At 45.5% G+C, this 71711-nt stretch overlaps 1 protein-coding gene across 4 annotated transcripts; it reads right to left on the bottom strand.

The window, feature by feature from the left end:
- Positions 1-288: 288 nt before the first annotated feature.
- Positions 289-28002, bottom strand: ELF5 (E74 like ETS transcription factor 5). Of its 4 annotated transcripts, none has more exons than XM_068555069.1 (7): positions 27855-28002; positions 23041-23165; positions 12475-12708; positions 9656-9706; positions 4275-4343; positions 1200-1395; positions 289-791 (listed from the first exon to the last, which is right to left on the bottom strand). In XM_068555069.1, exons 2-7 carry the CDS (start codon positions 23159-23161, stop codon positions 695-697), a joined length of 768 nt encoding a protein of 255 aa, XP_068411170.1. In that variant the 5' UTR covers positions 23162-23165; positions 27855-28002; the 3' UTR covers positions 289-694. The 4 variants fall into 4 exon arrangements, with proteins under 4 accessions (XP_068411170.1, XP_068411172.1, XP_068411171.1 ...); XM_068555071.1 differs by lacking the exon at positions 27855-28002 and adding an exon at positions 26309-26373; XM_068555070.1 differs by lacking the exon at positions 27855-28002 and adding an exon at positions 25513-25546.
- Positions 28003-71711: the final 43709 nt, after the last annotated feature.

Consider the following 71711-nt stretch of genomic DNA (forward strand, 5'->3'; position numbering starts at 1 on the left):
AAGAATGTGCCTAATTTTGTGTTACTCCAGAAGGATGGCCATGGGGGTTTTGCTGAGTGGCTAAAAAGATGTTCTGGTTAAGAAACTCACTATTAACCTATGCTAAATCCAATTATGTACCAGCTTGATGGCTTAGCTCCTTTACTAATTAAGAAACTTTTCTATGGAATTTGACTTTAACAATCTAAAATCTACAATATGTTTGTCTTACCCACATCTCACCCCATCCTACTATATTAACTACAAACTAATCATTGTTTTTTTTTTTTTTTTTTTTTTTTTGCTTTGTGAACTGCCACAGTTAACTATGTGAAAACTTTTGAGCCTTTGGAATGGGAGCACCGGATGAGCCTCTAATGGCAGAATTGGATCCTTTTTCTCTGAGCAGCACGATGGCACGGGGCATTGTGGTTCTGCAACTCTTCATTAGGGAAGTGATGTTTGATCAGGGTACCACAAAAGATCATCCCCTCCTCCCCTCGGGTAAAAAAAAAAAAAAAAAGGAATTTCTTAAGGGTTGCTGTCATCACCCCCAAGTAGACAACAACAACTCTGAATCCAAATGTAAGCTGAGATGTGGAGAAATTTTATCAGCACGTTTGCAGGCTTTTAAAAAAGTGAACTTTCCATGTCTATTGCAATCTATTGTTTTAAAAGACAGAAATCCATAAAATGAGCTTGATGATGGAGCAGATCATAGCTTGTCTTCCTGCCACCCATGTGCGTTTTTTCCAAATTTGTATACTAATCTTCGGTCGACCCGTTCCAGAATTCCTGTTTTATAGTAGTACCTGTGAAAGACAGCAGAAGAGGAACGTGAGGAGGGTTCATACCCTGGGAAAACAACAGCACGTTCCTCATTCCTCTCAGGTGACAGGCTAGTCTTTGGTTACCCTGGTATTTTCACACCCTCTTATCAACTTACACTTAAACCTTTCCCAGTCATCTTGAAGATTGAACCTCACCACATCTGGTTCAAAACGTGTATGTGTGTGTGTGTGTGTGTGTGTGTGTGTGTGTGTGTGTCTGATAGCCTGGCTTCAGAATGATCCCCAGGGAACACTGCCAAGAATGGAAAGGACGGCGTGTCAGTTTACAAACCCTAATCCCACCTGTACCTAAGAGCCAAAGTGTTGTCTCATGACACTTTTGACATAACTCTGCCTGAAGGCTCATGGCATTTCATGCTGTTCACTTACCTCAGAGCTCTGCTCAACTTTTCATACGTCATTCTGTCATTTCTCTTCCTTTGTCCCCACATCTTTGCCAGGGCTTCTGATTTAACCACCCGAAAAATACCTTGTTCCCTATCTTCCCATTCCAGAATGCCACAGTTTTCCTCAGGAGATAGAAGCAGGTCTCGCACAAATTCCCATAGGTGAGAGCTCTGGAGGCCTTTAGGGAAGGAAAAAAAGTTAGCTAAAAATTAAAACAGAAAAATTGAAGAGTTGTACAACTTCTCATGAACCCATTAGAAATGCTCCTTCATGGTTATTTCCCAAAGTGATGACCGAGCGCTCTACTTGGAACCATACCTAGCTGTGAAATGTCCTCTTCTACTGGGAACCATACCTAGCTGTGAAATGTCCTCTTCTACTGGGAACCATACCTAGCTGTGAAATGTCCTCTTCTACTAAAGTAATTACAAAACACACACAGAGACATCCTATTTACATCGACCAGCAACACTGGCTCACGAACTTTCCCTGCTCTATGGAACTACCAACTAATTCTTACAGAATTAATGAAATGACAGTCGAATGATGTTTTCATTCTTCTTTCTGAAAAACAGTATGGTTGTACTGAGATCCCATAGCTACAACTGTCTGGCTGGACTAATCCTACAATTATGTTTTGCATGAAAAACTGGTATTTCTCTCTTTTTTTTTTTTTTAACATCTTTATTGGAGTATAATTGCTTTACAATGGTGTGTTAGTTTCTGCTTTATAACAAAGTGAATCAGTTATACATATACATATGTTCCCATATCTCTTCCCTCTTGCGTCTCCCTCCCTCCCACCCTCCCTATCCCACCCCGCTAGGTGGTCACAAAGCACCGAGCTGATCTCCCTGTGCTATGCGGCTGCTTCCCACTAGCTAGCTATTTTACTTTTGGTAGTGTATATATGTCCATGCCACTCTCTCACCCTGTCACATCTTACCCTTCCCCCTCCCCATATCCTCAAGTCCATTCTCTAGTAGGTCTGTGTCTTTATTCCCATCTTGCCACTAGGTTCTTCATGACCTTTTTTTTTTTCCTTAGATTCCATATATATGTGTTAGCATACTGTATTTGTTTTTCTCTTTCTGACTTACTTCACTCTGTATGACAGACTCTAACTCCATCCACCTCACTACAAATACCTCCATTTCGTTTCTTTTTATGGCTGAGTAATATTCCATTGTATATATGTGCCACATCTTCTTTATCCATTCATCTGATGATGGACACTTAGGTTGCTTCCATGTCCTGGCTATTGTAAATAGAGCTGCAATGAACATTTTGGTACATGTCTCTTTTTGAATTACGTTTTTCTCAGGAACCTCCATACTGTTCTCCATAGTTGCTGTATCAATTTACATTCCCACCAACAGTGCAAGAGTGTTCCCTTTTCTCCACACCCTCTCCAGCATTTATTGTTTCTCGATTTTTTGATGATGGCCATTCTGACTGGTGTGAGATGATATCTCATTGTAGTTTTGATTTGCATTTCTCTAATGATTAATGATGTTGAGCATTCTTTCATGTGTCTGTTGGCAATCTGTATATCTTCTTTGGAGAAATGTCTATTTAGGTCTTCTGCCCATTTTTGGATTGGGTTGTTTGGTATTTCTCTTGTTCCATTGTATCATAGTTAAGACTGGCTCTGAAGCCTGACTGGCTGGGTTTGGGTCCAGAATTCACCTCTTCTAGCTCTGTAACCAAATCTCTCTAGTTATCTTCTCTCTAAAATGAGTTAGTAAGTGATAAATGGAATATTTATAAATGGGATGGAATATTTACAAATGGAATATTTCCTGCCATATCAATAAACAAAAGATGTCACAGTCATCAATGATTGCAACCGTCCAATGTGAGCCGGTGAGTCCCGAGGTAACTCAGTGCTGAAAAGGACCCCTGCCATCTAGCAGCCATCAGATTGCAGCCACTCCCTGCGGTGAGCCCTGAGGAAACTCAGGATGTGAAAATACAGGATACTGGCCCCAGATAGCTGAGGTGCATATCAAAGGAATGATTTCACTGAGCCCAGACTCTTGCATCTTCCCATACCTAGAAAAGCGCTGAATTCCTTAACTTGAGATATTTGGTTTTCTTTAATTAACAATAATCTTTATGACAGACTCTAGATCCATCCACCTCACTACAAATAACTCAATTTTGTTTCTTTTTATGGCTAATATTCCATTGTATATATGTGCCACATCTTCTTTATCCACTCGTCTGTCGATGGACCCTTAGGTTGCTTCCATGTCCTGGCTATTGTAAATAGAGCTGCAATAAACATTGTGGTATGTGACTCTTTTTGAATTATGGTTTTCTCAGGGTATATGCCCAGTAATAAAGCAGAAACTAACACACCATTGTAAAGCAATTATACTCCAATGAAGATGTTAGAAAAACAAAGAACAAAAATCAATAATCTTCTGACCTTCTGATTACCTGCTCTTTGCTGCAAAACTCCTGTATCTCCTGGCTCCTCCCCTCACCTCCTCGGAGCAGTTTCTCAGTTATCTGAACCGCTGTCTCCCGGGCTGCAGTCCTCATTTTGCCCCCCCAAAACTTAACTCGCAACTCCCATGTTGTGCATTTTTTTAAGACAACATAAGAGTACCTACCTCATAGCACAGGTTAGAGGATTATGATTTAATACATGTTAAATGGTTAGAACCAAGCCCAGCAGGCTTGACCCTGTCCTGGGTAGATCTTAGAGCTGGGAAAGCTAACAGAATTGCCAACTCATGGGGTTTCTTTAGTATCATCCCTGAGTACTTCAGTGAGAAGGATTCACAGTAGACCAGGAGAAACAAACCCTTATTCAGAAATTTAACATGGTTAGAACATTAATTCTCCTAATACCATTTCCAAGTCAAAAGAAAGAAATTGGATTTTGATAACACTTATAACGGTAATCATCAATTTCTCTGCTATGTTCTTTGGGAAATAACGGGACTCACTCAAACACTGAGTCTCAAAGCTTATTAAAGTAGATTACTTTGTCTCATGAATGGTTTTAAGAAATGAGCAATGACAAATGGCATCTCTTACACTTACTTGTTCGACTATGACTGTGACAGTCTTGACTTTTGATGCCACTTGTTTTCAAACAACTGGAAACAGCGTCTGCAACAGAGCGATTTACAGCTGTAGGAAGGAAGCTGGAGGCCACATTCCGACCTCAAATCACACCAAATGAGCAACTATTAATTGAACACCTTTGTGGTAGGAGACAGCGTGCTGGGCTCTTTGGGAATAATTAGTAGGTTTAAGGAGCGTTTGTATTCAACACTGGGGTCCTGCTGTGTGCCAGGTTCCGGGCTCTGAGCTGGAGACAGAAAGTGAACAAGACAGACTTGGTCCCTGCTCACCTGGAGGTTAAGGTCTATTGGGCAAGGAAAACACAAGTGAAACACAAATCGCCATTGCGTTAAGTGTTATGAAGGAAGGAGGCCTTAGATAGGGAACGAGGCAGAGGAAAGCACTTGCTGTAGATGGGGTGGCCAGGGCGAGTCTCCTGGAAGGGAGACACTCACGCTGATGTCAGGAGGTGGGAGGGTGTTCCAGAGGGAAGGAGCCGCATGTGCAAATCCAAGCGTGGTGACCAGGCAGGACTGTGGGGTGCCCAGGCGTGGCGGTAGGGGCACCGGGCTGCCAGCAGGTCACGTGGGCGCATGGTAAGGACATGGGATTTTATTCAAAGAGTAAAGCGAAGACTTAGGACTTTAACAAGGTCTACTTTTTAAGAAGATCCCTCTGGCTAGTGTGTGGAGAACAGACTAGAAGGGACACAGGTAAAAGCAAAGAGAGTAGAGCTTATAAAGAGCAGAAAGCAAGGCGTGAACTCAAGGCCGAGTTAAATTAGAAATCACTCTGTATGTCTGAGACACTCACGTTGCTGCAAAGTGTATATGATTAAAAAATAAAAGGTGGTACCAGATCACCCCTCCCTGCCCCCCATATCCACTTGCCCAGTCCGCTCCAGGCACACTGGCCTCACGGCTCCTTCTGAAACTCACGGGCACATCCCGCCTTGGGGCACTTGCTCCCTTTGCCCTCAGTGCTCTTTCCTTGGATGTCCAGGGGCTCACGCCCTCATCTCCATCTTTGCTCAAAGTCACCTTCTCAGTGAGGCCTTCTCTGACTGCCTGAGCTGGAATCGCACACGCTCACCCTACTCAACACTCCATGTGCTAGTTTTATTTTTTGCTGTCATATTCATCACCATGCAACATGTTATATATTTATTTATTTTGCTCACTGGCTGACTTTCCCCACTAGAGGGCAGGGATTTGTGTTCCCACCTGTATCCCCCAGCACCTAACACAGTGCTGGGCATATAGTAGCTGCTCAGTAAGTATTGTGGAGCAGCCACAGTACTGTACGGCACTATACTCACCTTCCCTGCTGTAGGGACATGATGCTATAACTACTGAATGACAGAATAAGTATGCTGTCCATGGAGGGAATGGAGTCCTGTGTACCACACCACTGCCCAGCTCGGCCCGTCTCAGTGCCAGTGGGTCTTGTCACTCCCTGGTGTGACATCCTGCAGTGGTGCCCTGTGGTCTCCCACGCAGAGGCTGCCACGTTAGTCAGGCCTTTCACACATGGACCTCCACCCAGTTCTCCAGGCTTATCTCTTGCTGCTCCCCAACTTCGTCCCTCCTTTGGGTCAGATGGTCCCAATGGGGCTTGACTTTCTCCTGCTTCCTTTGCACATGCTTCCCTCTCCCCACTTCCACCCAGCTGACCCCATTCTCACAAAACCTCGTCAGGAAGTCTTCTCGGAACTCACCCTCTGGGTTAGAGCCCTCTCTGTCCCATAGCACCTGCGTGTTCCTCAGTGTTCCAGCATTGGTCCCTTTATACCTCTACTGTAGAGGTCCATCTCATCCGTTGTTCATGTGTACTAACAGCTGATATTAATGGAGCGCTTACTAAGTGCCAAGTGCTTGTAAGGGCTTCCCATACAGTAACTCATTCAATACCTGCCACGACCCTGTGCAGTATAATCGCTATTTCTATTTATTGAGGAGTAACTGAAGCCCACAGAGTTTAAGAATTCCATCCAGAGAGGTGGAGCCAGAACTTGAACCCAGAGCAGTTCCGTTTCAAAGCAGATGTTCACAATTCTTGCTTCAGCATGTCTTTCATGGCAGGTGTTCAATAGATACTTAAAGAATAATTATTAAAGTTTGTTGAGTGTTTGCTACTGCCAGGTGCTCACCCAATCTCGCCCACCCTTATGATGCACGTTTCTTACTCTCCCATTTTACGTATAAGAAAACAGAGGTGTCGAGTGGCTGGGGGTCTCCCCGGAGGTCCTTCACTCACGGGCTCACGAGTGCTGAGGCACAGTGCGCTCTCTGCAGCAGGCACGGGAGGGACATCACGAAACAGGTCCCAGGCTCTCCTCTCAGGGGACTTGCACCCAAGTGGGAAGGAACAGTCCAGTGAACAAACACGGCCTATTTCAGTTGGTGATAAATGCCATGGAGAGGAATGCAGCGGGGTGGGAGAATAGAGGTCATGGTGAAGGGGCTGAGCGATGTTGCGATTGTAATAAGAGCGAACAGAGAAAGCTCTCGGACAAGAAGATGCCTGAGCGGAACGGAGCGAGCCCTGGCGATGTCTGCGGAGCATGATCCAGGTCATGTGCCTGCCCGACGTCGGAGCTGAGATCGCATGTGAACAGCCCGGCATCAGGGCCCTCAGCCCGAATAACTGCCGTGCATCATTCTCTGGAACAAACAATGACACGAATGCGTGACTTCAACTCTCGGGGTCCCTTCGGCCTCTCCTCCTCCCTTAGCCTGGAATTGTATTGATGTGGGAAAACGGGCCCATGCACACGGGCCAAGCCACAGTGAATGCTCAGGTGAGATCAGCTGACAGTGGGGTTGCCGCCAGGTAGAGAGAGGTGAATGCAGGTGAGCAGGTGAGCAGGGCTGATGTCCGGTTGATCAAGACCGAGAAAGGGGGCTTCCCTGGTGGCGCAGTGGTTGAGAATCTGCCTGCCAATGCAGGGGACACGGGTTCGAGCCCTGGTCTGGGAAGATCCCACATGCCGCGGAGCAACTGGGCCCGTGAGCCACAACTGCTGAGCCTGAGCGTCTGGAGCCTGTGCTCCGCAACAAGAGAGGCCGCGATAGTGAGAGGCCCGCGCACCGTGATGAAGAGTGGCCCCCGCTTGCCACAACTAGAGAAAGCCCTAGCACAGAAACGAAGACCCAACACAGCCATAAATTAAAAAAAAAAAAAAAAAAAAAAAGACCGAGAAAGGGTTCTGCCCTCCTATCTGATCCAATGTCACGCTCTGCGGCATCACCTGCAGAGAAGACCTGGCCACTGTTTTAATTTAATCTTTTAAGAAGAGAGAGGACAAATGGAGTCGTCAAGACAAACACAGGCGAATTATTAACTGGTGACTAGACAACAAGCTTCCTCTGAAATGCCAAAATGGCAAGAAGTGGAAGAGTCACCCTTTTAATTTTTATGCTTTCTCCACGTGCTTTGGATGGAAGAGATTTGGCTTGATGAGATGAACACGGGATGGGTCAGCACAGGGCAGGGCTGTGGGGATGGTGGGGGTTTCCCCTTGTGGGTCTTGCCAGAGATAAATAACCCTGTTTTATCTGTTCCTAGTCCTCAGCGGTGGCTTTGAGGGTAGTCACGGCTCGGCTCGGCTGGAGGCCTTGCTTGGTGGGTGGTGGGGTGAGGGTGTTAGTGGGGGCAGCGGGGCTGAAGCCATCAGTTCATGGACACGTTGAGGCAGCTTCCCAGATCCAAACGTCCCCAAAGTCAGTCTGAGGTGGTGGCGGCAGCAGCACCCTGAACACCCCCCCCAAACTTCTCTACGGAGGTCCACAGTATTCTGGGGGGCAGCTCCCTGTCTCACAACGATCTTCCTCTTCAATGTGCCCCTGCAACTGGGCTGTGCCTGCCGCAGGACGAGTGGGGACAGGGCCCGGGCTCTCTGCTGTCTGTGGGATTTGGAGAGGGTTGGTTGCTTTGAAACCGGAGACTGTTAAAATGTGGCCAAAGGATATGTTCTCAGTCGTTGATTGAAATTGTGGTCTGCTGTCCTCCAGAAGCTGGGTGGAGCCTGGCGTGGCAGTTTCTGAATCGAGCTCATCACACGCACGTCCCCATGGTGCTAGCATTCAGCCATAGAGCCTGCACCCCGTGCCAGGGGCAGGAGACGCCCAGTAGCAAAGCCAGGCCCGTAGGCTTTGTCCTCTGGTGCTTCTGCGGTGGAGGTGGGGAGGGTGTGGAGAGGAGAGATCAAGTGCAGAGGGGCTGGGGTACTTCACTTGGGCCAGTTCTGATGGTTTCCTAGCTGGTCAGGCCTGGGCGCCTTCAGCAGGTACTAAGTTGAAAATCTCCTGTTCTCTGAACCATTGTGGAGCTGGGCCCAGACCCAGAGGAGTCCTGAGTCTTAGGTCTCAACTGAGTGGACAGCAGAGTGAACAGCAGGGTCTGGGAGCGTGCGAGCATGTGTGTGTGCACCTGTGGGCATGTGGTGAAGAACACGGCGTATAAGAGCATAGACTTTGAGAAGATGAGTTGGAATCTCAGCTCAGCATTGACTTATAACTTGTAACTTGTGAGTTACAGCACCTCCAGTTTCCTCAGATGCAAATGGGGATAACATTACTATCTAGCAAAGTTATCATGAGGATTAAATAAGTTAATGTAGGTAGAATACTTGGCCTGGCTCTGCGCTGGGCACATAGTAAGGGCTTCACAAACTGTAACAATAGCTATTAATCTTATAGCTATTTAAGCTGAATGGGAAAACTGCTTGAAGCCCCAGGATGCTACTTTGTCCTAGTTGGCCAGGCCCCTGGGCCAGGACCTTGGCTTGGGTCTCAGTAACTAAGAGCAATCATCATCATCATCATCTTTAAAAAATGAAAGCTCCAAAGTTCCCTTTCTTAAACCTTCTCCATCTGCAGAAGTGAAACGGTGAGTGTTAGTTTTCGGAATCAACAAGGCCATTTGAAATCCTCCATTACCTTATAATTATAAACGTGACCTGCTTAGTGAGCTCAGATTCTTTGTAGACATTATCAACCACAAGGCCTCTAATGGTTAGTAATTATGATTATTATTGCTAAAGTGTACCAGTATTTGGAGCATCTACACTGCTGGCACAGGCCAGGCACTTTGTATGTACTGTTACCTGAACTCCTCACAGCCCAGCGAGTGTCCCACCATTTTATAGACAAGGAAACTGGGTCTGGGGGAGGTTAAGGAAGCCACAGACTGAAGCCCCATGCTCTGTCCACCGCGTTTCTCCTGCCATCTTCTCCTAGCCTTTACTGTTTCAGGTCATCAGACGTTGAGTGTGGTCCCACAAGAACATCAATCAAGCCCACATGCCCAACAATAGCCTAAACACGGCCTCGGGCAGCTTGAACTCAGTTACTTACAGTCTTTGATGGTGGCCTTGGTCTCTTCAGGGTCATTAAAAAAGGAGTAACCTGGGAAAGAAAAAGAAATCCACAAACCATGGCATACAATCCTGGTTTCCCCAGCCAGGCCAGGAGGGGAGGTATTGGGGAGAAGGGGAGCCACCGTGCCCTCTGCAGGGTACTTTTATTTCAGAAGGAACCTTGGAGACCACCTGGCCTTTATAGGGTCACCCGGAAGCCACCCCTGAGAGATGTAATCTCCTTGTTTTTTTTTTTTTTGGCTGCCCTGCAAGTCTTGCGGGATCTTAGTTCCCTGATCAGGGATGGAACCAGGCCCTGGCAGTGAAAGCACCGGGTCCTAACTACTGGACCGCCGAGGAATTCCTCAATCTCCTTGTTTTAAAGGCCACCTGGAGAGAGCCCTGGGCCACGCATCCCAGCAGCTTCTAGGCTTTTCTGAGTGGGCACTGGGAGTGAGTTCTGGCTTGGGACCAGGAGGCCTGGGCTCCGAGCTGGGCCGGATCACTGAGTCCTGTGTAGGCTTGCCCAGTCACCCTGTCTCCGGGCTCGTCTTCCTTACTGGCAACACGTGACAAAAACACCCCTGCCCTCCCTGCCGGCTCTCAGAGTCTACGATCTGGGATGTGATCTCTAATCCCTTGGGGATTTGAACGCCTGTTACATGCGGGTCAAAGAGGAAAATGGACACGGGAGGCTGCAAGAAATGCAGAACCCCGACACGAGGATTTAAAGAGGAGTCTGGAGACGGTCGGCACCTTGGTGGTCTCTGAAGAGTGGGGCGAATCAAGGGTTTCAGATCACATTTTCACGTAGCAGCTCAGGCCAAAGGACATCTGCTTTCTAACTTGGTGTCCAATGTGAGGACTAGTTTCCATTTACTGAGAAGACAGGAACAGGGCAGAGTTGTGACTTGATTCCTAGGGCCGTTGTTTCTAGGAATGGTTGGTTCTGGTCAGCCATGCACTCTCTTCCCTCTTCCTGAGAACAGGAGGGGGTGACGGGGGATCTTCCTCTCCTGTGCTGGGAGAGCCACCTCTGCCCTCCACCTCTCCTGCCGACTTCGCCTTCCAGTGACCAGGGCCCTCATGCTGTCCCCTTGGGATGGTTCTGAATGGCGCCCCCAGCTCCTCCCTGAGCCTCTGTGATTTGCTCAGACTTGCCTCCTTTTAGGGAAGGCCCGCAGAGTGGAGGCCACTGCTCCTGGCAGGTCACTATGTCACTGGCGATAATCAAGCAGAGACTGGATAACAATGGACAGCAGGTCTGTTTGTCCCTTCCTCACCCCAGGGGGGCTATGGCTCCCAGGGCAGAAACCAAGCAGTGCCTGAGAGCCCCCCATCCTTAGCTTTCCTGCTCTCAGGCACCCGTGATGGGGGAGATCAAGGGGAGGGCAAAGAATCATAGAGCTGGAAGGTACTCTGTGGATTTCCGCCCAAATAGGAATCCCTGCCACGGCACCCCAGTCAAGCAGGGGGCTATTAGACTGCTTGCTTATCTCCAGTGATGGGGAGCTTCCTACCTTAGGTATCTCTTGAAGCTGCCTTTTAATTCATTAATTAATTAATTAAAGATTTTTTTGATGGGGACCATTTTTTTAAAGTTTTTATTGAATTTGTTACAATAGTGTCTCTGTTTTATGTTTCGGTGTTTTGGCCGCGAGGCACGTGGGATCCTAGCTCCCTGACCAGGGATTGAACCCAAACCCCCTGCATTGGAAGGCGAAGTTTTAACCACTGGACCACCAGGCAAGTCCCCTGAAGCCGTCTTTTTAAAAGAAGGTGCTAACTTTTAGAAAGGTCTTTCTTAAAATTGAGCTGAGATGTGTTTCTTTATTTTTAAAAACTTCTCCATCTTGGTTATATTCATGATGACAAAAACAGTTGCCATTCATTGTATTTGTGTCCTTATTTGCTGTGCCAGATAATGTTTCACTGAATCCTGTCAAGAAGCCCGGGGAGGTGTGTATCATAACCCCACCACAGAGGCGAGACAGTGGAGATTCAGAGAGGTTAAGCCATTTGCCAGAGGTCCTGCGGCTCCGAAGTGTGAGAGCCAGGGTTGGAATAAAGGTCTTTCTGATCTCACAGTCCTTGCTTTGTACTGACTTTCCATGAATCAGCCCTGTTTGTCGTGTGACCTTGGAGAAGTCACTTAACCATTCAGGACCTTCTGGACCTCAGTTCCTTTCTCTGTGATATGGGGATACAGAATTGTATGTTCTCAAAAAATGTTTCTGGGTTTAAAAAACCTGTCCAGCAACATTCTACTCTTGCAGGGCATGTTGGTGTTAAATAATGCTACTGGGGCCACCTTGCGGCCATTCGATCCTTGACCATTAGGAATGTGATAAAAGGATATGACAATTAGTCGGACTCCTCTGGAAACAGGGAAGGGAAAGGGTCTAGTTAATTTTCTTCTCCTTCTGCTTAATAAAATGTCAACCAGAAGTCTCTTTTTGTCCACCCTTTATGGTTAACAATCTTTATGAACATAATAGTTTGTTGTATCAGCCTGGCTCCTGGGCGGTCCTTGAACGTGTTTTAGTTTTCTTTTTCTTTCTTTCTTCTTCTTTTTTTTTAAAAAATGTACTCAGCTTGCTTCCTTGTAACTCACTCTGTTTTACCTCCAATCTCTGATTCTAGCATGCTAGAGCTTCTGGGTACAGAAAGGTCTGGTTAGCAGGGGATTTGGTTTAACAGAGAGTTGCAGCTAATAAAATTTCGCCATGTGAGTCATATGGTAGGGAAGGACCTCAGAGGTCATTTGGTCCCAATACCGGGCCCCTGTCCTCAAAGCCCAGCCCTCTTGGCACTGACCTTGCGAGCGCATGTTCTGGAGGATGAAGTACAGGTACTCCCCGCAGACACCAGCTGCCTCGGTGAACTCCTCCTGTGTCATACTGCACAGCTGCAGGCCGCTGATGTTGAAGTGGCAGAAGGAGATGCAGTTGGCATCCAGCTTATACTGGTCGCAGCAGAACTGGAGCCATTCCCAGACGTGGCGCTTTGTCCAGTACTCAGGGTGGACAGACGTCCAGTAGGAGTCACAGGCTGCACCAGGAAGAGACAAGTGAGGGATGACAGCCAGGAGAGGAATAGAAGTCCCTCGAAGGAGGCTCTACTTTACTAACATCCTCATCCTCTATCCAATGAGTTGAAGGGGCCTCCAGCCCTGGGTTTTTCTGCTGGGGTCCTGGTCACCTTCTGTCCTGCAGCGAAAACCAGGGGGGACTGGATCCTATGAGTGGCCTTACTGGCAGAAGACGGAATGACGGGGCGAGAAACCTGGTCATGGCTAGGGAGCGCCTTGAAAGGGGGGAACTAGGGGAGAAGGAAAGAAAAAGTCCCTTCAGGTATTTGGTTTCAGACAACAGGACATCAAGAGCATAGCCTTTAGAGCCTGACAGGACTGGGTTCAAATCCCGGTTCTGCTGCTTTCTTCTTGGGCAAGATCCATAGACATTTAAGCCTCAGTTTCCTCATCTGTAAAATGGGGATAATATGCTCCACTCACAGGGCTGTTCTGGAGTTTGTGGTTAACGCCTATAGACTGTATGGTGCATAGAAAATTATCAATCAATTCAATACTTATTATTGGGCTGGCCAAAAAGTTAATTCGGGTTTTTCCACACACCATTTTACAGAAAAACCTCAAGGAAATTTTTGGCCAACCCAAACAAATGCCTGTGGTTTGCCAGGCACCATCCGAGGTTGATCTGATTGCCTCTGCTGTTATGGAAAGCTGCCCAGCACTGGCTGTAGGTTTGTGTGCTGCCCCTGGCCATCTTGTGCTGAGGGCCTTGGGCTGCTGAAATGTTGCCCAGGCATCTGGCAGACCTTGGATGACCAGGGCAGGCTCCTCCAGGGGAAGGGGGAGGTGGAAGCGTTGGTTGTAGTGTTGTTCTTGTGCTTTTGGTGCTGTTTTGAGGAATTTCTATCCAGAGGGCAGATTCCCTTCACTCCTTCAGTGAAAGCCCCTACGCCCCAGACAGAGGTGGGTGCCATCCTGTCTGGGAGGCTGAGAGGAGGCTGTGCCTAACCCAGGGGCAGAGATGGGTGCTCAACAGACTGTCCCAATGCCAGGAGAAACCAAAAGGGCGGCAGATCTGCTATGGAAGATGTGAGGTACCAGGTCCTTGGTCAGGTACTTTGACATAAACAATTCTTGCCATTGCCATTGTACTCATTCATTCATTCATTCAAAAAGCTTCAGTTTCCTCATCAGTAAAATGGGGATAATGATAGCACCTACATCATAGGGTTGGTCTGTGGATTAAATGAGTTAATACATGTAAAAGCATTTAAGGTACTTAGAACAGAGTCTAGAAGATTACCACTGAACACCTTCTATTTGTGAAGCAACAAATTTTGAGCTGAGAATTCATGATTAATGGGAGGTTTGGTCCCTGTCCCCCAGGAGGTCACAGATGAGGAGCCTGAGGGTCATGGAAGTCTTGCCCAAGATCCCACAGCCAGTGTGGGGTAGAGGTGGGATGTGAACCCCAGTCTGAACTTGAAAGCCATTACTCTTTCCGTTCCATCATGCTGGTCCTCAGAGGTCAGCACAGAGAAGAGATCAGACAGTGGAGGCAGACACAGAGCCAGAGAGAAGGAGAAGGGCTGAGGAGAAAGGCAGGGAGCAGAGGCAGGCAGGGGTGACTGGCTCAGGCTATGTGGACAACAGAAAGTGTCTCTCACGAGTTACACCCCACAGCGCACGGCAGCGAGGCTGTTATGATTCCCCCTTTAAATGCTGCATTGGCTGCCCCTGTCCCCAAAGGAACGGTGGCGCTTCTAATCCCAGGCGGGAGATGGCTTCTCTGCCCCTAAGCACCCCCTGTGTGTTGGCCAGGCTGCTATGTGCCCTGATCTACATCAGCTCTACTTCCTCGGATTTCCCCCTAAAACGTAGACGCCTTCCAGAAATCTCTTTTCCCACCGTGAAGTGGATTGAGGTCAAACTTGAACACTAGGTTTGTTGTAGACTCGAGTCCTTGGACTCTTTAATCAATAGAAATTGATAAGATGCCAGACGAGGAATTCAGGCAAGGCTTTCTTGGGACTTGTGCTGCAGCATGAGGGAGTGAGAACAGATGCCCTTGCTTGATCCCCGAGGAGGGTCAACCTGGTCCCTTAAACAGGGGGAGGGTGGGGACGAATTGGTGGGTCAGGCGGGAGGGGCGGTTTAGGTGATCTGCCCACCCCCTTGGTGGAGCTGAGCGCAGGAATCATGTGTAGGACCCGGCTTTTGCTCCAGCGCCTCAGAAGTGGAGATTGGGTTTTGGCCTTTTTGTATCTTATCGTTCATCATTTGCCCCAACTGCACATGTCTGCAGTTACTTTTAGTCCCTCATAATGTTTTTCTTTGGTATTTTGTTGTTGGAGGACATGTTTGTCCAGGTGCCAGCACTGCTGCAAAGGGTCCCAGGTCCCAGATCTCAGGTTTGTTTAAATTTAGGGTTTTAATCAGAATTCTATATGTGTGTGGGTCAAAGAGTTGATATCCGGCCAGGATGGTGGAGGCTGATGTCGTGGCCTCTACCTGCTGGATGAGGAGGGGCGCCCATCAGCCACTGGGAGTGCCAGGGTCTCCTGGGAACACCTGGCGGCCCTTCCCCCATCTGGCTTGTGCTTTCACGTGCCAAGTTCTGGCTGGAGTAAACCCGGGGCCTCCACTTCCCTGGTATTCCCACGAGAGATGTTTATGAGCCTTGAAATTCTTCCTCCCTGGGTCCCGAGCTGAGCCCCGCCGGAGATGCCTATCGGGGCGCTGCCCTTGCAGGGCACACTTCATTTCTTCCCATGGAGCGGGTGCGCCAAGTCTCCGAGCCCCTCCCCTCTCTCTTCCACCCCCAAGTCGTTTTCTTTGGCTCTGGGAGAGGGCCACGGCCATGTTGTTTCTGGAGGCCAGCGGGGGCCTAAGGGATTCGGAGAAGTGTCACTGACACTGGGAAGGGGTCACCGGCGCAGCCTCCGGCCCCTCGGCTCTCTCTCCTCGGCAGCTTCCCCGCAGAGCAGGCTTCGTGTACGGCTCCTGCCCACCCCCCGGGGGAGGCCAGAGCCAGGGCCAAGCACGGCAGGCTCTCCTCGCCGGCGGAGTCCTTCCCGAGCGCGAGCAAAGTAGCTGTTCTCAGCCAGCTGGAGGGCGAAACGCCAGCATGGAGGGAAGCCTTTTGGCTGTGCTGTGGTTCCAGGGTCCTGATCTCACAGGGGTGAGGAAGGCCTGCTACCTCCTCCTCTCCACCAGCCCCCCAGCCCTCCTGCAGCATTGCCCCAGCTCAAGGTCTTTGCACAGGCGCCTCTGGTCACCTAGGGTGCGGTCCCCACCTGTCCTCTAAGTAGTTGCTGCTCGTCCTCAAGACCCAGCTCACTGCCCCTCTCAGGGAGGCTTGCTGTCCCACAGGGGCGCGGCCAGCTCTGCCTCTTCACACTGAGTCAGGAGGGCGGGGAGCCGGCCTAGCCCCCTGTGGGTGTTCAGGAGGTGAAATGACCAGCCAGGGGACTGACACTTATTATCGTCACTTCACAGGGAGGAAGCTGAAGTTCTGAGAGGTTACGTGACTCAGGCCACGTGGCTGGTCGGTAAGGGGGTTAGGCCTCCACCAGCTCTTCCACCTTTGGACGTGGGAAGTTTGCATCACCTTTGCCTTACTCTTCTTGGTTGACAAGGACCAAACTGGACACACATCTGGAAGACTGACTCAACAATCCCGGTGAAGGTGTATATATATAAATATATTAAAATATATGCACATAGTTTATATAAATATTTATATAGTATGTGTATGTATTGTTACATATTTTACATATTATGTGTATTTATTTATATATATTACATATATATATTATGTACGCATATAATCTAGGTTCGCAAAATCAGAAGCAGGATAGGGAGACTGTTGATGACAGTGTTTGAATGACATGGAGACCCTTTCACTACTCGGAAGAGATGAACTCGGGGAAGATAAAAGACAGGGTGATACACCCAGAGAATATATTATCTTTAACAGGTTGTATTGTCTGGAAATGTAAAGTGTTTGCCTCAATGTGTCTACTGTTCACAAAATAATTTAGACTTTTTGGAGAAGCTGAGCTATGAGGCCCTTCTGCCTATGTTTACCAGTTGGGTACGGATGATGTCCTGTACCTGGTAGACTTAGTCCAAAGGTCCGCAGGCCACGATTAAACAGCAGCCTTGGCCAGCTCCTTTGAAGTCGGAAGTAGGTCAGGACACTTGTTTAAGGGCTAGCTGCATTGGGAAGAAGAATTAAGGGGCCAAAGGGAGTTTTCAGCAATTCTGGGGGCAAATGCTCACAACTGATGCTATAACCTGGGATGCAGTGAAATTTGGAGGGAGGCCTTAAGTTTTGGAGCTGGCTGGCACACTCAGATTCCCACAGGGTCAGCAGGTTATGTCCATGCCCAAAGTGGCCCCCGATGGGGACAGTGGGAATGGGCAAGTTCATGCCGAGTGGACAGTGGTGGCCCAGCTCCATCTGGCTGTTGCCAGGCAGGAAGGTGGGCCCTGTGTTGCCAAGCCCAGATTGTTATGTGAAATCTCATGATTTTTCAGTGCCGACTTATTTAATTTTTAAAAACCACTCTGAGGGTCAGTCAAAACTCTTCCACAGGCTGGCTCACTCCTGGCAGTGACTTTGTGAGGAAGAACTTCACAAGCTTCTGGACGGTTGTCTCCTTCAAGACTATTGTTTACAGCGGGCATGCGAAGGCTTTTAAACTTTTTTAGTCGAATAGTATTTTCTTCAAATTGAAACTTCTCTGGAAAAAAGCAGTGCTGCTTTGCTGGGAGTTAAGGGGAAGGTACTATATGGCTTCCCCTCCTCAGCCCCAGAAGGCTCCTTGAAAATCACTGTTCTAGAACTTGAAACCAAGGCTCCTGTTATTTGGATTCCCCCTAAAAGCTGAAAGGGTGTGTGATCTCACACTTAGTGGTCCTGCCTCCTAGGACTCATCAGCAAAATGGGAATACTAGGACGTACCCCACAATGCTGTTAAAAAGATTAAGTGAATCAATACATGGAAAGTGCTTGGAAAAGGACAGGCAGGTAGTAAGCGCCCATTAAATACCACCCATTTATTCTTGTTAGTACCGGGGCTACTCATACCACTACATTAATTGCGTTTCCTCAACTTGTTAGCTGTGCAATCCTAACAAAGTTTCCTAACCTCTCTGGACCTCAGCCTCCTTCATCTATAAAACAGGAATAATAATAGTGCCTACCTCTTAGGGAGTTTGCTACGAAATGGAAGAGAAATGATGCATGTAAAGAACTTAGCCCAGTTATCTGAACGACAGGAAGCTTTCCATATGTCACGTGTAATTCGTTATTATTTTGGGATGACATTTGTTCTCAGGGAAATGAGGCCATCTCCACTGGGGCCTCAGTCTAGCTGAGGGACAAGCAGAACAAAGCAACCCAAAACTCAGTGAGAGCGAGGCAGACAGTCTGGGACAGAGTAGGCCTGAGTTAGACGGACTGGACCATAATTAGCATGATTTATTAGCATCAGGAATTGGGAAAGTCTTTTGCCTGGAGCAGCGCTGAAGAGGCCAGTGAGTGGACTGGATAGCACCGGGCACCATCGATTGTGGCTTTGCCACTGAAAGGAAGGACTTTATGAGGAGAGATCCGAAATGATATATTGCTTCTAGGTTTCCCTCCTGAGCTGGTCTAGCCCCATCCAATAGTCCTTCCTGGCTTTTCTCCCAAGCCTATGGAATGATTTAGACCATGGGATGGGAAAAAAAAAAAAAAAGAAAAAGCCTGGAGCAGTGTAAGAAACTGGGTGGAAAAGAGACGAGAAGGGCTGGCTGGGTATCAGCAAAGAGCCGAGGGTGTGGGCGTGTGGTTAGAAAGGGGCAGAGAGCACCAAGCCCTGAGCCGTCCTGGGGCCACAGCTGCCCAAAGGCTTGGATGCGTGTGGGAGAGGCCGGAGGTGGCTGATGGTGAGGTCTCTCCTTGGGGGTGTCCTGGGGTGTGACTACTGCCACGGGGCTCACCTTAGGCTTTCCAATGATTTTTGTATTTCATTATCTGGTTTCGATTTAGAAATTCCTAGACTCTCTCTCATATCTGATCTCAAACTTCTATACCCTGAACAGGAGTCTTGCCTAAGAAAAGCCCCTGTGAGACCCAGATGCCTCTCTCCCTGATCATCTGGTTTTTAATACCCAAGATCAGGGTTTTGCACCTTTTTTTCTTTTTTAAGAAACAGTTCTGTCTTCAAATAAAATCCCCCATTGCTAACATATTTGTTGAGCACTTAGTACGTGCCAGTTACCATGCTACACGCCTTGAGTTTTCTCACGTCATCCTCAACATGATGCTATGAGGTCCTAGATCACGTAGCTTATTTTACAAAGGAAATGATGAAAGTAAGGCACAGAGAGGTGAAATCCCTTCTTGAGGTCACACAACGAGTAAGTGGCTTATTGAGGAGGAGGTCATATAGGCAGATTCCAGTTCCTGCAGCCAAGCCTTAGTAACCACTGTGCTGTACTATCTTCCGAATCAAAGTGAGGGAGGGGGGTGGAGAGGGGGACCTAAAGCTTGCCCTTCTCAGCTGTCACTGCAGGTCCCCGAGGGACCTCCTGGGAACCCCTAGAGCTGCCTCAACCTAGAAACCTCTGCCGCAAAGTATAAGGAAGATCCGAAAGCCAAGGCCTACTGAGTGTCGGCCTGGCCACCTTGGCAATCAGGGGAGGGGTGTGTGGGTGTGTGAAGGTCAGGATGGAGTTCCAGAAAGTAGGGGTGAGATCAGGGTACTCCATGACTTGTCAGATGCTTGGCTACTGGAACTTGATTGGAGAAATAATCTCTTCAAAATATCACATGCTTGTGAAATTTATGCACTTCCCCCCTACATCCCTCTTTGATAAAATTTTCCAGTATCTGTAATTCTTTACTTTAAAAGCTGAAGGGAAGGCCAGGGTTAGCTCATGACATTCTAGAGCATTTTGCAGCCTGTGACTGCTCACTCGCCAGCCTGCCCTGTAGCCTCGCAGAAGTGCTGCTTCTGAGAGAGGCCAGATGCTGCGCACTTAACACACGTCGGGCACAGATTCAGCTGCCCTCTGCTAAAGCCAGTTAAGAGGCAGTAAACAGCTGGTTATCCCAACTAGGTTGCGTATTCCTCCCTGCACTCTCGCGGACATCATTTATCCAGCGGACACATCATTTCTTTCTCCCTTTCTCTCCCTTTGGTCTCAAAGTGTCTGAGCTACCAACATTCTGAATTGGAAAGGCTGAGATGGAGACCTGGGCTGCTTTTGTTCAATATGAAAAGTGAAGCGAGCAGAGAGAAAGCTGTTTTTCCACCAGCTGGGAGTCGTGAGGTGTCCTGGCTACAGTGACCACTTGCCAAGTGCCAGGTGCTTTGCTGAACACGTTATATGTGGAATCTCAGTCAATCCTCCCAACGCTGGGAGACGGATACCGTTTCAGCTGAGGAGCGCATATCTCAGAGATGTTCGGGAAAACCTGCCCAAGGTCACGGGGCTGGTGGATGCCAGCACCTCAGACCCAACCAGGAAGCTGCCACTGGGACAACCCTGAATTCAAGCTGGAATTTCCTGGGAGGTGGGCAAGGACCTTAGGACAGATGGCAGAGCAGTGTCTGGAGGAGAAGCTGGCTGTCCCCTGACGCATCCCCACCAGTGGGACTCAGGGAGCCCGGGTCCTCATTTGAGAATAAATTTTCACACCCAATCTTGACCTTTATGAGCTCAGAGATACTCAGCTCCTTCTGAAATCCAGAGGGCCAGAGGGAAAGCCCAAAGCCTGGCTCCTCCCTCGGGGAATGTCAGGAAGCTGGGCCACTCTCGGAGAATATTTTGTCTTCACATCTTGGTGGGAATTTCTAGTCTCCCAATAGGTGGTGGGGGATGAAGTCTACCTCTGTGACGTTGCCTGATGCAGGAATCAGAGACGCTTCAGGAAGGGATCCTAGCAAGGACCTGGTCCAATCCCTCATTACACTGATGGAAATGCAGAGGCCTCAGACACGAGAAAGTGGGGTCCATACTTTTTAAGTGCACAGTTCAGTGGCATTAAGTATATTCACATTGTTGTGCAAACATCACCACTATCCATCTCCAGAACTTTTTCTTCATCCCAAACTGAAACTCATCCTTCATTTTTACACACTTGTGTGCGCTTGCTGTGTGCCTGCCATGTCCCAGACACTTCACACCTATTAACTCATTTCACCCTCACAAGTCTGTGAGGTAGGCATTACTGCTATCTCCACTTTAGAGATGAGAAAACTGAGGCATGAGAGGGAAAGATGTTGCAGTTATTAAATAGCAGAGCCGCTCTTCATATTTAGGGCACCTGGCTCCAAAGTCCGAGCTCTTGACAACTACAGAAGTTCCTGGAGCATTGCACGGGGTAGGCGGCTGAGGCCACCCCCTGCCATCCTGCTCTGATGCCCCCTGGTAGACGAGGCTCCCAGGATGGCAGCTCTGGGTCATGCATGGGTGGAGAGAAGCGACAGGAGCTGGGTTCCACCATCGTGGGACACATGGGGAAGGGACAGGGACTCGAAAGCCTTCGTTTTCCTGCTTCAGATTTAGCCTCTTGGGGTTTCCCTGGTGGCACAGCGGTTGAGAATCTGCCTGCCAATGCAGGGGACATGGGTTCGAGCCCTGGTCTGGGAAGATCCCACATGCCACGGAGCAACTAGGCCCGTGAGCCACAACTACTGAGCCTGCGCGTCTGGAGCCTGTGCTCCGCAACAAGAGAGGCCGTGATAGTGAGAGGCCCGCGCACCGCAATGAAGAGTGGCCCCCGCTTGCCGCAACTAGAGAAAGCCCTCACACAGCAACGAAGACCCAACACAGCCAAAAATAAATAAATAAATAAATAAATAAATAAATAAAAATGGTACTAGAAATTAATTGGCATTAAATATAAGACGGCATAAAAAAAAAAAATTTAGCCTCTTGACCAAATACTGAGTGTAGGGGAGATCGAGTACATTCCTCATTGTCTTTCTGGTAAACAAGGTGCCTGAAGGAGAATTACAATGTGCGGCTGGATGACTCAGGTCCACGTGCAATTATCTGGACCCTGGTGAGAGTGAGCGATGTCATATGTACAGGTGTGTCGTGAGTGGGGTTGGGGGATGGTGTGGGATTCGATTTGTAAGTATGTGTCTCAGGTCTGTCTGTGCAGCACTGGTCTCTGGCCTGGAGGCGGGGGCTCCTTGAGATGGACATTTCACAGTGTCCTCAGAGGCTTGGCCTCTCCGGGAGGCTGCCGGCCTCCTGACCCTGAGTGTGGGCCCCGCTGGGCCAGAGCACACAGGGTCAAGGCTGGGTGGTGAGGCCTGAGGGCTCGATCAGTGCTTGCATCCCCCTCCGCGGGGCGTGCACCTGCCGTGCTAGCAGTCAGCCAGGCTTGCTGTGATGTGTAGTCACCCAAGCACCTGGGGACAGAGGCCCACAGAGGGTTTCTGGGGCAAAGCTCAGCTGGCCTCCCTTTGGCATGGGGCTTGCACGAGGCCCCGTGCTTCCTTCTTAGGAGGAGAAAACTGGGCTGGGAGAGGAGGAAGTGTGGGGAGGGCAGCCTGGGGGACAGCAAGGGGACTCCTGTTTACTGAGCACTTGCTTGGTGTCAGGCTATATATTTCACAGTTTGGCTCCCTTAATCCTCACAGTAATTCTCATCATCCCTGCTTTAGGGATAAGGAAATAGAAGCTCAGAGACTATCTATAATATTAATACCAATAATCACAGCGTTACGTCATTTATAAGATGACCATGTAAGACAGTTAAGAGTGCAGACGCTCGAGTCAACTTGCATGAAACTTAACTAACTGTGAGACCTTGGGCAGGTCATGTAACTTCTCTGTGTCTCAGTTTCTTCATCTATAAAATGGGAATAATAATTAGTAATTTCTCGTAGGGCTTCTATAAGGAAGAGATGGGTGTTTGGTACAGGGTCTGGGGCATAGCTAGTAGTTAGCAAATGTTGGCTAAAGCCACAATGATCAAACAATCACAGTGTACTAGGCTTCGGGCTAAGGGTTTCTTTCTATTACATTGTTTAAATATAATAACTCCAAGAGATTGGTGTTATCATTCCCTTTTACCCATTAGCAAAATAAGGCTCAGAGAGGTTAGTGGAGTTCCCCAAGCCCACAGAGCTGGGAAAAGTTTGGGGCGAGGATTCCAGTGCTTTTCTCTCTGCAGAAGCGGCCCTTCCTCCCGCCTGGGTCTCCTGGGACCCTCTGCCCTTAACACGAGTGAGAGCTGGCGTTTTCAGGCCCCCAGCATGGCATTGTCACCCGCCTGAGGCCAGCACCACCTCCTGCCCCAGTCTGTCCCAGCTCAGATGAGCTTCTCCAGACGTACACACCTGTCTGATGCTCAAAGGCAGGATAATACTCTTCATTGCTGAACAGGTCAGTCCACGACATCAGGGGGTCGCAGAAGGACGCGTTGGGCAGGAAGGTGCTGTGTGCCACTGAGTCCAACATCACCCTGTAACGGCAGGAGAGGCTGTGAGGAGGCGGATGAAGGAAGAAAGCCACACTGTAGGAGCCCCCAGCAGGGCGACACTTGGTTTTTAGTGATGACGGCAAACACTTACAAACATGCAGTCTCCCAGGAGCCAGGCACCCCTCTAAGTGCTTTCCACGGTGACATTTTTTAATCCTGGCCACATCCTGTGAGGTTTGTGTGTATATCCCCATTTTATAGATGAGAAAACTGAGGCAGAGGGGTTGAGACAATTGTCCAGGTAACATGGCCAGTAAGTGGCAAAGCTGGGATTTGAGGATGAAGGCTTTTATTATATAATAATGTTCTTTCTTTACTTTTCCTATTCTCTCACACCTGAGCCCTGAACTCTGGATTATAATGTCTAAAAATATACTTCTGGGACTTCCCTAGCAGTCCAGTGGTTAAGGCTCCATGCTTCCACTGCAGGGGGCGGGGGTTTGATCCCTGGTTGGGGAACTAAGATCCACATGCCGCATGGTGCGTGGCCAAAAAATATATATATATACTTCTGAAAACGGCAAGAATTATTATAAATGAATATGCCCACAAACACTAATCCACAATTCTGAAATCCTAAAGCTCTGAAACTGAAAGTATATTTGTGTGTGTGTGTGTGTGTGTGTGTGTGTGTGTGTGTTTGGTTCCGACTTATTTCCCAGCAAAAACAGTCCTGAATTGATGTTATAAAATCTTTATATATAATTATAATATATATTATATCTATACTTCTATATATGTATATAAACTAAATACTATACATTTATTAAACATATACAACTATAGATATGCTATGTAGTTTTATACCTATAGCTATAGTTTTATTTGTTCTACTTGATGAATATTCATATGATACACTGCAGAAACATTAATGCATTTAAGCAGTCCTAGCAGCCAATACCTTGAGAGGGGTATTCTGTGCTGTGCAGTATATACCCTGTGTCACCTTCTTAATACCTGAAGAATTCTGAATTCTTCAGCACGTCTTGCCTCAGGGTTTTGGATAAGAGAGTGAAGACCTGTGATAATTGTAACACACTTGCTTCACAGAGGGCTCTGGGCTGAGCAGTTTACATTCATTATTCATGGTGTCCCCAGGGCAACCACTCTGAGACAGTTTCTGGTGTGGGTTCTGTTTTTATAGATGAGGGATGGGAGCTCTGAGATTCCAGGTAACACGCCGCAGAGCACCCAGGTGGCAGGTGCTGGAGTTTGGGTGACAACGCAGGTGGGTCTGTTTAAGAAGCCATGAACCTAATTGCTGCGCATGCTGGTGAGTGGGAAGCTTTGGGAGAAGATGACTGGTCGAGGCTGGAAAGGGGATAGAAAAAAATGGGCTGGGGCTTCTACTCATAAGCATTCTTGCCCACACCAGTCTCATCTTTCAAGTTTCCTTTTGCTGTTTCCCATATTCCCACAATTCAGAAAAAAATGAATTCTTGTTTGGTGAATTAGAAAAATCTGTTCACCCAACTTTTATTATGATTATTGCAATAATGTTGATGAGATAGCTTGGTTCTACTCCCTTCTGCAAAGGGGACACAGCAGCTCAAAAATCACACAGCTGGGAAGTGTCAAAGCAAAGACTAGATTCCAGGTTATTAAGTGCATGGAATTTTAGATGGTCAGGAGCTTATTAATCATCTCGTCCAGTGTTTCCCAAACTTTAGTCATTCGCCTGCCACCATGATAACTTCCTTAATATATTAAAAAAATCACTTCCCTTTTTATTTTAACATAACCACATTTATTTAAAAGGAAAACTTTACATCACGACTATAAATGGAAAGTAGGTATTCGTTTAACATACATAAAAATAAAGACATAAGCATTGAAATAAAAATTAGTCATCCGTGCACCGCCTAGATCAGAGGTGCACAAACTACAACCTACAGGCACAATCTAGCCCACTACCTATTTTTGAATGGCCCACAGCTAAAAATGATTTTACATTTTTAAATGGTTACGTATTAAATGGTTATACAAGTACACACATAATGTACTTGATTTTTGCCTTTAGGCCTGCAAATCCTAAAATATTTACTATCTAGTGCTTTAAGAAAAAGTTTACCTACCCCTGACCAGATTTATCTCACGTATCATGAGTGGTCAGAGTACCACATGTTGGAAAGTACTGAGTTGGTCTAATTTTTCCCCGCACCCATTTTACAGCTAAGAAAGTTAAGGCCCAGGAAATTTGTGTAACTTTGTCAAAGTCACACAGCGTTATGGTATACAGAATTCTTAAGTTTTTTTCAACCCATCTGCTTCCCTTTCTAAAGACACTCACAGCCTCATCTGTTCACAGACGCATCCCAGATTCACTTACACGTCAAACAGGACCTCAGTACCGAGAGGGGCAGGGATTGTGTGGTTCCAGAACCGAAGATCAATTCTTTGGGGATGTTTGCAAATCTGTCTATCTATCATCATCCCTATCAGATGTGCATGAGAACTGTGCTCCAGACATAGATAAATAACTGAGTTCAAATTCTCACATGTAGGCACCCTCTCTGGGCGTCATCAGAGATTCACCAGACCGCACTAGGAAGCCTCCTTCCTGGTGCCCGGAGAGGGTTAACGTGCCCAGCAGATTATCACCTTCTTAGATCTCCCGCTGCGAGCCATATCAAACAGAAGTCAAGGCTGCCTGGGTTTGGACTCTGATTTTCCCATGGATTGATTGGTTTTATATCCAGAGCAGGTGGCTGGATGAAGAGGGATGGGGGTGAAAGATTATGAAGGAGGGAAGGGCCCCTGGAGCCCAAAGCCCCTTCTGCTTTCTGGACATGACCCCAGAAAAGTTCTTCTAAGTGAGGGCTCAAGGTAAAAATGCCCCCTGCCCCTCTGGGCCGGAGGCTCAGAAAACGGAGGAAGAGGATGGCAGACCTCTGACATGACCTTCACTGCTGGGCTTGGAGAAAGGAGAGGTGGCCTCCACGTGGAGGAAAATAGAAAACAGTCCCCAGGTCTTCGGTGTCAATTAGGAATCCTCCAGATACATAACGCGACAGTAGGAGTGCACTCTTCCTCATCTCTGCCTAGCAAAGCTCTCAATAGTCATTCGATAAGTTGAATTTGATCATATAAAAATTAGGAACATTTTTGACCAGTATGATATTTACCTCCTTTAAAGACTTCTTTTTTTTCTTTTCTTTGCACCAGCCCACTTGCTTGCTCTGTAATCTCTCCAGGGCTGTACACAGCACCGTCTGTATCTGATTCCCTTTGGTGGTTCTTCTATGGCAAATTATATCCATCAAGTTTTCTTAAAGGCTGTCTTCAGGTGTACAACATGCATTTTTCTTCTGTAATTATCTTTTGCTTTGTGGAAAGATGTGTTTTATAAAAGGCAGCAGCTTTTTTTTTTTTTTTTTTTTTTTTTTGCTATTGCAGTGGGAGGACGGGGTGTTATTAACTCTGGATTCTCCACAAGAGACCTTGGCCACTTAGCCAGCGGGCTCTAGGTGTGAAAGTTCGGGAATAATGGCTGCTTTGTATTCAGCAGCCCAGCTTCTTAGGCTGTCTATGGTCCTTTTAATAATTGAACATTTTAGCCCTTGATTTCTTTAATGTGGGTGGAACAGGGTGGTGGGAGAGAACAGCTATTTGGGAACCCTCTTCTCAGTGAAGACGTTGATGCCCAGTGATTTGTCAGCCCAGGCCTGAAGTTAGACTATTAGTATATTAGAAGTTAGAAGTTAGTATTCCCAGTGGGGGGAACAGTGACCCTAGAGGGAAAAAATTGGTTCTTGAGGGTCAAAAAAATCTTAGCCATTATAATCCTTTGTGACCCTCCAAAGGGCCATAGTACGTAAATGATAAACAGTAAATCTGTGATATTAACATTTCATGGAAGGGGTACGATTAAGAAACAATGATCTAAAAAGGCTCCCTAGAGGGGGTGATAATGAAAACAAAGGTTGAGAAGCACTGGGTTAGAACTAGAATCAGCAGCAGGACAAGAAGGGATGTCTAGGGAGGGTCCTAGGCCTGCTGTTCTAACCACACATTTTTGTTTTTTGAGGGGCTGCCTGGTTTGTCATCATAGAAAGAGCACTGGGCTGGTAGTCATGATTCTGCCTCTTGCTCCTCGCCGAGCCTCAGTTCTTCATCTGCTAAATGGACACACCGATGAGGTGGACTCCAAGACATGCCCCAGCTGCGTGACTTTCTGCAGGAACCCACTCGAGTGGGCCGACACATCCACACATGTGCACGCATACGCACATGCATATATACGGTGTTATAGTTGGATGGCGCAGTCAAGTAAGCTCACCAAACTGGAGTACAATTCAGTCACTACAGAGATGAAACTTTTAGCTCTAAAAATTCCCCCAATTTTCTCTTCTCCCTTTCCTCCTATGCCCACTGTGGACTCTGGACGTTCTTTGCCTGGGCTAGCCAGGCGCCTTAAGTACTGTGGACCCTCACTCACTGCCCATCCACAGACCCACGGCAGTTGGAATCAGTTTCCCCAAAGGGTAGTCCACATTCTAGCTGCCTAATAAGTAGGAAAGGGTCAAGCACATTCCACACAAGGGGGAGGAATCAAGTGGGTTCTCTTCCATGCACGAGAAAGGCTGGCTGGACCTCTGGGAATGGCGTGGACGCTCAGGTCCCCAGTGCCTGCAGAGGCTTCCTACCCCTTCTGAGAGCCGGCTCACTCACCAAGGTGCACGGGGAGGGTCCACACAGTCAGAGAGACAGGCCTGTGGGCTTCTTGCCCTCACACGAGTCAGAGGCAGCAGTCACGGGTGTGGTGTCCATGGCACCTCTGCTCAGCCTTCCAGAGAGAGCAGAAGCAGAAAACCACCCAGCCTTGGCCAGTTAGCCAGAGGAGGAAAATTCCTTCCTGACCCTGGCAGAGATCATCAACTCCACTTCGGGCATGTGACCAAAAATCCACCCAATGAAGCACCTACACATTGGCTGTTTATGCGCTAATACATCACTGGGCAGAACAAGGCTGTGAGGGTGTAGACCATGGAGAAGGGGGCCAGGGAGGGCCTTCCCTGATCCCACCACCTGGGCAACCTCACTGGGAAAAATAAAGCTTTTTGTCCTCTAAAGCCTCAGCGATATCCCAATGTGCATCAGGTCCCAAGCGCTGCGGGAAAGGCAGGATCCACTTCCCACCTTTTGGACCTCCCTAAGAAGGGACACATGGAGGAAAACCCACTGGACTATTTCAATACTTGCTGCTAAAGGATTGTGGGTTGGGTGCTTGAGTGTTTGTTCTGGGAGAAACCAGAGCAGCCGTGAGAGCTGCCTTGCTGACGTCTTGCCAAGTGATTCCTCATCTTTCTTTGGCTTGTGTAGGGAGTTTGCTAGTTAGTTTGTTTTTCGTTGTTTTTCTAAAGATTCAGCAAAGACTCATAGGAGGTACGCCATATAGTTTACTGTGGGCTCCAATACAAAGCTCATCAGCTTCGGTTTGGATTAAATCCACTGGGGTTTAAATCCCACCTCTGCCACCCACAAGGCAAGGAACGTGGGACACATTTCTTACTACTCAGCCTGCCGAAATTGTATTTTTTATTCTTTATTTTTGTTTCATACAAAATGTGTTATGTAAAAATCCATGACCCTCTCTGAGCTCATCTTTAAAATGCCTCATCTCTAAAATGGGGATTTTAAACACAATACTCAGGATATCCCAAGGATTTAACCAAATTAGATAATATATGTAGATGAGTAGGCATAATACATATGTCCATTCCTGTCCCAGCGGGGGGAAAGAAAATCAATCATTGTCAATATATCTAAAAGGTTGCTACTCAGGTGACTTCTTTGAAACGAAGAAAACCAATCTGTGAAAACTCTTGTCAAGAGCACCTTGAATCATGAAAAACATTCTCACAGAGAACATGGGGACAAAATATTTAAGCTTTCACTCAGAGGGGCAAACAACCTCTCTCCCTGCGTCTTTAGACTAAAACATGAAGCTGTCTCCCTAAATCACTTTACCTTTCTAGGCCTCAGTTTCCTCATCTGTAAAGCGAAGAGGTTGTCCCTAATGATCTCTGATAACCTTTCCAGTTTGTAAAATTCTTAGCACATCCAAATGAACCTGGGTCCCCAGCTCCAGCTGGAGAAGGGAGCATGTGCTACTGGTAGCTGCCAGCAGGGGGCGAATGCACAAGAACACCACATACTGCAGAGTCTTTGCAGAGGTCTGAGAATAAATACAGTGGAAAAACCCTAACCATTGCTTTTCTGGAAGCATTCTATATGGAGGTGGTGTGAGAGGGCAGAACGGGTTTCCTTTAAGCTATTATGTAAGACAATCTCCTGAAAAACGCCCTAATCTGTAATAAGGCAGCTATCTTCTCTGTTTCAAGGAGGTGGCGGGGGAGGGTCCATGAGCAGGCCAACGGGAAAAGGAGGTGTTTAGGCAGGAGGAGGTGGGCTTTCCTTGAAGCTGAATATTTTTTGGTGTAAAATCCAGCTTCCCTTCCTAAGGTTAGCTTTAGGAAGGGTAGAGAGTAGAGCGCCTGTATGCATTCTCTCTTAGTTAGTTCCCCTTGGTTTAATCAAGTGATCCAGAGGCAGTGGGGGCTACCACGGGGTTGGTGGGTGGCTGGCTACACAGCCTGAGGATGCAAAAATGTCTCTCCCAGGCAAGCAGTTAAATCCCAGTCAAACAGCTCCCGGGAGGCACTGTGACTGATGGACATGGCAGGAGGGCGGGCAATCTGGAGCTGGGGACAGACCCACAGACCCAGGCCCCAGCCGGAGCCTCTAAGCCCTGACACCCCATACAATTCATCCAAAAGAGCAAAGAAAGGGTGCTTACTTGAGGACAGCGGTGCTGGGTCCAAAGAGGAGGTTTTCAAGGCAAGAGAAGGCAGGCACTCCCAGCACCGGCGTACAGTGGAAATAAAGGCACCTGTAGCCTTGTGATATAAGTAACACCTACAGACAGGTCCGTTTGGTTTTTCAGGTTTATGCACAGCCCCTTTGATGACGGTGACATACAGTGTGACACGGCTCCTTGGAGGGGGGAATGGTTCTCACACGCAGAAAGTTTACCTTTACCCTGCCTTTGTGCCCAGCTCACACCCCCCGCCCCCTCCCCCTGCAACCCCGGGGGAATCAGTAAACAAGCTGAGAATTCTTGCCTTTGGGAGCTTTCTGGGATACTGCGTTTGCTGGGAACTCTCTTTAGGGCAAGCTGGAGGGGAAACCCTGGGAATCCAGCTGTGGTGCCCATGTCTGCCGCCCCACTCCTGGGCTGACAGAGTCCTGCGATTTTGGATATCCCGTCATCCTCCCCCTGCCCCGCACCCCCGCAGCTTGGCAAGGTGGAAGGGTAGGATGGGGCAGTGGTTAAGAACACAGACTTTGCAGCTAGATGACTTTGAATTCAAATTCTAGGTACATCATTTTCTAGTCGTGTCACCTTGAACCACTCAACTAGCTAGTTAATAAGTTAACTAGCTCTGATGCAAATAACAAGACCTACCGACTGGGTGCGCTGGGGGTCATATGAGGTCCTGCAAGTGAAGTACTGAATGAGTGCTTTGTTTTGCTGCGATCATAGCGTTTTCTTTGACGGAGCACGTGAATCAGAAAGCCCCTCTCCACCACTTCCTCCGACCTCATGCCTTCCGAGCAGATAAAGGGAACAGCCAGCTTGTAGAACCAATGTTGGGCCTTGCTTCTACTTTTTCACACAAAGCATAACTGGCCATCGGACACATGAACTATTCAACTTCTAACCTCTCTGGACATAACACGCCACGTGGTGGCTTTCTCCCTTCCTCTCCCCCTTACGGACGGAGAAACGAAGAGGTTTAGCGGTTCAGTCCAGGTGTCCACAGCTTCTAGGCTGGGGTCTGACTTGGATGTCAGCTCTCAGGTGTCTTGCTGAGAACTACCTGCTTCCCTGTAAGAGCAGAAACTCAACCCAACTTAGGCTGAAGATAGAGTGTCTCCTGGTTGCCTGCAGGACAGCATTGACAACCCTCTGCCTTTCTGCCCTGTGCTTCCAGCTCTCCTGGGCAGCCAAGACCTTATGTCCAAATTGCAGACTCCAAGCTTTAGAGTGAAAGCAGGGACTGGTTTGTTAGGTTTTCTTGGGAACACTGGGGACGGGTGCAAACACACAAATACAAACACACATACGGTCTGGAGAAACAAAAGGTAGTTCATCAGAGGACTCAGGTGTCATCATGGAAAAATTGTTGAAGGAAGATAAGGGGATTGCCTAGGCTGCTGACTTGCTGTGTAACCTCAGGCAAGTCAGGTAGCTTCTCTGGGCTTCATTTCCCCGATGGTAAAAGGAAGAGGTTGGGTTAGAATAGTGATTTTCAAACTGTGTTCTGAGGAACCCCAGGGGTTCCCTGGAGCCCTCATAAGAGCTGCTGGGGGTGAGAGGATGAAAGCAGAGTGGGTTAGGTTCTGGGCTGTTCCTCCCTGATTCAGTAAGAGCATCTCAGCTTTTATACAAATCTTCAGGATAAGATTTCTCTTGAACAAAAGAATCCGCACTTAAAAAGAGTTTGCAAAGAACTGGATTAGGTGGTCATTGAGATTCCTTTGAGCTCTAAAATTCTGTGATTTGCTTCTTCCTCCTCAGCACCTAGGGGACCGGGATGGTCGTACACACCATGTTTCTCACCGTTGGGTACTTGCCCATCTTGTCAGTAGTTTTGGAAAGTTTTCTTGTGTTTGTATCGGCACACATATGTTCTTCTCAGCAGAGAAGTTTTCATGGAAAACATCTTGTTCTGCTATTGTTTTTAGAAAAGAATCTTTTGGAGAAATTACATTTGTTTCTATGCTATCTTGGTGCAACTATTTCAGAGTGAAAAGTTTCTGGCAATGAATGTGATGACAGCAAACTCTGTTTGTCTCAGGGTCCTGAATGTGTAATACTGCGTATCTGGGTGCCTTTGTGGGAAATTACTGGCTTCTGGACTAGTGGATAAAAGGGGTGATTAAGATAAAACCAAAATAAAAGAGGAATTTGACTCTAATGAAGTCTAACTATCACGCTGAACCTAAATTTGATTGGAGTGGAGATCTTGGATGGTATCAAACACTAAGCTCATAAAACCTGTATTTGAATGTCAGAAGGGGGCAGAAGAAGGAATGAAGTATTTTAGACTTTCCAGCCCATCCTCCTGCTGTCTCAACCACGTAGCAATAACAGGTAACACGAATTAGGCTTACAAGAGCCACAGAGTGACTAAGCCTGGATTCTGGAGGGATACTTCATAGGTTTGAATCCTGGCTTTGCCATTTGCTGGCTGGGTAAGTCTGGGAAGCTTATTTATTATCCTTACATCCCAGTTCCCTCATCTGTAAACTGAGGGGAAAAGAATGCATCCCTTATAGGGTGCTGGGTGAATTAAATGAGTTCAAAGCTGGGAAGTGGTGAGAGACCTAGTGTGTGCTCTGTTATCTATGTGCTGCCATTACATTTGTTAAAGTAATTAAACAAGGAGGCCGTCTGACTGTGGTGGCTTTAATGCCTGGGTAACCCAAGCAAGCAAAACGAAACCTAAGCCAGAGTTGATTGTAAATGTGCTCGTATCCAAAAAAATGAAATTAAAAACAACCAATCACAGACAGCAGACTGGGATTTCCCAAATAAAGCAACTGCTTAAGCTATAGCCAATCAAATAACTTCCTTGCTTGGCTTCCACGTCTGTACTATAAAAACCATTCCCCTGGCTCTTGTTGGTGGAGCGCTCTTAAACACCTAACCACTTCCAGTTTGGAGATGCCTGATTGGAATCGATGTTTGCTCAAATGAATGCTTGAAAATTTTCATATGCCTCCTCTTATCTTTTAGTGCATTCACTGCCTTAAATTCTCACAACTCTCTGATGAGGGTATTACTTATTATCCCCATTTTACAGGTAAAGGAACTGAGGCACAGAGAGGTGAAATAACTTGCCCATGGTCACACAGCTAGTAAGTAGCAGAGCAGTATTTTCTGCCTCCAGAGCCCATTCTCTTAACTACCATGCTAACCAGTCTCTAGGTGCTCCTGGGTTGGCTGCGTAGGGACAGGGAAGAGGGAATCACACATAGAGCATCTACCATATGCCAAGCATTGTGCCAGAATCGCTCACCTGCTGTACCTTGGTTATTTTTCACAGTAATCCTGGGAAGTAGCTATCACCACCTTCTTTTTAGGATGAAGAACCAGAGGTGCCAGGCTTGCTGGGTGTCACCCAGCTGGGCAGTGATCAAGCCTGGGTTGAACTCAGGGCTGCCCTGTGTTAAAACCACAGTGTAGACACAGGAGCTCAAGTTGGCATCTCTCCATTTGCTCTGGCTTCAGTACTGGCCTCAGAGGGGGTCCTTCCCCCTCTGTTGGTTCAAGATCCCTGAGTCTCATGGCTGTTGCTGGCATAGTCTACCTCTCAGTGTAGAGTAGAAATTCTGATACCTCATTGATTCCCTGGTGTCTAGTATGGTTCTTGGGACAAAGAAGACGCTCAATATACGTGCACGTATCACAGAAGTGAATTAAAAGACAAGTCACCTGACATAAGGCTGGAAGTTCCTACCCAATTCCTTTTACTAGGTGTAATGGATTCCATGCTTTTCCTAGACCTTACCCCCATTTAACCTGGGCCAACATTTCTTTAGTCATTTTTCTCTCCCCCAATCTGCTACCCTCACCACCACCCCAAGAGGCAGCACAGGCTGAAAACAAAAGTGAGTTAAAAAATACACTTAGGTAAATTCACAGACAATGCCGTTAGCAGGAAAGATTTTCAGGGCGATGGTGAAGTGTATGAGCTTTGGATTAGGATCCCTGTCTCTAGTATCTTAAAACTATTTTTTAGAAAATAGTCTGTTGGAGAAATTACATTTTCTATATTCTATTGGTTTAAATATTTAAGAATGAAAAGTTTTCTTTCAGTAGGTGTATATGATAACCAACTCCTGGCACCTGCCACCTGGGAGCCATTAGATGAAGCAACAACTTTTCAGGGCCTCAGTTTCTCATCTGGAAGTATTTACTGTGATTCCTGGTGCACAGTAAGTTCTCACCGAGTGGTGACTACTATGGTCTACGGAGAGAAACGCAGGGGTTGATTGAGATCGCCGAGTTTTGAAGTTTACCATACCAAGTAGGATAATGTTGCCCTTCTGCAATGAATAGTCACAATCGCTACCATTTATCTGGCATTTACTAGCTGCCAGGAACTGTCTAGGCATGCTACATGTATTAAATCATTTAACCTTTGCATCATTCCTCTGAGGTAGGTACCATTATTATTATCTAAAATTTACTAATGAGGAAACAGGCATAGAAAATTCAAGTAACTTATTCAATATCACACAGCGGGTAGAACTGCAGGTAAGATTTGAGCCTAGGAAGATGGCACCAGAGTCCACAAGCTTCCCCATTATGCTATCATTTGGTACCTCTAGGAGGCAGAATCTAAGTTGAGGAGATAACAATTTTCTTAGGCCTCCCAGGTTGCTGGCAGGATCCTTGAAAGCAAGGACAAGGGTTATAAACCTATTGCCCCCTAAAACACCTAGCATGGACTTAAGCACAAATAAGTGCTACAGCAATTTTTGTTGGCTGATTTTATATTTGCTTTATTTCCTCTTTGGGTGTCTTTCCCCAGTTTCCTTTATTCAACTCATCCTTTAGCTGTACATGCTGTCCATTTTCCTAGCCGGGAGCCCCAGTTCAGCAGATAGCAGCAGTGAGGTGGCTCCCCTGATAATCCCTCCTTGGTTATGAGCCTCATGGCAGTAATGGATCTTTGTGTGATTTCCAGCACAGAAGGCATCATGGAGGTTAAACAATAGCAAAGTCAATGGCTGACAGAAGCATCATGAAAATGAGGATAAGAATACTGATTTTGTCACTATAAGGTTGAATTATGATAACGTTTATGAAACAGCAGACACAATCGCATGACTGTATTTTTAGTCTCCCTTCTTCCTCTAAAGATACTGGAAGCCAACCTAATCAGATTTTCTATGTTTTGGGTTAGCCCAAATGAATCTGAAGAAATAATGGCTGTACAAAGGCATGGATCTGAGAGGCCCAGCTAAGGGAAGCCTTCTCAAAGGAAGAATTCTTCAAGACAGTGTTTTCTTTAGTTGCTTTCCTACCAAACATCAGTCCCCTGGCAGGCATGAGAGCTTGCTTCCTGAGAGAATTGTTGGGGGTGGCAATTTGAGGAATGGATGCCCCTGACTCCTGTGGCCAGTCCATGGTGTTGGTTGGAGTGTGGCGTGGTGCTGGTGGTGCTGCCACTGACTGGTATTGAATGGACCAGTCCCTGCAGCCATGGCTCCTTTGCTTGGTTAATTCAGGAACCACATTAATAACAGGCTATCATTAGATAATCAATCAGTCAGTCATTGAAGACTTAATCTTCCTGTAGGTGAGTTGACATTGGACTTGCTGGGTAAACTTATCTGAACCTCAGTTTCCTCGCCTGTCAGGGGGAGTGATCACACATGTAGTTTCATAATGTGTGTTTCCACATGGATATCCATGTCTCCACACTAAACTCCTCACTTCTGCCAGTTGTCATCCAAAGGCATGTCTTTGGTCAAGGGACTGTGGGTGGGGGTGGCCGTGAGGATGGAGGGTGAAGGGTGAGGAGGGATGCTAGGGGAAATTTGTAGCAGATCCATGTAGATCTATTTTCATTAGTCAACCAAATCTTATTTCTAAGATGCTGTTGATTATAATATACAACATTGATTTAGGTCATTGTGGGGAGAAAACATTATGTTAAATGTGCAGATAGATTATACAGTTTATCCTGATTTCAGAAAAGTTAAAATGTGGTCTCGGTAAATATAGCAATTAAAAAATATATAATAGGCCAGTATTTTCAGGAATACAAAAAAGTGAGGCCCAGTTGTAGCCTTCAAGTAATAGACACTCTAGCAAAGAATTCGAGAGGAAACATTTAGAGGGAGTATATAAGTCCAAGCCAAATTTTGAGTTAGGGACTGTAGGACCTGAGGAAGCGGGAGGTCAATAAGGGCTGGAACAGTCAGCAAAAGCTTCTTGTGGGATGTGGCATTTGAGCTGGGCCGTGAAAAATTGGAATGACTTGCTAAAAATGGTTGCTTATCATGTGCCAAGTACAACAACTGTAGGAGTTGGGGCTGTTATTATCCCCATTTTACAGAAGGGGAAACTGAGTCTCAAAGAGCTACAGTAATTTGCCCAAGGTCATACAGCTAGCAAGTAGCAGAGCCAGAGTTCAGTCCTAGGATTGCTTAATTTAAAGCTCAGGACATGGCCCACGGTGCTCTGTGATGTCTGGGATGACCAGAAGGAGAGGCTCTTTCAAACAAGAGGAAACCTGCAGGTGTGTGGAGAGAATGTGTATGTGATAGACCAGGAGCTTGTGGAAGGTTGGCTTGAGTCTAACACATGCCACCATGTGGCAGCCCTGGAGGTCTGAATCGTGCTGTCTGGCGCACCAGCCCCTGTGAACAAGGGGATCCTAGTTGACGAGGACTTTAAGTTTGAGGAGGCCTCAGATCTTGTCTGTTCTTCAGGGGCAAATTTGTGCAGGTCAGCAAGGATACTTGGTCAACAACTTTGATTTTTCTCTTACTCTTCACCTATGTATTTTTCCAGGATTGCACTGTTCTTTCTTACGGAGGTTGTTACTGGGTTTTCTTCTTCCACTCATTTTGAACTAACATTGTTTTCTTTGGTTGTTTCCTTGTAATCTTCTATGATCTCCCACAACTTAATTTGCCATTAAAAAGTACAAAGGTCTAAATTACACACTGAATTTTGCTGAGTTTGGTTTTGTTGGAAACTCATTTAGAGAAACAGTCTTGGCTATAAACACAGAATGGTGTAAGAACTCAGGCATTGTGCTTTTTACAAAATTTCAGTCTTTCACTATTATGAACTTTTCTGATTTATCGTTTTATTCCAGAGTTTGTCATCATATCCTAACTGAAATCCATCAATTCCTGGTACTTATGAGCACTTATAAATCTAAGGGGAGAGCCCTCAAATTTGGGAAGCTGCCCAGCATCATTGAGAAGTCCACATCAACACTGACTTGTCTGTGCCTTGAACTTGCAAACCCAGAGAAGTTCCAGTGTGGAACTTGCCACTCCCCAAGGTGTTTGTCTAGGGTCTGCATTTGGGGAGGTTATCACTGAGCTGTTGGAGTTAAAGAGAAAAGAGGCGTCTTCTTTGTTCCTGGACATCACTTGCCCTCATCTCTTTTCATGAAATGATGTTTTAATTCCTCTCAAAGTACAAAAGCAGATCAGTAGGATTCAGTTTCATTCTGAGTCAACAGTTATCCCTCTGGTTCCAAAGAACCAGTGAGATATGGGACTTGGCTGAACATTTTCTTTTCTTTTTTTTTGATTTTTATTTTATATTGGAGTATAGTTGATTTACGATGTTGTTAGTTTCGGGTGTACAGCACAGTGATTCAGTTATATATATATATATATATATATATATATATATATATATATATATGTATATATTTATTTTTTTTCCAAATTCTTTTCCCCTTTAGGTTATTGCAGAATATTGAATAGAGTTCCCTGTGCTATACTGTAGGTTCTTGTTGATTATCTATTTTATACATAGTAGTGTGTATATGTTAATCCCAAACTCCTAATTTATCCCTCCCCCCTCCACCTTTCCCCTTTGGTAACCATAGGTTTATTTTTTATGTCTGTGAGTCTGTTTCTGTTTTGTAAATAAGTCCATTTGCATCGTGTTTTTAGATTTCACATATAAGCGATATCATCTGATATTTGTCTTTCTCTGTCTGACTTCACTTAGTATGATAATCTCTAGGTCCAACCATGTTGCTGCAAATGACGTTATTTCATTCTTCTTTATGGCTGAGTAATATTCCATTGTATATATGTACCACATCTTCTTTATTCATTCCTCTGTCGGTGGACATTTAGGCTGCTTCCATGTCTTGGCTATTGTAAATAGTGCGACAATGAACATGGGGGGGTGCATGTATCTTTTCAAATTATGGTTTTCTCTGGGTATATGCCCAGTAGTGGGATTGCTGGGTCATATGGTAATTCTATTTTTAGTTTTTTAAAGAGCCTCCATACTGTTCTCCATAGTAGCTGTACCAATTTACATTCCCACCAACAGTGTAGGAGGGTTCCCTTTTCTCCACACCTTCTCCAGCATTTATTGTTTGTGGGCTTTTTGATGATGGCCATTCTGACCGGTGTGAGGTGATACCTCATTGTAGTTTTGATTTACATTTCTCTAATAATTAGTGACGTTGAACATCTTTTCATGTGCCTCTTGGCCATCTATATGTCTTATTTGGAGAAATGTCTATGTAGGTCTTCTGTCCCTTTTTTTGATTGGGTTTTTTGGTTTTTTGATATTGAGCTGCATGAGCTGTTTGTATATTTTGGAGATTAATCCCTTGTTGGTTGCGTCATTTACAAATATTTTCTCCCATTCTGTGGGTTGTCTTTTCATTTTGTTTATGGTTTCCTTTGCTGTGCAAATTGGCTGAACATTTTCAAGTGATACAAAAACTAAGCAGAGAACTATGGTATTGTTAAGAGCAAAAGCCAGATGAGAAGGTAGCAACGGAAAAACAAGTGCAAGAAAGAGTACTGGGTTTTGAATCTGATATATATGGGTTCAAAGCTTAGTGCTATCACTTGGTAGCCAGTGATAATTATCTCCCTAAGACACAGTTTCCTCATTAAAAGCTTGGATAAATACACTGTTACTTCATAGAGTTCTGGTGAGGATTAAATGGATAATATAAAACAAGAAGTACTTAGCTCAATGCCTGGCATTTATTAAATACTCAATAAATGATGGTTATACTACTTACTACACTATTATTATTATCATTGCTGCTGCTGTTGTTGTTATTAAACTTATCCAACCCTCAATTTCCTAATCAACAAAATGAGAGTAATATTAGCTATTCACTAGATTAATTGAAATAATACAGGTATGTGCATCTGGCACCTAGTAGATATTCATCCATCCATTGGTTCATTTTCAGTCTCTTATCTGGTATCTATCAAAAGGGTATCAACCTTGGGAGTTAGGAGAAGGCCACCATATTTGGCCAACAGTTATTAATTATCTTAAATGGAGCAATACTTTTATAAGATGTTCATTTCCTCATCCAAACTTTTTTTTCCTCAGCTCCAGTGTGCCCTTCTGGTAGCAAAGAGGCCCTAGGAATACCAACAACTCACTTTATAGAGTGGCCGACAGTTCTGCCATTTGGCCATAGAGATCCCAGCTGGCCCAGTTTAACATATTTCTGCACAAACCCTGTGAGTGGGCTTTGGTAAGTTCACCCCTTCTGCAGTACCCAGAGGAGAATGTGAATGCCACCTGCCTCTATGGGAGGGAAACAGGCACTGAGTCTTTTTGATTTGGGGGTTATATCCACCCCAGGCTGCAGCTGTCACTTTGGGCAAAGTTCAGGTGGCACCTCTGCATTAAGGCAGAAGACAGATTTTGCAGAAGGCCTTCCGAGGGAGGAAATAATCAACTGGGGTCAAGTATTCCAGCCAAAGCAAGCGGTGAGTTGCACAATTGGCCAACAGACCATGGCTGTGCCGAGAGAGGCTGTCCAAATACCTAACGCTGCCAGTAGACTGGGGGGAAGGGCGGAGATAACCAGGCTGGCTACGTGCCTGGTCCACAGTCTCTGGGAAGTTGCTTAGCCCTCACTGTAGGGGGAACCTAGCCTTGGAGTGTTACCTGACACCCACCTGACCACTGATGTTTAATCAAGTTTAAATCAGAACTGGAGACTTTCTGGAGGATCTTTTCATGAAATGAAAAGGAGTTTCATTTATCCCGACCAGAGGTGAGTGGAGTTGACTTCTGGTCAGGCCAAACAATATTCAGAAGGAGCACTGCTCTTTCAGGATCCCTTGCAACTGACAAACTAGTTTAAGGTGATGGACGTTTAAGACAAGCCAAGATAGATCTGGAGGTAAGATTTGAAAATGTGGCAGACAATTAGTGGCTAAAGAGGGCATCTGCAAGAACAGTATGGACGTTCATTAAAAAACTAAAAATAGAACTGGGCATATACCCTGAGAAAACCATAATTCAAAAAGACACGTGTACCCCAATGTTAATTGCAGCACTATTTACAATAGCCAGGGCATGGAACCAACCTAAATGTCCATCGACAGATGAATGGCTAAAGAAGATGTGGTACATATATACAGTGGAATATTACTCAGCCATAAGAAGGAACGAAATAGGGTCCTTTGTAGAGATGTGGATGGACCTAGAGTCTGTCATACTGAGTGAAGTAAGTCAGAAAGAGAAAAACAAGTATCGTATATTAATGCATATGTGTGGAATCTAGAAAAATGGTACAGATGAACCTATTTGCAGGGCAGGAATAGAGTCACAGATGTAGCGAACAGACATGTGGACACAGTGGGGGAAGGGGAGGGTGGGACGAACTGGGAGATTAGGACTGACATATATACACTAGCGTGTGTAAAATAGATAGCTAGTGGGAACCTGCTGTATAGCACAGGGAGCTCAGCTCGGTGCTCTGTGATGACATAGATGGGTGGGATGGAGGGGGAGGGAGGGAGGTCCTAGAGGGAGGGGATAAGTGTATACATATAGCTGACTCACTTCGTTGTACAGCAGAAACTAACAAACACTGTAAAGCAACTATACTCCCATTAAAAAAAAAATAAATAAATAAAAAGAGGGCACCTGCAGGTGGAATTGGCAGTTGGGAGCTCCATAGACCCTAGCTAAGTACAAATATAGAAAAGTCTATTTTTTTGGGGAAAAGAATTATGACAGATCCAAGGTATAGGGGAGAATAGGCAGAATTCTACCATCCCTCGTGTACAGAGCCTGCATAACCCTTAGACACAGCTCCCAGACACAGTCCCTCCTATATCTGCCATGCTCTCCCCCAGACACCCTGTTCTCCCCAGAGACCCACCACACGCAGCACAGATCCCCCCATGCCATGCACAGCCATCAGATAAACACAGTCTCCTTAGGAAGCTGATTAATAAAACTATTTTATCTATAATTACACTTGACTGATAATAATGTCCTCAGAGCCTGCATGGTTAGATTGGCTCAGATTGTAACGTTCAGATTAGGGCTGAACTCCCTTTGAACTCTGGACACACTGTTGGTCTCTCCAGCTCAGAGATTACAAATGGCTTTAGCTGGATTCGCCCCATGGAACTAGGAGGGTAAGTAGAATTCCAGCTCTCCTTGGTTCTCTTTTCTCTCCGACACTGTACAGATGGTATCTCTAAAAACACATGGCCCAGAGTAGGAGGAAGGGCCGAATCAAACTACTTTCTCCAACCTGTCACTGCACACTCTGGTGGTTCTACTTTCAAACCAATGTCAATCTCAAGTTTCTTGGAGGAAGTGGCCGTGAACTCCGTCTGGAAGTCTGACACTGGAAAAGAAACGGTTTAATTCTTGGATCTTGGCTCCTGGGGACGGACTCCAGTGAGCCATAATTAACTCTTTAAAGTCTTCACGGTGTCCTGAAAATACCTTATTCTTTATGATGTAACACTAAATGGAGGCAGCGAGGAGGACTTTTAGGCTAATTACATGCTGGAATGAGGTTAACGACAAGCCAAAGATTCTTTGCATGGCTCCTCTGACATTGACAATTCACTTGGTAACACGCTAGTGCTAAAGACAGTGATGGCTTTAAAAGAAGGTAGGGGCTAGAAACTGAGCTAGACAGGCCCCTGATGTCATTCCCTAAACTGGTCCCTACCCTGGGACTAGACCCCACCACTCCATTTCCAGAAATTAAGAGACCTTGATTTTCAACTGGCATTCAATGCCATGGGCCTGGAGATGTGGACCACCATCCTCTTGGATCTCAGCTCTCTTACACATTTTAGAGAAGCTGAATTTAGCTAAGGATGAAAGCAAGAGCCCACTATCCAATGGGATGCATTTCCGCTGAGCAGAATGCATGTCAGTACAAATAAGGAAGTAGGAATAAAGGCGCAGACGTAGAGAATGGACTTGAGGACACGGGGAGGGGGAAGGGTAAGCTGGGACGAAGTGAGAGAGTGGCATGGACATATATACACTACCAAATGTAAAATAGAGAGCTAGTGGGAAGCAGCCGCATAGCACAGGGAGATCAGCTCGGTGCTTTGTGATCACCAAGAGGGATGGGATAGGGAGGGTGGGAGGGAGACGCAAGAGGGAGGGGATATGGGGATATATGTATACGTATAGCTGATTCACTTTGTTATACAGCAGAAACTAACACAACACTGTAAACCAATTATACTCCAATAAAGATGTTAAAAAAAAAAAAAAAAGAACCCCTGAATCACAGGAGAATGCCCAGCACACAGGAATGAGATCTGATACCAGCCAACTGAAGGAGCTTAACATTATTATGACCCCATTCTGCAGATGAGCACACTGGCATTTGAAAACTAGCCAGGGAGATCCAACAACTACTCGTTTTCCATCCTGCTACTCAGGGCCAGACAGAGCTGTTCCAGGCGACTCCGGCCTCGACTTGAGCGTGCCATGTGCTGCTCTGCTGGCTCCCGAGTATTCCCCACCTGGATGACATTGGGTAAAAATGAATCTCACAGCTAGACTAAGGAAAACGTGGCTACAAAAGGCCATCATGCTTCATGAGGAGGCTTGTCCTACCCCTTAGGAGTGGCGATGGAGGCTGGTTTGCAGGCTCCGTGGATATACAGGAACCTCAAAGTTTCCTCTGCACCCCCTTTTCATCCCTGGTGGAAGGACTGGGGCAAGACTAACTCTGCCCACGGACGCCACCATCTCCTCTCCCATCAGGTGCCCCTTCCTCTCCCTGCACAATCAGACACACAGCACCCACCTCTGCTTGCTCATCCCACCGGGCTGGGCCGGACTCTGGTCCTCCGACGTGGTCATCACTCGGCCCCGAGAAGGCCCTGGTTGGGCAGGTCCCTCCTCAGCAAGAAGGCCACTGCATGGCCGCCTGCAGGCCGGTGACACCCCCTCTGGGTGCCCCAGCCCCGAGCAGCCTCCCACATGCAGCAGGGCCCCAGAATGGCAGGTGGCAGGTGGCCCTCCCACCTCCACAGTGCCCAGGTGCGAGCCGAACGAAGGTCAGGCAAGTCTCCTGTTTTGACGGGAGCTATGAAAAAGAGAGACGCCTGCTCCCTCGCCCAGCGTTGCTGAGGTCTGAGCAAGCTGCAGGGCTGCTCCTGGGGAGGTGAGGTGTGGCGTCCGGAGGAGACACGGAGAAATGTGTCGGACAGAGCTCATCAACCCCTCAGCACCCTGCCAACCAGTAGTTACCAGCGCCTTGTGCCACCCAGGAGAGGGAGGGCAATGGCTTTACCCCCATTTTATGGAAGGGTAAGTGGAGGCCCAGGGAGGTCACACAACTACTTTAGCCTGTCAGAGGCTAAACCTGGCCCTGAGGGGGGCTGACTCAGAGGTTGCCACTGCCCCGTGGCAGCCTTGGGCCCCAGCAGATGTGGCGCCTCTGTCCTCCTTGGGGCTCCCTTATCTCGGCCAGCTCTGCCTCCCGCACAGCCCTAATCTGACTCTGCTTTCTCTTCTGGCCCATTCGGCATTTGTGTACAGCACAGAACCCTCCCCCCTCCCCTCCCCCTGCCCTCACCACCCAAGGGAACCCTAGTCTCCTGAGACATTGTGTAAAGAAAAGTGTCTCTGGGCAGCTAATTGAGGACAGGCTGCTGTCTATGTCCCCTGCTTCGGATTCACAAAGCATGTGAGTCTATTAAAAGCTCTGAGAAGTCTTCTAGTAAAGAAACCTGTTTAATATTGCTGAACCCAGCATTTCCCAAACTCGAGGAACTTTTTCTAACGACACCTATTAGCATACCCAGCCAGTGTTCCACCGACAGGTTGGGAAGTCCGGATGGTGATGGTCAGCTCCCCAAGGGAAGGGACTGCGCCTCTTTCCCTGGGGTGTTCCCTGCACCACCCACTCATGGCAGGCTCTGTAAACTGAGCAGATCTGAGCGGTGCTAGCATTTCCCGAGTCCCTCAGGCATGAAAGCCTGAAGTCATCTTCAACAGTCATTCCTCAAAGTCCTTCCCAAAGCCGGCCACCATGCCGTGTCGACTCCCCGCCGCTGTGATGCTTCTCTCCTGTCTATCCCTGTTCCTTTACAGTCAGTGTCAAATGACCTACCACCTCCACAGAGAGGCCCTTCCCAACCACCCTTTCCAACGTGGCCCCTCCTGTCAGGGTGGCCAAGTTGCTCAACCCCAGGGGGCGCCACCTCCATAGACTGAGACACCGGTGAGGCCGGCTGGAGTATACACTATGGCTGCCCCTCACTCTCAGTCCCCTTGCTTCATGTTAGTTTTCTTCACCGTACTTTCCACTACTTCACGTTGCATTTACTTTTATTTGTTTGTTGATTATCTCCAGACATCAACCAGTGGTTGTGCAGTCGCTCACTGCACAAGGGTTGGGCCAGGCATTACCTTGTGCCTCTTTTTTTTAATCATTCCCGAATCTACACCTAGCTTGCAAACGCCTGCATGAAGTAAGGTAAAGGAGGTAGACATCCAGCCTGAGCTCTGCCTTCTGAGTGTCCCGGAAGAGCCTGCATCTTCCCTAAAGATGCCTTTTCTCAATTTGCACTAGGGGGGCATCTACCTGACCAGCTGTGCACCTGTGGGCTATGGCCACCCAGAGGGGGATTCTGTTTCTAATTTACACAAAGGTGCCATGTGGGCTAGCCTCATGGTCTCTTCCATAATGTAAGCTCCACGAATTGAGTGATGATTTAATTTACTATCCAAACCAGGGCAATTTTGAGAATAAATATGGCACTATGTACTAATTGTGTGGGGGCAACAGACAAAAATTGGGACTGTCCTGGACAAACCAGAACATATGGTCACTGTGTCCAGGTGGCGTAGACTTTGTTTTGTTTATTGCTTTATCCTTACTGTCTAGTGTCTTGCACATCCTATTTGTGGCATACGATTGAGGGAATGACTCCTGCTATAATCCCCAAACTGGGTTCCCTGTTTTAAGCCTCTCTCCTCTCCTAATCCATTCTACCACCTTAATCCTCTGAAAATATCATTGCATACACATAAACCTCCCACTCCAGCATCTTTAGAGCTTCCACAGCTCCTTTTTCCAAATTGTCTCCAAGGAAACACTAAATTCAGCATGATGCATTTAAAGAAAAAAAGAAAGAAAAGAAAAAAAAAAGAGAAGCGTGCTATGGGTTAATACTTTGGGAACATGTGAATATCCACAATGATATGGTAGAAGTGAAAGAAAGAACTACAGAAAACAAACTTGCTCAACTTTGTTTAGCCCAGTGATCCAAAAATGCATTGAATCTAGAATTCCTGTTTTTGACCTAATACATTTGGTGGTGGTGGATGGGAAACACTTCAGAATACTTTTCCATAAGCCAACGTCCTTAGTTTGCTATTCAAAGGCAATAGCAATTGAGCGCACGTATCTCTCCATATGGAGTGCATGCAATTTTCCCTACAGGAACCCTTGATTCATTCACTTATCCAGTAAATATTTTCTGAGCACCTACTATGTGCCAGGCTCTCTTCTAGGTGCTGGGAACACAGAGGTGAACAAACAAGGTCCCTGTCCTATAGAACTCACAGTCTGGATGGCCGTGAAGAAAAACAAATCCCTGTTTTCATGGGACTGGTCAGTAAAGACCTCACAAAGGAAGTGACATTTGAGCTGAATGTCACCTGAATGACCTTGGTGTAGCTAAGTGGGTTTGCTCTCTGTTCCCCATGCATTCTTGTCTGTCCCTGAGCTCTAGATCACATTTTTCTTTAAGTTGGGATTTCTCTCTCCATGTTTTTTCACTTATGTAGATCCTGGTTTTCCTTCAATGGTTCTCTACAGTCTAATTTTCTCCAGCAGCCTTCTTGGAGCCCTCATGCGTCTCCACCAACATCTAAATTCCTCCAACAAGTTGATTCATTATGGATTTGGCCTTTAGCACAGGCTACCTGGCATTGTCTTGTATCTCTTTTTTTGTAGCTTTCCTGAATCCACACCTAGATTGCAAGTCTTTGTGCACATTAGAAGTTCCATAAATGTTTGTTGATGATAAAGATGTATTCTCCAACGTGGGCTAGATGAGGAATGAAATATGGCTTTTCTCTCACGTGCCAAATTGGACTGATGGCTATGACTGCCTGAGGAGTTGTGTTTAGAAAGATCCTGATGCTGTGTGTAAAGAGTGTGCCACAACCTATTAGCAGTGTTTTCCATGCGTGTGTGTGTGTGTTTGTGTGCGTGAGAGAGAGAGAGAGAGAGCACAGGCACATCTATTTGCTATTCCTGAGCTAGATCTTGTTCTGTGTTATTAGCTAAAATGGTATTAAGTGATGTGTAGAACTGAAGGAATTCTCAGATAGAAGACTAGGTACCATAAACACTCTCAAGTGTCCAGTCTCCAGATGTGGATCCCACCAATGTTCCGTGTGCCAGGAGGGGAAAAGGGCAAAATGACAGGAGAGAGCCTCTCTTAACATGTCAGTCTCTGGCTCCGTGCTGCCTTGGGGTGGCTGCAGGAAAGAAACTGCTGTAGGAGGGGACTGAGGGGGTGGGGTTTCTTCACTTATTCAGCCTCCTAGGATGGAACCCCCTTCTGTACTCTGATATGGAGCTAGAGGAAGGTTTTAGCTTCCTAGATTTGGAGGTACAACTATTTGAGTATGAGTAAAGAAAGAAGGAAATAACTTTTAATGGCATCTGAAAATTATAGTAAGAAAAAATAAAAGGAAAGAAGTCATCTATAATTTCTCATCCTGAGCACGGTTCCTACTCCGGGCAGTTTATTCGTCCGTTCAACAAATATTTACTTGTCTCCATCCTGAGTCGGGCACTGGGCTCTCGGCTAAAGCAATGCATAAAGTAGTGAGTATCTAAAAGGAAAACATAAGATTTCTTTTTGTTGATTATAAGGTGTAATGGGACGAAAGGTAGCTCCCCCCAAATATGTCCACCTCCTAATCCCTGGAGCTGTGATTATTACATTATATGGTTAAGAGTGAATAAAATGTGATTAAGTTATGGATCTTAAGAGGAAGAGTTTATCCTGGATTATCCGAGTAGACGCTAAATATAATCACATGTATCCTTATAAGAGAGGGGGCTTTTAGGGCCAGACACACAGAAGAGGAGAAGGCGAGAAGGTAGAGGCAGGGATTGGGGTCATGTGGACTCAAGCCAAGGGATGATGACAGCCACTTGAACCTGGAAGAGGCCTACCTTCCAGGGAGCCTTTGGAGGGAGCATGGCCCTGCCGACACCTGATTTCAGACTTCCGGCCTCCAGAACTGTGAGAGAATAGATTTCTGTTGTTGTAAGCCACAAAGTTTGTGGTCATTTGTTATGGCGGCCCTAGGAATTAAATATACAAAGTAATATGTATTCTTTGCAGAAAGTGCAGGGAAATCCAAAAAAAAAGAGAAGTCATGTTAATTCCACAGTTAGGTAATTCTGTAGTTAAGGGACACACACACACACACACACACACACACACACACACACAGTGGGATTATTCTGAACATCTTTCCATGTCTTATTGTTCTTTTTTAATTGAAGTATCATTTATAATATTATGTTAGTTTCAGGTGTACAACATAGAGATTCAATATTTTTATAGATTACATTCCATTTAAAGTTATTACAAAATAATAGGATATTTCCCTGTTCTGTACAATGTATCCCTATTGATTATTTATTTTATACATAATAGTTTGTTTCTCTTACTCCCATATCCCTATCTCACCCCTCCCTCTTCCCTCTTCCCACTAGTAACCACTAGTTTGTTTTCTATGTGAGTCTGTTTCTGTCTTGTTATATACATTCATTTGTTTTATTGTTTAGGTTCTACATATAAGTGATAACAGAGTATTCATCTTTCTCTGTCTGACTTATTTCACTAAGCATAATAACGTCTAGGTCCATCCACATTGTTGCAAATGGCAGAGTTTCATTTTTTATGACTGAGTAATATTCTGTTTTTTTAATATATATATATATATATATATATATATATATATATATGCATACATACATATCTTAATCTTCTTTATCCATCCTTCTGTTGATGGACACTTAGATTGCTTCCATATCTTGGCTGTTGTAAATAATGCTGCTATGAATATTAGAGTGCATGTATCTTTTTGAATTAGTATTTTTTTTTTCCTCAGATATATTCCCAGGAGTGGGATTGCTGGATCATATGGTAGTTCCAATTTTAGTTTTTTGAGGAACCTCCATACCATTTTCCATAGTGGCTGTACCAATTTACACTCCCACCAACTGTGTATCAGATTAATATACAGAAATCTGTTGCTTTTCTATGCACTAATAGTGAATTATCAGAAAGAGAAAACAACAAAACAATTCTATTTAAAATTGCATCAGAAAGAAAGAATAAAATACCTAGGAATAAACTTAACCAAGGAAATGAAAGACCTATACTCTGAAAACTATAAAACATTGGTGAAGGAAATTGAAGATGATCCAAAGAAATGGAAAGATACCCATGTTGATGGATTGGAAGAATTAATGTTGTTAAAATGTCCATACTACCCAAAGCAATCTATCAAAATACCCATGACATTTTTCACAGAACTAGAACCAATAATCCCCAAATTTCTATGGAACCACAAAAGACCCAGAATTGCCAAAGCAATCTTGAGAATAATGAACAAAGCTGGAGGAATCACACTCCCTGACTTCAAACTATACTACAACGTACAGTAATCAAAACAGCATGGTACTGGCACAAAAACAGACATATAGATCAATGGAACAGAATAGAGAGTCCAGAGATAAAGCCACCCATTTATGGTCAATTAATCTATGACAAGGAGGAAAGAATATACAATGGAGAAAAGATAATCTTGTAATAAGTGATGTTTGTACTATTTACAATAGCCAGGACATGGAAACAACCTAAATGTCCATCAGCAGAGGAATGGGTAAAGAAGATGTGGTACATATATACAATGGAATATTACTCAGCCATAAAAAGGAATGAAATTGGGTAATTTGTAGAGACGTGGGTGGACCTAGAGACTATCATACAGTGTGAAATAAGTCAGAAAGAGAAAAACAAATATTGTATATTAATGCATATATGTGGAATCTGAAAAATTTGTATAGATGATCTTATTTACAAAGCAGAAATAGAGACACAGACGTAGAGAACAAACGTATGGATACCAAGGGGGAAAGGGGGAGGTGGGATGAATTGGGAGATGGGGATTGACATATATACACTATTGATACTATGTATACAATAGATAACTAATGAGAACCTACTGTGTAGCACAGGGAACTCTAGTCAGTGCTCTGTGGTGACTAAACGGGAAGGAAATCCAAAACGAGGGGATATAGGTGTACGTATAGCTGATTCACTTTGCTGTACAGTAGAAACTAACACAACACTGTAAAGCAACTATAATAAATTTTTTAAAAAATAAATATATTTTTCATAATGAGAAAAAAAATAAGTGGTGCTTGGAAAAATGCACAGCTACATGTAAAAGAATGAAATCAGAACATTTTCTCAGAATAGTTTTGTATATTTTTATATACAACAGATACAGCAAGGTTTGTATCTGTTGTATAAACTCAAAGATTATGGATTAAACACTTAAGACCTGAAACCATAAAACTCCTGGAAGAGAACATAGGCAGAACACTATTTGACATATATCGTAGCAATAATTTTTTTTGGCTCTTTCTCCTAAAGCCAAAGAAACAAAAGCAAAAATAAACAAATGGGACCGAATTAAACTTGAAAGCTTTTGCATGTCTTGTTGTTTTTTTAGCATTATTTTAATGGCTTCCATCCTATTCTGTCCTATGCATGTGCTATAATTTACTTAACTAGTATCCTTGTGTTTGTTGTTTTGGTTATTTCCAGTTTTCCACTGTTACAGACACCGTTGCGGATTTTTTGATGGTAGCAACTGGCAGGAAGGGGCAGGGTAGGGCACCTCTCCACCACCTGGAGTGAGCCTCCCAAAGCCAAGCCAGGGAACGGGTGACCATCAGGAGTCCCTGGGGTTGGTGGGGTGAGGTGGGGAAGCAGAGCAGGCCAAACTTATTAGCATGAGGGAGTGGCTTCAAAACCCATAATGAATAGGATTAAAGAAAGATTTACGACCCGACTGAGAAGAGCAGGAGAGTGTTTTCAACTTTGGATTCAGAGAAAGACAGGTGACCCGGTGAACCTAGATTTACGGCTATTCAACGGTGTCGATTGGAGTAAACATTGTTTAGAGGCTGCCTGTTGCTTCAGCCCTGCCCCACCCGATGTGATGCAAAGCTTAACAGAACCTTTTTTTTTTGCACGAAACACCACCTCTCCTCAAAAGGGCAATGGGTGACAATGTGGACTTCAGAATTTGGATCTATCACCAAATGTGGCTTAGGAAAGAATATGCATTACATTTGGAATCAGGAAAAAACCTTTTCTGTGTTGTTGTTCTTGTTGTTTACTGTAGCCACTGTCCTATGAATTATCGTGTTTCCATTCTGAGGGGAGGGTGACATAAATTGAAGGAGGGAACAAGAGATGGACTTGAACTTAAGAAGAAACGGTCAGGGAATGAAATTCGGACCCATGCTACAACCGTGAAACATGAAGATGAACCTTGAGGACATTATGCTAAGTGAAATAAGCCAGTCACAAAAGGACAAATACGGTAGGATTCCACTTATATGAGGTACCTAAAACAGTCAAATTCATAGCAACAGAAAGTAGAACAGTGGTTGCCAGGGATGGTAGGGAGAGGTAGAAGGGGGAATTCTCATTTAATGGGTGCAGAGTTTCAGTCTGGGAAGATGAAAAAATTCTGGAGGTGGGTGGTGGTGATTGTTGCACAACAGTGTGAATAGACTTAATGCCATTGAGCTGTGCACCTAAAAATGGTTAAAATGGGAAATTTTATGTTACGGATATTTAAAAAGAGCTCTTTTAGGAGCCCTAGAGGAAAAAGAACAGAGGGTAAAATGGAGACCAAGGGCCATGTAGACAGGAGGAATAGCACAGCTGCTCACATTTACATGTCAGGGACTGTGCTAAGTGCTTTATGTGCCCATCTCATGAATCGTCACAGCTCTAGGAGGTAGATGATGATTTTCCCTATTTTACATATGCAGGAACCGAGGCTTACTGAGGTCTACTAGCTTCCCAGGGTGGTGCGAGAGCAGAGCTGGAATTCAAACCCAGGTCTGGTGTGTCCAGAACCGCTTTCATTACATTTCTGGAGCCTTGACTACTACAGGATGTGCTTGGCATCTTTGCTTCACTTAATCCCCACAACCACCTTAGAAGTTAAGAGGTTTGCCTAGCTGGGCATAGCTCAGGGGTAGCAGAGCCTGGATTTAAACCCAGGACTGCCTGGATTTGGAACCCATGGGAGGTTTTTCTCCGGCTTACTGGTTGAGACCAAAGCTAAGTTTAGGGCAGAGTTTCTAATACATTGTTCGTTCAGTCTGGTTCTCTGCAGCAGCACGAATGGGGAGATTATTTGCTGTGTTCTCTTATATTAAAATCTAGTATTTTAAGATGATCTTTGGCTTGTAGTGTCTCTTCTCCAACTTCTTAGAAGTTGTGCAAGTCCTAGCTTGCCTGCCTTCATTACTTTTCTAAGAACTCCTGACATCAAGACAGCCTGTACTTTGAGACATTGTATCACAATGATTTATTGATTTATCTGTCTTGTCCACCAGGTTCTAAGCTCTAAGAGGCTTGGACTCTGTCTGATTTATTTGTTTTCTCAGTGCCTAGAACTGTGCCTGACTCATAGGAGGGGCTTATTAAAAATTTGTTGAAAGAATTAATGAAGGAAGCCAAAGGGACCAATGAAAAGGTGTTTTCAAAAAATGAACTCTTCTATATAAGACTTAGCTGGTTCATGAATGAAATCATCTATGAAGAACAGTGGTCAGCTTTTGCCCCTGACCTTGGTGTCCATCTCTATTCTTCTGGGTGATATTGATTAAGTCCTTGCTATGTGGGCTGGGCAAACAGAAATAAATATGATAAACCCCTGTTTTTAAGGAGCTTAGAGTCTAGAAGGGTGGTGCAAAATTGCACACAAATCCCTGGAATAGTGGTTACAAAGTAAACAGTGTTGAGTGTCCTAAAGAGGGATGAGATTTCTGGAGAAGGATGAGTAGAGAGACAGAGTGAAGTTGTTCAGATCCCAGACATTAGCATATAGGCTGCCTTCAGAGGTATGTAACTATGGCACATAATCCTGTAAGACTCAGTTTCCTCATATGAAAAAAAAAAAAAAAGGTATATTTTATGGGTTGAATTAGGTCCCCAAAGATGTTGAAGTCCTAGCCCCCAGTACTTGTGAATGTGACCTTATTTGAAACAGAAGTCTTTGCTGATGATCAAGGTAAGATGAGGTTATTACAGCGGGCCCTAATCTAGTATGACTGGTGTCCTTATAAAAGGGAGAAATTGGGGCACAGAAGCAGACATGTGCAGGGGGAAGACGATGTGGAGACACAAGGAGAATGCCATCTACTAGCCAAGGAGCACTGGGGCTACCGGAGGTTAGGGGAGAGGCATGGCGCAGATTCTCCCTCGTAGCCCTCAGAAGAAACCCATCTGACATCTTGATTGTAGACTTCTAGCCTCCAGAACCGTGAGACGATACATTTCTGTTGTTTAAGCCACCCAGTTTGGGGTACTTTGTTATGGCAGCCCTAGCAAACTAGTATGGAGGCAATAATAGTGCTTATCTCGTGGAGATGCGAAGATTAAGTGAGATAAAATAAGCTAAGTGCTTACTTAGCACAGTACTTGGTAAGTGCTTGATAATTGTGGATGGGGTGACCACTCCTGATCTGGGGAAATGACGTGAGGCCTCGCAGAGGTGGTGGCATTTGGATTAAGGCAGGCAAGCTGGGTAGGATGTGGGCATCGGGATGAGATATAGGAGGAGGGGTTCATGAAACTGCCATTTGCAATGAAATCTTGGTCCCAGGACGACATACACTTAGCCCTTAGGTTCTTGCCTTTGGCCCAGGGGCAAGTAGCCATTGGGTCATATGGGGATTCTAGTTATTTTTGCCTGACCAGCATTCCTTTTCTCTTTTTTCGATAACAGCCACTCAGTTTTCCTTTGGTAAAGTCGCCCCTCCCCTGCTCCAATCATGGCTCTGCCCTTCCCCAGGCTGACCAGTTGGAGGTTTCCAGCTTCCTGGGCCTTGAGACAGGTCCAGGAGGGGGCATATGCCCCAATCAGGGCCAATCAGAGTTCTCACTAGGCACAGGTATGGATCCTGAGAAAGGCAGGGTCTCTGTTCCTTCGGGATGAGGAACAGTAAAGACAATGAACTCTGTGCTTCTTAGGGCCATTTTTCCTGACCACATGGAGGAAGCCAGGTTAGGGATAAGGAAGAAGGCTAAGGTGCAAACAGGAATAAATCTGAGAGTTGGAAAGTGATGGAGCTGGATGGATAGAGAGAGAGAGCGATCTGAAGGTAGTGAGACAGTGTTTGAGCTCCAGGATCCAACATTCCTGAATCCAGGTGCCCTTGGACTTTTAAGTTATGAAAACCAATACATTTTCTTTCTTATACATTTTGCATTGGGGTTGATCATATGCATCTGGATGAGTCCTGACCTAGTCATTGTCTTCAGGTGCCTGCCCTTCCCCAAGGGCAAGCACCTCCTGGGTGAGAACATTTAAGAGGGTGGCTGGCGATGGGGATGTGGTATCTGTCACAGCCTCTGTCCTCTCAGAGGACAGGAAAGATTCCATCGCAACCTCACATCAGGATTTGCTTCTGCCTGTGACTTTCCCTCAGATGTCTTCATCATGTGATGACAGATATTTGGGTCCCTTTTTGACCAAAATCCTCTGTGGGGACTAAGGCTAGTCCTGCAAAGAATTTCGGAGGTTTCAGAAAAGTGGAGCCCTCCTCAGATTTATTGGAGAATTCCAAGGGTCTGTGTTGGGAGACCTCCAGGACCCTTTGGGATGGCCAAGAAGAGGCTCTAGATCCTTGACACCTTAAGAAAAAGGGGATGCCTCACAAAACCAGGGCCCACGTCATCCTATCTACCACTCTATGCCTGGCACCTACGACCATGCCTTGACTATAATAGAGACTCTATGACTATTTACTGGTGACCAGATGAGTGAAAATAGGACATTACTTAGAAAATATTCTATGTTTTCTTATTATGTATATGATACAAATGCTTGATTTTGATACAAATGTATTGATTCTTTGGTTGAGGAATACACTAGGAACTTTGGAAAGCAAAGTATCAAATAAGTAATGAGCCTAAAATTGGTGTTGTGCTGGGCTTCTCAAATTTCAATGTGCTTACCAGTTCCCTGCAGACTGTATTTTCCAGAGATGGCTCAACACGGTATCTCAGCACACATACACTTTTTATAATGTAACTTTGACATTTCTCCCATAGAGACTTGGGGTCTATTTCTCTCCTGCTGAATCTAGGTGGGACCATGACTATAGTGGAAGTGATACCATGTGACTTTTTGAAATGTTTGCTTTTGGAAATCAGCCAACAGGCTGAGAAGAGACTTAATCTCAGGATCTTTCTTGAAGCTATTGAAAAGAATTTCTTTCTCCTGGATTTGAAGCTGGGAAGGTGTAAGCCTGGAGCTTCTGAGGGTCCCTCATGTGGTAGGAGACTGTTCAAGAGTGAGAACCTCACTTAAGGAAGCAGAGCTGACACAGAGAGAAACCAAATCCTGATGATTGTTTGAGCCCTTGATCCAGCCATGCCTGAACTCCCTTTAGAGTTTTCAATTAGATAAACCAATAATCTCCCCTTCCTATTTTTTAAGTTAGTTCATGTTGGGTTTCTGTCGCCTGCATCAGAAGAGTCATAACCGATATAATGAACAATATCCTCGGCAGCACACGGTCTACAAGACTAGTCTTTGAAAATTCTTCACTGCTATAAAAAACCAAGGATATTGCTAATCCTACTTCCCTAAGAATATCCTTAAGAAGTTTTATCCATCAGTTGCTATTAATGAGCACACCCCAAATGCCAGCCCTTTGATGATCTAGGCACCCTCATCGGGTATTTCCTCCCTCCTCCCTCCATGACCCCTGAAGTTTCCCAGGCTGTCCAAGCTCAAGGATAAACCCCCTACACCTGTTCCCAGTATCCCTTGCTGAGGGCAGGACTGACTCAACCCAGGGAACCCACTTGGAGCTCCTGAGTGACTCATCTTGAGCAGAGCCCCAGGTTTGCCTGGGGACTTCAGGGGAGTTGCTGTGTGAGAAACTCTAGAATACACATGAATAAATAAGATGGGACTCAGTGCCAGTTTGAAACGATTAAAGGATCCCGTGAAAGCTGAACCTCTGCAGAGATGTATGGGCTTCTGTTGTATAATCCTCTAAACTCAAAGGGGCCGAGGAGTAGCCTCCTTTGATCCGAGCCGTGTGCACACCCACTCTTGCCCCTTGGGTTCTTAGCACAAGCAAAACTCCTCTCATCATGGCAGCCAGCCACAGGCTTTTTCCTATCACCCTGGGAGTGCCTTCTTAAGAATTCCTCCCGAGATCTGGTTCTGGGCTGTGCCGACGATTACTTTTAGTGTGTTTAGACCTGGCTCCTGGGTCTGAAAAGCGGGAACGAGTTGCCAGAAGGATCACATTCTTCCTTCAAGGCAGATCACTCTTCTTTCTTTTCTTGGGAAGTGATGATGTGTTCTTCCCTACGTGTCTCTCCTCTGTCTCCAAATCCCTATCTCCTTCCCAGGCTGTCAAATGCCAGCTTATTCGTGAATCCACTTCTGACCCGACTTCCTCACTCAGGCCTGTCTGGTTTCTGCAGCCTTAGAGCTTCTGGAACTCTTTATACACACTTTTAGTTCATGAGTTTTCAGCACAATGCCTGGCACAGTGCTCCTTATGTATTTGGTGGTGGGGATCCACGTTTCAGAAGCAGCTTCTTCAACTCCTATTTCTCTGAGACAGCCTCTAAAAACTGCCCAGTGGGACATATTGGAATCCTATGGGCTCCAACGAATGGGAAGTCAGTAACTCATCTTCTTACCCTCCAGAGAGCCGGGCGGCTAAACTCTTGAGACAAGAGACCAGGACTGGTAACCTGCTCCATCCCTTTTTAGCTGAGTGACCTTGGGCATGTAATTGCACTTCTCATTATCTCACACTCCTTATTTGGACAGTGGAGATAATGATGAGTCCTACTTTTCAGCGTTTACGTGACGATTAAATAAAATGATCCCGGTACAGCGTTTAGTACAGTGCTTGGTACATAAGTCAGCTGTTATTATTATTATTAATCAATAAAAATCTCTTGAATATCTAATAGGAGACAGGCCAGAGTTTTAGATTCCAGCCTCTGAGCCTCAAATGGAATTGACTTCTTGCTGACTTTAAGCAGTGTTGGGGTCTTGCTGTGACCCATTGCATGTTTGTTTGGTTTTTTTTTTTTTTTATCATTTTATTCATTCACTTAGCAGATATTCCCTGCCCATCTACTATGTGTCTACTGTCTATAAGCTACCACTCCCATAGTCGCATTGTGGGAATCAGGAGTAAGACCAGGAAAATATTTTGCAGTTTTGGCTGAATAATGGATTAGCATTCTAGACTACTGATTTCTTCACTAGAATTTATTTCGCCAGCTCTCAGCCCTGTGGTCAAGGACAAGAGATCTTTGCTTTACTTTAGGAGAAAGCCGAGGGTGAAAATAATACTTCGGTTTCTGCAACAGAGGGTCTGTAAAGAAAGCTTTAGAGAGTAGTGTGTGGGTTCAGACAATGCTTTCTGGCTGGAAAGGAATGAAACCACAGGATTAGGAGGTACATTGCTCATTTTTTTAAAAAAAGGAACAAGCAAGGGACTTAACTCTTTATGTACTGGGCTGAAGTTCAGTATTTAAAACACAGTCTTTGGTAGTATAGTTTTCAGTAAACACTTTCTTTTCTTCTTCTTCTTTTTTTGCTCCTGCAGGTACTGTGTTCAGAATATAGAACTCCGTGGCTCACTCTGGGTGGAGGATCATTGGTCGTATGCAACACTTTTTCTCACCATAGAGTAGGATTCTCTAACCAGAACTTGCCTCCTTGAATTCTTTTTGACCCCTATATTATGCCCAATTATTCAATGATAAGCATCATATAAAACTCTGGCAGGCTGTGGTTCAACATGCAGACCATTCTGTCTGACAGTGGTTCAAGGTCGATTGCTTATAATTTTTTCTTTCAAATCTCGGTGCTTTTGGGGTAGAACAACCGTTCTTTTTGCAGGATTGTCCATTGCATTCCCACTAAAAGCTGGTCACAACTTCCAGTTATCACAAAAACAGAAAATACTTCCCCTCCTTTCCAAAATCCCCTTAGGGGGGCTGTACCATCTCCTGTTGAAAATCACTGGATAATGGAGCATGTAGGTTGTCTTATTTGATGAGGGTGTGAAGTTGAGTGTAGAACTTTTTCCTCCTAGGCTACAAGCTCCATGAAAACTGCACAGACCCATGCCAGGTTTTAGTCTCTGTTGTTTTCTGGTGCTTAGGACAGGGTTTAACCCTTAGTGGATTCTCAGGAGGTATATGCACCTGGTTGATGGAAAGACTACATAGTACAGCATTCATTTTGCGTAATTTAGTCAAACTGAACTGCAGAGGTTTTTTTTTTTTATAACTAAGGGGGATATTCAGTTATTTAACAAAGAGTACTTGCACAAGTGCTGGCCAATCAGAACTTATCCTGGGGAATCTGGTGGTCCCCTTACGGGAAGAGCAACTTTAGTTGCTGGCTCATGGGGCAGTCCAGGGGCTCCCAGGAATACGAGTCAGGGAGGCAGGAACAGTAAGGGACAGTGTCTCTTTGTCAAACAAATTTTAACAACTAGCAAGGCAATACTAGAATATGCTTTCGAATATCATCAGCGTGGCTATCGTGTAGAGCGCAGTACAAAGAACGTTTTTCAGGACTCCCTGGTAGCTATTCATTCATTGACCAAATATCGTGAAATTTCTTTACAAAATGTTCTTCTCTGGCTTCCAGGCTTTCCCCACTTATTTTTTCCAGAAGTCTCTCTTCCCTTTGCTCAGGGAAGTCCGTATTATTCAAGAAAAGAATGAGAAAGAACACTGGGATTCACCTTGTATTGCATGGATGTAACTCAGAGACAGATGCCTGTTTCTCAGGAAGCTGGCCAAGGTTTACTATGCTAACAATGTCTTCTAACCCCCTTTGCTCCTGCCCTTGAAGCCCTAGCCCTTTCTTCAGGTGAGTCCCTGAGACTTCTAGTTTTCAGAACTTGGCTGAGCAATTGACCCTGTAGGAAGGAAGGGATAGTGATGGACATTTAAATTCTAGGAGATCAGGAGACCCAGATTTTAGTCCTACCTCTACCCTTACCAGGTGGGTAATTGCAAGCAAAGAGAGAAAAGGCACACACACTAGCATTGGGTACCTGTGGGCATATCACTTTAGCCTCCCTCAGTTTCATCAACTATAAAATGAGGGGTCTGCATTGGCTGCTCTCCAGGGCTCTCTCAGCCCAGGGTCCTTTGATCCAATCTGCTCCCACTGTCTCTGGGTATAGAGGTAGAAGGCTTGTCCCATGTGCACTGCTGGGGCTCCTGGCCACCTCCTCCCTCACCTGCATGGCTGGTGCCCACAGGCCCCACCCATGGGACTCCTGGGATCCATCCACCCTGCTGTGGCTTGGGCCAAAGGGTCTTCTGAGCAGTGGGGCCTCCAGTCCTAGATGGTAGCTCAGAGGGTCTCCCACAGGGAACAACAACCATAACTCCTTTCCTCTTCCACATCCACCCCTGTACTCCTCTCCCTCCCTCTCTCCCTCAGTCATGCTCTAACTCTTTCTCTCTCTCCTTCTCCCATCTCCTTCTCTTCTTCAGACTCTCGGCCCTGCACCTTATCAGCTCACCTGCTTCAACTCCAAGGAAACCAAAATGCTAAGGCTTCCATGGGTGCAGTCAGACTACTGCTTTCTTACTCTGCGTCCCTGGGAAGTCACTTAATCTCTCCTTGGCTTGTTTCCTCATTTGTAAATGTAATATTTGTTCCCACCTCCTAGGGCTGCTGGGGCAATTCAATGATTATACGTGTGAAATACTACAGCAGTGTCTGGCAAATGGGAATTGCTCAATGTTAGTATTTCTTCTTTTTCCCCTGCAGCACATTGACTTGGCTCATTGACTACATATGGGTGTGATAAAGTCAATTATTAATCTGCCTTGAAAAGTTTACATTATCTTTCCTTCGAGCATTTAAAATATATGAGCAATTTACTTGCCAACCTTGCTTTTTTTTCTTTTTTCTTTCATTAAGCTGCCATTCTTATTCCTTTATGCTTCAGCCTGACTGAATTCTTCGGAACGCCAAGACTCACTGGGTTTTCTCATCCTTCCTTGTCTTTGCATATGGTCAGTAAGCCCTCTCCCCAGTCTGTTTTCTTTGTCTTTGGTGCTGGTGAGATAGGTCAGCCTCTTAATGATAGACGCTTCAGGAATTGGCTCACGTGCCACCTCCTCTGGGAAGACTTCCCTGACTGCTGCCACTCCCCAAGGCAGAGTGAAGTGCTTTTTTGAGCTTTGTAGATACCATTGTTGCAGGGCTTATATCATGGTGATATCATTATTTCTGTTCACTTGTCTCTTTTTCTAAACTGGCAAGTCCTTGAAGCCAGGGACTATGCTTCATCCATCCTTTTGTCCTCAGCATCCAGCCCAGTTTTTTTTGGTACATAACACGGGCTTAGTAAATGTTAAATGAATGAAGAGGATGAGAAAGGATGTCATGAGAATTCACTAGAAAAGGAGCAAAGTCATTGTACTAAAGATCATTCATTTTACTAAGAGGAAAACTCTCAGTTCCTATTTCTTTCCAGATATATGTTCCTACCATGGGCATGATTATAACAAGTTTGATTTTTAGGAAATCCATAGCTGTTGGAAACAACGGATTAGGAGCGGTGGGGAAGAAACTGTTAGAGATAAGAATGTGAAAGCAGAAATGACACCTGACCCTCTGATGGTGATGGAAACAGAAAAAGTACAAAACACACAACTGGGTGCTCATAGATGCACTTGTTTGGAGTGTGAGGAAGCAGCTTTACGTCACACAGGATATTTACACTGCCCAACACCTGACATTCAAAAGGAAAGCCCTGAGTTACTGAAAGATTAAATTATACTTTGCATACTCTACTTAAGAAAACAAAGCTTTGAAACCTGTTAACTGGGTTTTTAATGGAATAAGCTTCAGCCACCTGGAAATGGCCTAGGACTCTTCATTAAGATGCTACTTGGATGTTCTAACACAGAAACTTCATTGCTGGTCTGGAGACAGTCCTGCAATTTCATAACTGCTTTTGGATATGGAGGGCATCTTGCCAATAAACAACAGAACGGTAAATAAAAGATGTCTTGGGGACTTCCCTGGCGGTCCAGTGGTTAAGACTCCACGCTTCCACTGCAGCGGGCATGGTTTCGATCCCTGGTCGGGGAACTAAGATCCCACATGCCGGGCGGCGTGGTGGAAAAAAAAAAACAACAAAAAACAGATGTCTTGGGATATTGCTTTTCAAACTCTTCTCTTTGGAGCCCTGGGGGTTCCTTGGCATTCTCTCAAATATCGATGCTAGGATGGGGGAGCATGAGAGTTACATTCTCTCCACTGACCATCTTCAGCCCCTTATTTTCTGTGCAACAAGTTGGGTGTCAGTGTAAGATTTTGTTTGAAGAAAAGAGTCATCAGCTAAAAACTGTGAGGGCTTTCTTATGGCAAGTAAAATGGGTATCCAGATACACATTCTTAGGAGGCAGTGATTAAGATCCTCCTCTGAGGGAGTTCAAGTCCCAGATCCTGGGCTTCACCTCTCCGTACCTCAGTTTACTCATTTGCAAAATGGGGATAATTATAGTCCCTGTCTCACTGGGCTGTTGTGAGAATTAAATTAGTTTAGAATGTGTAAGGTGCTTAGAAAACTGCTTAGCATATAACAAATCTATCCAAGTGTTCGTTGTCTTCTGTTTAAGAAGCTCCTTGATCAGGCATGCCTTGCAAGGGATGAGGCAAAGCTTTGAAAGCCAGTTCTATCTGAGCCTTCAAGAATAAGGCAGTGTTTGCCATGACTTATTCAAGGAGCAAGGCAACGAGGGTGAGAGATCATACGTTCAGGCCCCTGGTCTGGACCTAACACACAGGAGAGGCACAGTAAGTGGAAAATGTGTTATTGTAAGTAGTGTCTCAGGTCAGCCAGGGTGGTCAGGATGTGAAGGTGAGAGGGAGGCGACGGGAAGGGGGGAAGGTGGGATGTGGCTGGCACCGTGATGTGCACTTCCTGGCTTGTCCACCTTGCTAACAAACCAGACCTCTGTTCCTAGTGACATGTTTGGATCTGGGTTTTAGAAAGATACTCTGGAAGTGCTGCGGAAGATGAAGAAATTAGAAGGCGAAGAGAAGGGTGAAGCCAATGGCTGTTTTAGAGATAAAACTCCCAGGGTGGCGTGTGATCCTGGCAACAGAGAGGGAGAGAGTCCAGTCTCTTGGTTTCGGCAATTGGGTGGAGGTGATGCTGTTTATCAAGATAGGAGGGGCAGGAGGAGGAGCAGGTTGGGGTGGGGAAGGTAATGAGTTCATTTCTGGGACGGGTTAAATTGGAAGTGCCTAAAGGAATCAAGGTGGAGGTGCTCAGTAGCCACTTGCACGGCTGAGTGCAGAGCTCAGAATGACAGGGCAGGGCTCAAGATACTGATCTGGAGTCACCAACTTACAAATGAGAGTTAGAGCTTTGGGAGTGGCTGAGCTCACGCAGGGAAGGAGCATCAAGTGATCGAAGAACAAGAATGGAATGTTGGGGAACACAGACCTGAGGAAGGGGTCAGCAGAAGGGACGGGAGGGGTTGCCAAGGCGAGCCAAGTCCTCGGCTTCAGCAGATGGGATGCAGACCAGCCTTCAGAGGGACCCTGCCCAGGACTTGTCCACCCTGATCATTTATCTGAAAAACATTACTGCTTTCAAAGGACAAGAGGGACTTAACGGTCTTGGAATCGGTGTGCATTGGAGTTGTAAAGAATCTCAGAGATTTTATGGTCCAGTGTTTCTGTTTTTTTTTTTGTAAAAGAAACCTTGTGCCAAATCCCAATAGATGATAGAGCGATAAACACAGAGCTGCCATCATTGAAGCTGGGACTGGATGACTTCTCTCAAATGTCTTGGAGCAGCCCATGCACCCATTCATCCCACAGATATTTATTGGGCACCAAGTGTACGGCAGGCCCTGTGCTCAGCTCCAGATACAGCTGTGGACAAAACAGTTTCTGCCCCTAGGGCTCGCTGGTTTTCAGTCAGTCTTGCCTGTACTTTAAAATCACCCTGGGGAGCTTTGAAAAATCCCCAGTGCCCGGGCAGTGCCCTGTACCAATGAAATCAGAATCCTTGGCCATGGGGCCAAGTATCAGTAGTTTTAAAACCTCTCCAGGTGATTTCAACATGCAGCCACGTTTGAGAACCAGCTGAGTGTAGATCATCTAGGGCACTCAAGGCTTACCACTGAACCACCGTGGCAGAACTTTGGACTGGCACACTTCCCTGCCCCCGCCTGCCCCCGATTCATCTAGGAGGGGCCAGGAGTTAAGCTGGCCGTGATGGACAGTGAAGGAGCTGGGCCTGGTGCCTCTGTGCCCCTTCTCCTTAACCACTGCTCTTCCTCCTCACACACCAGGGTGGCCTGAGCCCACTCCGTGCTGCGTGGCCTTTCACCTGGTTGGTCACCTGGCTTTGATGTTAAGTAAAAATCTGGTGAATGATCAGCATTGTTCTCTCTGTTCACTAGGCCTGTCTTCTTGCTCTGTGAAAAACCAGTTGAATTCTTTCTCTAAATGGGGTATTCTTCATTCAGAGGACACACAATGGGCTTCTTTCACCGGCAATTCAGTCTCTAGTAACAGAGGCCATGGGGCCTGCCAGCAATCTCCTTGTGAAACTGGCATGCACCGGCTTCTGAACATGAACCATGTTCAAGGACGCCTGGAGAAACCGGGGCCCCTCATTGTGTGTGGGGCTCCCTGAGAGCCAGGAGCTGCTCTGATGCTGGCAGCGAGAGAGCTGCGGCCAGGGCTCCAAGCCTGCGCTGGGGTCTCCTGGAGTTGCTCTCCACAGAGGCAGCCACGCCCTTTTCTCTATGTGCCTGACCAAAAGCCTGAGTCTGAAGACGACCATTTACACTGGGAAAGGTAGCTGTGTGACTTTGGGTTAGTGGCGTAACCTCTCTGAGCCTTAGTTTCAGGCTGAAACACTGGGGATATAGGATTATGGTGAGGATGAAATGACATAATGGATGTAAAATGTGGGGCTCCTGCACAGATGTGCCAAGTGCTAAGTTAAGTCCCTTTTATATATAACATGTAATTGAACCCATAGCACTAAATCAGCAACCTAGTTATCAGTTATCTCTAGTTTATAAATGAGGATACCGAAGCCCAGAGAAGCAAAGAAACGTGTCCGATGTCACACAGCTATCGAAGGAGCTGGGTTTTCAACTCAGGGCTCCCACAGTGAGAGGTCAATAGTGGGTTAGCTATTACTATTTTACCAGATGTTGCTTAGAATTCAGACAAGAGGAGAGAAAAGATGGCATGGAGAGTAGGGAAGACTTTTTTTAAAAAATAATTTGGAGGTTGTGTTCATAGCCACGCTTTTGATGTTTAAGCCAGAAGCTGCAGAGTTTCATTCTGGGAGCAGGGGAAAAGGAACCAGTTATGTGCTAGGCACTGTGCAAACTCTCTTTGGGTACATTTGTGCATTATTTAGTCCCCAAGAATCAATTTGCAAGGGAGGTCTTATGGATTTTTATCCCTATTCTGGGAATGAGGATTCAGAAGCTCAGAGAAGTTAAGCAACATTCCCAATGTCACAGAGAAAGTGTTGAAACTGGACTTCGAAACAAGTTCTGTCCGGCCTGAGAGGCAGCTGCCCTTTTGCCTTTGCTTGGGCCTTCCTGAATGTGTCCTATTGACTCTGAGAAATGAGGTCACCCGTGTGTTTTCAGTTCATTCTCTCACTTATGGATTTCGTCCTTATTTCCTAGGTCCTGCAGCAATCAGAAAGGGGGAGTTTCCTAAGCTGTTTCCTTGGCAGCCATGTTGGGAGGAGAGTGGCACTGATACTAATATTAATAATAATAACAATAATTAAAACTGACATTGTGTTCCAAGGGCTTAGTAGGTTCCGGACACTGTTACAAGAACTCACTAGACCTTAATCTCATTTAATCCTCATGACACCCCTATATGGTTGGCTTATTACGTTCCCTGTTTTTGCAGATGGGAAACTGGCACGGATCAGTTCAGCAACTTGCCTAAGGTCACACAGCTAGTCACTGTGGAGGTGGGATTTGAACCGTGCAGTCGGACCCAGATGCCACTTGGCAGAACTTGCTGGAAGCAGATGTTGTGGCCTTTGTGCCTCGTGACCTGGTTTCCCATTGGCAGCCGCCACAAGAAGTGTTCCGTGGGGGGACTTTCACCGGGAAATGATTTCTCTTTTCACCTCATTTTGAGGAAACGGTTGTTCCTGGTGTGTGGAGTTTCAGAGTGAATTTGAAATTGCTCTTACTCTTTTCTGCATGTAGGTTTCCATGGACTTGATCTTTGTTTACCCTGACCTGCTTACTCAGCTGGGCTCACAGGCCTACCAAGCCCTTCCCGGCCCTCCTTTAATGAGGGGGGAGGGAGCTCCCTTTACAGGAAGTGGGTCTCCTGTGCTTTCTTGCCTTGTTTCAGGCCACACCCTCCTCTGCAGGCCACCTCTGTGTCACCAGACCTGGATCCAGGAGCTGGACCCAAATCCTGTTTTGGGTGGCTGGTGAACCCTTGTGTGTCTCTGGCCAACCAAGGCCACCAGCCCAACTCTGGCCCTGGGGAGCTTGGCTGCAGTGGGTCAGCATTCCAGCACGGGGCTCGGTGCTGTGTCATATCTACAACTATGCACCTGGGGCTTATGTTTCAGGGAAGGGAGACTCTGGATTTTTCTTTAATTCAACCCCTTCACTTTTCAAAAAAAGTTTTTTAAAATTTTTATTGAAGAATAGTTGACTTACAGTGTGTTAGTTTCAGTTGTACAGCAAAGTGATTCAGTTATACATACATATATGTCTATTTTTTTCCGATTCTTTTTCCTTATAGGTTATTACAAAATATTGTGTATAGTTACCTGTGCTATACAGTAGGTCTTTGTTTTTTATCTATTTTGTACATAGTAGTGTGTATATGTTAAGCCCAAACTCCTAATTTATCTCCATCCCACCACCTCCTGCTATCCCTGTTGGTAATCATAAATTTGTTTTCTATGTCTGTGAGTCTATTTATGTTTTGCAAATAAGTTCATTTGTATCATTTTTTTCGAGTCCACATATAAGTGATATCATATGAGATTTGTCTTTCTCTGTCTGGCTTACTTCACTTAGTATGACAATCTCTAGGTCCATCCACTTTTAAGAAAGTGCAAATAGAGTAGCATTCTTTCTGCCCACAGTATTCTCTACTTAAAATACAATGACAACAACAAAAATTCTGGCTTAATAATAATATGAGCAGCAGTGATTTATTGAGCACATACTATGTGCCAAACACTTTACAAAAAGCATCTCATCTTAATCCTCTTAACAGTTTTGAGAGGAAGCCCTGATTATCCTGTTTTTGCGGTTGAACGATCTTGAGTGTGCAGAGATTAATTCACTCAAAGGCACACCGTCAGAAGTGGCCAAGCTAGGATTTGAGCCCAGGTCACCCTGACACTGAAATTCTTAACCACTGCCCATGTAACCTCCCACTTCTCTCCTTACCCACCTTTCCCTTTGTCCTGCAGCCCGAAGACTTCAGGATGGGCGAGAACTTGGGATGATCTGGGTGACAAGGGGAGCAATTCTAATTGCCATTTTCTCCCTGCCCACACTGTGTGCCTGTGATTTCTTAAATCTGGGACCAGGGAGATCTTGTGCTGTTCGTCTGGGGCAGAGTGTAAGCAGAGTGTCAGTGAGTCACTTGTTTCTCCCAGCTTGATAGGAACAGCTCTGCCATGTGTGAATGTGCATTTACACACGTGTGTTCCACCCTTACCTGCTTCTCCTGACAGATAGCTGGTTCTGTGCTTGAATCTGATTCGTTTCTAGTGAAAAACAACCCCGACCTGAAGATAAGAATTCACTCAAGCAAGATTGGAAGGCGAGATAATGTGAAGTTTGCAATGAGTTCATTTTAACTGCTGACTTAACTCCACCCAAGAGTTCTCGTGTGTGAGAAATTGAGTCCGGATCTGGGGTTGTGTGCCAGGGAGACTGAAAAAGCAGCTAAGTCCTCCAGGAGAGCCCAGGCCTTCCTGCTGCCTAGGAGCCCAGACCCTGGGCCAGGAGCGGAGGGCAGGGTGCAGCGGCAGGGGGGCCCTCCATTCTGTGGTGGGTGTTTCCCACGTTTGGCACCTAGCTTTTTGGCTTCCTTTCCTAGGTTTGTTTCTGCATTCTTAGTCTTAATGTCCCAGAGCAGGAGCTAGATGCCTGCTTTCTCAGCCCTTCCCCACCCCCACCCGGACGCTTGCAACTGAATGGGAAGCTGTGACTTAGGTGCCGCCAGTGAGACACCCCCAAAGTAGACTTTGATCTTGAAAGTGGTCACGTGAGGAAGGTGGCACTGCAAGAGATCCGTTTTCAGGGGCAGCAGGGGTTGGGGTCTCGGCAGAGTCGGTACAGCCAGTACAGGTAGTGGTGGAGACGTCTCTGCAGAGCCAGGCCCGCGGAGGGCCTGGAGCGGTATTCTTGTTGTTCTTGGTGGCAGAGCTTGCATGTCTGACTCTCTGACCCTCCAGGAGATTTGTGAGCTACTCAATGTCCTTTCAATTTGCTAAGGTTTGCTTAATGGCCCCAGACATGGTCTATCTTAGTATATGTCTTGTGAATGCTTTTTTTTTTTTTTCTTTAAGATTTAATTTTTATTTATTTTTGGCTGCGTTGGGTCTTCGTTGCTGCTCATGGGCTTGCTCTAGTCGTGGCGAGTGGAGGTTATTCTTCGTTGTGGTACGCGGGCTTCTCCTTGCGGTGGCTTCTCTTGTTGCGGAGCACGGGCTCTAGGCGTGTGGACTTCAGTAAGCGTGACTCATGGGCTGTAGAGCGCAGGCTCAGTAGTTGTGGCACACGGGCTCAGTAGTTGTGGCTCGTAGGCTCTAGAGCGCTGGCTCAGTAGCTGTGGTGCACGGGCTTAGTTGCTCCGCGGCATGTGGGATCTTCCGAGACCAGGGATTGAACCCGTGTGCCGTGCATTGGCAGGAGGATTCCCATCCACTGCGCCACCAGGGAAGTCCCTGTCCTGTGAATTCTTGAATATGCATTCTGCTGTTGCTGGGTGCAGTGTTCTCGAAATGTTGACTAGATTCCGTTGGTTGATGGTGTTGCTGAGTTTGTCTGTATTTTTGATATTCTGTCCACTTGTTCTGTTGATGTTGATAGAGGGGTGCTGATGTCTCCAACTATAACTCTGGATTTGTCTAGTCCTCCTTTCAAGTTTTATTGGCAATTTGCTTCACGTATTTTGCAGCTCCGTTGATTGGTACATACCCTTTCAGGATTGCCATGTCTCTCTTGTGGATTGACACTCTTTAAATCATTGTGTAATGTTCTTCTCTGCCTCTGGTAATTTTCTTTGCTGAAATTTACTTTATCAGATTTCAATATAGCCACCTGCTTTCTTTTGATTAAAGTTTGCATGACATATCCTCTGCCATCTTTTTTACTTTCAACCTACCTATATGATTGTATTTGAAGTGAGACAGCATATAGTTGAGCCATGTTTTTAATCCACTTTGATGATTTTTCTTGTTTAATCTCTATATTTAGACCATTTATACTTAATGTAGTTATTGGTATCACAGTCCTCAAGTATACCAATTTGGTTCTTCTTTTCTGTTTGTTCTCTGTTTTTTGTTTGTTTGTTTCTCTGTTTTATTTTATCTGCCTTCCTGTGGGTTACTTGAATATTTTTTTAGAATTGCATTTTGACTTATCTGTCACATTTTCGACTATGTCTCTCTGATAGCTCTTTTAGTGGTTGCTCTAGATATTACATTATAGGTACATAACTTATCACAGTCTACTGGTATTGACATTCATTGGTTCAAATGAAGGATAGCAACTTATCTCCCTGTAGGTCCCTTTACCCTTCACAATTTATAATACAATCGCCTTATATATTTCCTCCAAATACATTTAGGACCACATAAGATAATGTTATAATTTTTGCTTCAACCACCAAACATAATTTTAAAAACTGAAGAACAGAAGAGCTGTTGTATTTACTCCAAATTTTGTTCTCCTCATGTTCTTTCTTTCTTCCTAATGTCCCAAGATTCCTTCTTTTGTCATTTTCTTTCTGTTTAGAGAACTTCTTTTAGTCATTATTTTTGGGTAGGTCTGCCAGTGACAGATTCTCTTAGTTTCCTTCATCTGAGAATGTCTTGATTTCTCATTCAGTCCTGAAGGATATTTCTGCTGGATTCTGAGTGGACAGTTCTTTTCTTTCCACACTTGAATAATGTTGGCCACTTCCTTCTGGTGTCCACAGTTTTTGATGAGAAAGCCACTGTGATGTAAATTGTTTTTCCTTTTATTGGTAGGGTGTTGTTTCTCTTTAGCTGCTTTAAAGATCTTTTAATTTGCCTTTTGTTTTCAGAAGTTGGAGTATGATGTGCCTGGAACGGATTTCTTTGGGTTTATTCTGGTTGGGGCTTGCTGCTCAGCTTCTTGAATCTGAGGTTTATGTCTTTTGTCAAATTTGGGAAGTTTTTAGCCATTATCTCTTGGAATACTTTTCCAGTCCTGCCCTTTTCTCCTCTGCTTCTGGGACTCTGATGACATGAATGTTAGATCTTTTGTTCTACAGGCACCCGGGGCTCTATTGATTTTCTCATTCTAGTCTATTTCTCTGTTTTTCATGCTGGGTTATTTCTATCATTCTATCTTCAAGTTCACTGATTCTTTCCTTTGTTCCCTCCATTCCACTGTTGAACTCATCCACTGAGTTTTTTTATTTCAGTAATTATATTTTTCAGTTCTAAAATTCCATTTGGTTCTTTTTTATATCTTCTATTTATTTGCTGAAACATTCTATTTCTTTGATGAAACTTCCTATTTTTTTCACTTGTTCAAGTATGTTCATAATTGTACATTGAATTGTGCATATGATATCTGCTTGAAAATCCTTGTCAGATAATTTTAATGTCTCTATCATTTTGGTGTTGGCCTCTATTGATTGTACATTCAAGTTGAAATTTTCTTGGTTCTTAGTATGAAGAGTTATAGTTTACTGAAACTGGACATTTTTGTTATTATGAGTGGTACTCTGGATTTTATTCACATCTTCTGTTGTAGCTGACTTTTTGGACACTGCTCTGGCAGGAGAAGGGAGAGGTGCTGCCCTGTTCCTGCCAGGTGAGAGTAGAAATCCAGGTCCTCACTTGGCCTCTGTTGACACCTGAGTGGGATAGGGATTCCTCAATACAATGGTGGAGGAGGGAGTTCTGGTTCCCCACTAGGCCTTCACCGATACCACCCTCGCTGGGAGGGGTAGGAGTGCCTTGTTACTTCTTACCACGTGTCTTCCACTGAAGCCAAGGGAGGTGGCTTCATTACCTCTGGTTAGTGACAAAGTCCTGACTTTTCCCTAGGCCCCCCCTAATACCACCCCAGTGGGGAGGGGACAAGGTGGCATGATAATTGTAGGTGGAGGTGGAAGTTCAGGCTCCCCACAAGGGCTCTACTGACACCGGTGCATCAGGTGCTTGATACCATTTGGTGCGATGAAGACCCCAGCCCATTACTTGGTCTTCTCTGACAGCACACGGGCAGGAGGGTTGGGGATCCTCATTACAGCCTGGTGAGAGTGGAAGTATGGCTTCCTCATTTTTGCCTTTGCTGGCTCGGGTGCGGGTAGGCATGATTTTTTCTGTGATGTTTGGGTGGAGTAGAGCAGTTATTGTCTAAAAGTTTTCTGTCTTGCTATCCTTTCCTGGTTCTTGGCTAGAGAGAAGAGGTTTTTATTAGGGCTTATTTATGTCTCTGCTTATTTGCATTTCTGGGTTACAGGTTTCTTCAGCTCCCACTCTGGGATATATGAGACAAAAAGAAAACCCAGGAAACTCACCTCCATGTCACTCCTTGGGTCCCAAGTTCCCAGCCTGTCTGCCTTCCTCTTCCCATCTTTCAGAATTTTCTTATGATTATTATATATATAACATCTATGGTTTTTAGTTGTACTTAGTGGGAGGAATAGGAAGAAGTACACCTACTCTACCTTCCCAGAAGTGGAAGTCCCAATATCCTTTAATAAACTCCCTTTCTGCTGAAACTGGCCCCAGTGGGCTCTGTTGTTTGCAGTGAAGAACCTGATTGGTGCCCTTTGAGAAGGGCAGGGCCACAGAAGAGCTGTCCCCCAAAGGGAGCACACTGGGCCTGTCAACAAGTTTCCAGCATTGGCAACTCTCTGTTTTGCCCGGGAGTGGTTTTCCCTGTTTCCTCCAAACACACAGCTTATCTTCTGAATACAACCAAAAATTTTTTTTCATTACTTTCTTTTATTAAGACAGTAATACTTGTTCTTTGTAGAAAATTTAGAAAATATAAGTAAAACAGAGAGCATCTCACACTAGAATACATATATTTTAAAAATGAGATGGTGCTGTCAATTTTGCTTAGTAATCTGCTTTTTCAGATATCTTAATATCGTTCCACTCCAAAAAATAGAGTTTAGATCATCACTTTTTAATGTTTACATAATATTCTTTTGCAAGAGCATGGTTATTTACATATCTGTTTCCTATTGTTGACCATACAGATGATTTCCAAATTTTTTCATTGTAAACAATTCTGCATGGAACATCTTTGTAGAAAATCATTGTGCACTTGTCTAGTTACCTTAAGTTAACCCCCTAGAGATGCAATTGCTGGGCTGTAGGGGACACATGTTTTTTTAAAAAGTACTTTTGATAAATATCTTTACAGTGCCTTCCCTTCCTGCTTGTCATCCTACTGCCATTGTTTGGCTCTCATTCTGCTCTAGAGTTTTCTCATTTGTAGAGCAGTAAGGGTGTCCCAGCTTCAGCCACCCCCCCACCCCCACCCCACTAGTGCTAGCTTGTAGCAGGATAACACATTAATATGACACATTAATGCATGTGTTGTGACACCCTCCATATTCAACTTGTTCACATCTTGAGGACCTTTTTCCATTCAAGGCATGGTGGAACTCCCAAACAAAGGTGGCACATATTTAAAGTTCTAGTGCTGAGGTTTCAGATGAAAGATTCGGGAAGTTGATGTAATCAGCCAATTCCTTTCCTCACCACTGGCCTCTGGTCTTTCGGGAAGAAGAGAGGTAGAGGTGAAGTCAGAGGTTTAGACGTGAGTGTAAGTGGCCCTACCTTGTGCCTCTCACCACCCCGTGAGATGAATCTTGGTGAGGGCGGGCAT

The sequence above is a fragment of the Eschrichtius robustus genome, chromosome 11 (genome assembly GCF_028021215.1).
Source record: "Eschrichtius robustus isolate mEscRob2 chromosome 11, mEscRob2.pri, whole genome shotgun sequence".
NCBI lineage: Eukaryota > Metazoa > Chordata > Mammalia > Artiodactyla > Eschrichtiidae > Eschrichtius > Eschrichtius robustus.

Coding starts and splice junctions, on each gene's coding strand:
- ELF5 (XM_068555069.1), bottom strand. CDS start 23,161: ATGTTGGACTCAGTGGCACACAGCACCTTCCTGCCCAACGCGTCCTTC. Junction 9,707..12,474: donor CCAGAACATGCGCTCGCAAG/GTCAGTGCCAAG, acceptor TTTCTTTCCCAG/GTTACTCCTTTTTTAATGAC. Junction 792..1,199: donor AAGTTGAGCAGAGCTCTGAG/GTAAGTGAACAG, acceptor TGTCTTTCACAG/GTACTACTATAAAACAGGAA.